General features: G+C 42.4%; 1 protein-coding gene across 15 annotated transcripts; it reads right to left on the bottom strand.

The window, feature by feature from the left end:
- Positions 1-16,960: 16,960 nt before the first annotated feature.
- Positions 16,961-40,461, bottom strand: LOC119120486 (transducin-like enhancer protein 3-B). 15 transcript variants are annotated; one of them, XM_037247406.1, is made up of 22 exons: positions 40,026-40,461; positions 39,489-39,676; positions 39,138-39,238; positions 38,865-38,928; positions 37,886-37,930; positions 32,620-32,682; positions 31,904-31,978; positions 30,406-30,444; positions 27,810-28,011; positions 27,224-27,282; positions 25,079-25,201; positions 24,503-24,553; positions 23,989-24,150; positions 23,069-23,204; positions 22,508-22,686; positions 21,874-21,950; positions 21,264-21,513; positions 20,328-20,575; positions 20,099-20,246; positions 19,860-20,010; positions 18,509-18,585; positions 16,961-18,289 (listed from the first exon to the last, which is right to left on the bottom strand). In XM_037247406.1, the coding sequence occupies exons 2-22, from the start codon at positions 39,510-39,512 to the stop codon at positions 18,182-18,184; spliced, it is 2,382 nt and encodes a 793-aa protein (XP_037103301.1). In that variant the 5' UTR covers positions 39,513-39,676; positions 40,026-40,461; the 3' UTR covers positions 16,961-18,181. The 15 variants fall into 15 exon arrangements, with proteins under 15 accessions (XP_037103301.1, XP_037103300.1, XP_037103298.1 ...); XM_037247405.1 differs by having other exon boundaries at positions 27,810-28,014; XM_037247403.1 differs by having other exon boundaries at positions 31,874-31,978.
- Between the last annotated feature and the right edge of the window lie 31,628 nt (positions 40,462-72,089).

Consider the following 72,089-nt stretch of genomic DNA (forward strand, 5'->3'; position numbering starts at 1 on the left):
GATGAAATGCGCACGATTGACAAATCACTTACATTGACCTGGAGCTTATTAGCTTGCTGCATATTCATGGCTTGGGTATTCAAGGGCGGGGTGTTTTCTAATCAAAGTCACAGAAAGTGATGAGGGGAGTGTGGGAGCTCTGTTTCAGCACGGTGGCCCTGCTACCCCAGCCGCCATGTCCCCCATCACTGTAAATAACATAAATCTTTCATTGGATTGAGCTCACATTTGGGTGGATGCAGCTGGTAGGAATGTGTGTGGCTGCTTCAAGGGGCCTTGGACAAATGGAGGTACCACATGGTCAGACCAGATGTTCTGTTTTCATATGTGCATAGCTCATCAAAAACCAACAAGCGCCGATGCCACTGTTGGACCCCTGCAATGCTCTGGGGTCAGAAAGCCCATCTGCTTCCTTCCTGACAGGCCCAGTGCATTGTGGGTCCTAGCTATTTCCAATCCCTATGCTGGTGAGAGGAGCATTTGGTTGGTGAATAAACAACCTGTACATCAAAGTTTCAGATAAGCATGTATTATTATTATTAGTAGTAGTAGTAGTAGTAGTAGTAGTAGTAGTAATTATTATTATTATTATTGTTATTATTATTATTATTATTATTATTATTATTATTATTATTATCACCACATTGGCGGTGTAAAACAAAACATCACCCTCCATCCTGTAGATGTCAGTAATGAGTTAATGACTCCCATTTTAAGCAAGCTTTTTTTCAACACAGGTCCATCTGGTGCATCTCTGCCCCACTGAATAATTGAGATAACATCGTCCCCAAGAATTTTAAAATGTATAAACTCCAACAAGCTCACTGATTTTTTTTTATTTTCATGTCACACCTGCGTATGATATCCATATTTTGTCTTTTGAAAGTGTCAACAAACTCCCTCCTGCAATCAGCTTTCTCTTTCAAGCAGTGACAAACAACAGCAACATCTTTAAAGTGTGAGCCGCTAACAGCAAGCTTCTCTGAAGCGCAACTATGAATTATTGACACTCCTCTAACCTCCTTGTAAACACAACTAATGCCGCAGCAAAAAAAAGGAGATATGAATTGGTCCAAAAAAGGAGGGCGGAATTACTAATTTATCTAGCTACATATGAGGAGTTCAAGCCCTTTGCAGTTTTTTTTCCCACAGAAAATGATTATATGAATGATTTATATAATTGCAATAATATCTCATTCTCTTTAAACTGTGGATCTTTGATAGACACACAGTCTGTCAAAGTCAAAACTGTAAGTAAAACCAGCAAGATTTATCAGTCTAGTTTGGTGACAAAAGCACAACACATATTAATAAAAGGGTTGTGTGCGCAGTATTGCATGTTAACAGCCAGCCTGTATTCCTTGTGTACAAAGATGGCATTTAGCGTGAACATTCACTCGTCAATCCTTGCCAGAGCAATGTGGTCTGGGCTGACTCGGCTGCCAGCGCTGGTTGGCAGACAAATTCATTGGTGTGTGTCTTCCACCTACAGCTCGAACTCCCTCTGCTCACTATTCGTCTGCCTGATAGATGGACACCATGCTGGTTCAAAATCGCTTAGAGGTCAATGTCCTTTGAGTCCTTTAATGGTGAGGCTTGTACCTTTCCACATTGGAACTTCAGAGATTAGTTAGTTGACCTTTAGAATTAGGAGAAATTCCATTATTTATGAACTATACAATCATGTTTTATTTCACATTTTATTTTTTATTTCTAGCTCCCTTCAACCAAATTGTAACAAGCAGCTGTATGCAGATGACAGCAGTGTTTAGTCCCTACAAAGTTGTCTCTCTTTAGAAATGCATGTTTGACTGCACTTGCCTCAGTCATTTTACAGTCTGGTTGTGCATTGAGCGATCTGCCTCAGGCCATGACTAGAAAAAAAATGAATTGTACATTTTTGGAATAACGTTAGTGATCATCTAGTAGCGACTGGTCCAATAGTCAGGACTGTACTATTTTTTTTCCCAAATTCAAATCAAGATGCAGTTCCTGTCACCTATGACAGATTACTAATTATGAAGCAGAGCCTCAATGGGAAACAAAAACCTGCGCTATTAATCCTGGCCCAGCTTTTCCCATTATAACAGCTCCAGTGTTTAAACAATGCTGTTGTCTTCTTTGTGTTTGCTTATTTAGGAACAAATATTTGCCTTAGCGCACGGCTGCAGCTGCTGCTGTTGATGCAAACAGTCTCTCCCAGGAAGTGTTATTAATAGGATAATTAGGTAAATGGTAATGAGTTGGATTATGCCTAATTATGACAAGATTTGTTTTGGCATTTTGTCTTTGTGAGAAGCAAGTGAAATGGTAAAGTCTACCTTGGAGTTCATTAAGATGATGTGCATGCACCTGAATGCAAGGGCTAGGCGACTGCAGGGGCAAGTGGGGGCAGTCGCAAAGCAGCCCATGTGCAGAGCATGTGCAGAACATGTATCTACAGTCCAGGGTTTGTCAGCTCACTTGCTTTAGGGTTCAGCTTCCCCATGACTGAATAGAAAAAGTGGTAGGGAAGGTGCTTCACGATTAAATCCATCCATTTTCTGTACCGCTTAGTCCCCACGGGGGTCGCGGGCGTGCTGGAGCCTATCCCAGCCGTCATCGGGCAGTAGGCAGGGGACACCCTGAACCGGTTGCCAGCCAATCGCAGGGTACACAGAGACAAACAACCATACGCACTCACACCTAGGGACAATTTGGAGTGCTCAATCGGCCTACCAAGCATGTTTTTGGGATGTGGGAGGAAACCGGAGTGCCCGGAGAAAACCCACGCGGGCCCGGGGAGAACATGCAAACTCCACACAGGGAGGGCCGGAGGTGGAATCGAACCCGCACCCTCCTAACTGTGAGGCGGACGTGCTACCCAGTGCGTCACCGAGCCGCTGCTTCACGATTAAATGTCTGTGGAAAATGTCAATGGTATTCAAAAATGTCTAACGCAGATCAGTTGGTAACTGGGTCAACATTAGCAAGTGCAATGTTGCAAAGTAAGAAACAGGACAAAAACAAAACTACACTTATGAAACTCAACAATAAAACTATTGATGAAAATATCATCTGAATAAAGAGATGTTATCAACAGTAAAAAAAGTATAAATAAATCTTATCCAGAGTTGAATCTAGAGAGCTCCTTGGAAGCTGACTTCCAAATACAAATATGAAGTTGATGACATTGACATTGTGCGGAATGAAACCTTGCATCTCCAAAACCAGCACTTTGTGCACACACACACGCATGGCCGCATCTTGACAAATGACTATTTCACTCATTCAAACTTCACATTGTAGGGTCGCCAAATCCTGAAACTCAGAACTATAATGCAGACATGTTAAGCACTGATCCAAACGAGCTGCTACCATCCCATAAAGTAAACTGCAAATCAATTTTAAGTCCTTCGAAAATGACTCATCGAGACATTTAACAGAAATTATCTTAGTGCCACAACACATGTGAACACATGTGAACACTTAGACTTAAATGTGTTTGATGGCTTTTCATATTTGCTGACACCGTGATTAATGATCGTAAACAACATTTATTGGTTTAACTATGTAAACTGTTTGTAGAATCCTTTGAGTTTATGGAGACCTTGCAAGTGCTCATGGAAGCTGTGAAAGAAAAATAAGCCATAATGCTTTTGCAATACCCGTTTCTCACAGACACACACACACACGATTGCACCGCAATATACAGATCTTTTATTAAAGCGTTCCTTTCGCTCCTGCTGCTGGCGATAAGAGAGCTAAGTCTGGGATTTAGAGCTTTAGCTTATCGTCATCTTTACAAGGCTTTCACTGCAAAGTGCAGTAAGCATAGCCCAGCAATCTGCATAGGATGCCCGGTGGATGACGGCGGGAGTGAGAGAAGCTCAGAACACTGAGAGGAAAGGGGCTCTAAATAACATGCGTCTGGAAGCACGTCGGCTCAGAAACAGGTGGATTTGCATTCCGAGGAATTCAAAGCTGGCTTGCTGGGTAAAAGCTGGTCAACTGCTGAGGTTATTTGTGGACCCATTTTGTGTGGGTTAGGGCGACATAGGGAGACCGAATTCACACACTGAATGTGCACACAATACAAAGCTAATTAGTCAATACTCAGAGAGCGCTCGGCTCTGTAACAGGCGACTTTTCATTTATTCAGGCAAAAAAATGAGATTATGGAGAAAGCTCATTTCCTGCTAAACTTGGACACTGGTTTCCCAAATAAAATTGCTTTTATTCTCCACAACATGTGTTCCCGGAGATTAAAGGCCTGTAATCTTGCGAGGGCTTAATAAGACTCAGTATGCGAAGTGCAGGCTAAAACAGAAAATGTGGAACGAGCTTCTCGGAGCTCTGTTCTACCCAATGACTTTAATCCTGTTTATTGAATTATAAAGAACCTTAAAGGATAAAGATAAAGAATACGGAGTGGAGGATTTGAAAGATTCAGGGTTATTTTTTCCCCTCATGTTTTAGGGTGAGCCATTTGATAGCAATGGATCCTGTCCGTGCGAATGGCAGACTAACTAGTTTTTAACACTAAACACAAAATATGTTGAGTTTGTTGGATATCAATTCATTGGAAAAAATCTCGAGGCACACCACCAACAAAAATCTGTTAGAGGTTACACCAGCTTCTATATTAAAATTAGTTACATTACGAAAGACGTTGTGAATGTGCTGTATAAATAAAGTCCTATTCCTAGGGATGTATATATAGAGAGAGTGGAATAATTGAATACAAAGAAATAAATACACTATATTTTTCAAATTGTATTTTTTTAAATAAAAGTGACAGTTTTTTAAAAAGGAAGAATAAACTATTGAAAGTGATTGTGATTAAAATCCAAAATAATCGTGGGCACCATGGCAATAACTGAGACGCCATTCTTTCTTACAATCAAGTTTGATTTTGAAACTGTTTTTCATCCCTCCATAAAAAAAAAAAACTGTCACAAATAAAGCTATCACAGGCTGTTTACGATGCCATTTGATGTACGTACAATCTGACATGACAGATTATGACGTTTCTGAGTAAGATTTGAGTTAATGGTCAAGGGAGAGAGTGTACAAAAGCAATGTGGACTTGTGAACTCGTCACTGAGAACCTCGACTGAGCTATCGAACTAAGAGGATTGTATGCAACTAATCCAAATCAAAAGACATACTGTACCGTGTGAATTATTACATTCTGAAGCAGATTATTTTAGCCCGCGGATTAAGGATTCACGCCAGACAAATCTTCTGACGTCTTGCATAAAGAGCAATGAAATATGTACTTCTAGTAAGTAGTTACTCTTCCTAAATATTGTCTCTGCTTGTGAGGTCATTCTTTTTTTTTTTTTTTAAAGACGAGCTGACTTTTTTTTTTTTTTTAATTCCTGTAAAAAAAACATTTTGACAGCTCGAGGTTTCCGCCTGACAAAGTGATGATGATTGAAATAGACGCTGACATAAAAGTTACATTGTGGCGCCCATTATAGGACCAGGACCCTCACAAGCAGGCAGGCAGTTGGGAGCGGTTTTAAACCTATGTTCTTTGTTGCATGATATTGTTTTTATTCCTTTGAATGTGAGCTAAAAGAAGAATGGATGGGTGAAGAATGACAATTACAAAAGAGCAGACGCAAAAACGGTTTGGAGCACCCAATCCCACTGGATGAGTCATCCTGCCTCTTTTCAAAAGAAACAAAATAAATATAAGTAATCGTTTGGAAGGCTTTTTTATTTCACCAAATGTTGTGAAATAGAAATTCTCCAATTCTGCCTGCCTGAGAGCATGCCAATTTGTAACTTATCGAAGATCCTGAAGTCTTTCTTCCAAAACACCGCTTGTCAGTAGCTTCAGTGTCTGATTATCTACTGGGAAGAATAATTGCAGCATCTCTCCTGTATGCACAGCTTCAAATCTTATCTTTATTTGGAGGAGGGAAGGTCAACTAGTCATTACTTGGTGTGCTCCAGCTATGTATTTCATGTTGGTTTGGTCTGCAATCACTGCAGAAAAGCTTGCACACCTTTGAGTGCACCGAAATAATCCACATGTGAACCAAACACAAAAGCTCTCTGCTGCAAAAAGGTGAACGTGAGTGACAGTTCAATTGTTGTGCTTTTTACAAAGAGCTTGGTGCTCACACAGAGCCATCATATTCAATTTTACCAGATCAGTGTGGAAACAAGTAGAGGGTATTGCGGAGCATGACAAAAAAGGAAATGAAAGGAAAAGTGTGATTTTTGACCCAAGACAGGCGTATTACAGCTTGATAAATGGAAGTTAAATTGGACGTGAAATTCTTCTGTGCAAGGGTTGATGGGAGAAGGTGCTTTTAGGGATGAGACTGAAATGCTTTTAGACTGCTCTATGCCAATTTCAAAAAGGTGAATGTGAAAAAACAAATTAACAGGAACACTGCGTGGTTTTCCTCAGGGTACTCCGGTTTCCTCCCACATTAGCAAAATATACTTGGTAGGCCAATGAGCACTCCAAATTCCTCCAATGAGCACTCCAAATTACGTGTGAGTATGAATGGTTGTCTATGTGTGCCCTGCGATTGGCTGGTGACCAGTTCAGGGTATCCCTTGTTACCGCCCCAAGACTGGTGGGATAGGCTCCAGCACGCCTAACCCTCATGAAGATGAAGCGCTTTGAAAAATAAAGAATGAAAATATAGCCCATATCAAGCCTCCTTATATCAACTAAAGAAGCTCCTGCTGGTAGGAACATGCTGTAAATAAGGGTAATAAAGATCTTTGGCCCAAGCTTGTCTTCTGTTTTGGAACACAATGTGAGAGAACACTAACTAATGTGCATAGCTCCAGGGCATATTGACTTGTACACATATAATTTGCATTGTTTACTTTTATACTTGCCGGCAGTTATAACAGTCAGTACACCTGTACTGTAATAAAAGGCAAGTGTCGTTTGTCTTTATCAAGGACGAGTAAAAATGAGCACACGTTTAAGAGTTATGGCTGTTCACTTATCACTTCTTGTACGGCTGCATGCTGCCAAATTCAACAATGTGCAAATTTTTTAAAAAGTTGCAGCTGGCTGTCTATTTGCATAGACCGCAGATGCCCTTGGATTGTCAGATAAGCAGCAAGCAAATTTTATAGTTGGTTTTAGACCAGATGGATATCATTGTAGCAATTTACACATGCACATTCTGGCTCATTTTTGGCAAACTCTAATTGTGAAGTGCTTCATTTCTCACCGTGCATGCACACTTTCTGGGTAACCCTAGTAACATTCACTCAACCGTTCCAGTCAATTTGCATGACTCCCAAAGCAGCCACTCAATCAGCGCAAAATGTCCTCTGTTGGAGAGGCGTCCAGAAACATGGCTGTTAGGAGCAGAACAATTTGATTATAATCCACTGGTGCCATGGTGGGCTCACTCTGCCCTATTTTTTTAATTAAAAGGAAGTGTTTTTTTTGGTTTATGTACTGTATGAATGCATGGCTCTCGTGTGTGCGTGTGTGTGTGTGTGTGTGTGTGTGTGTGCGTGTAGTAAAAAAGTCAAACAGGCACACTTCTGTGATCAGCAGCCTTGCGGTGAAAACAACTTCCTGGAAGTTCAAAAAGTCCCTTCTGAACCAACTACAACAACAGAGCAGTCAAAAAAAGAGAGTTGTGCCCGGAGCACTTTATTCGCTCAATTGCAGAAAATATGAAGGAGGCAACTACTTGAAAGGAGACCTTTATTTCACATTTGATGAGATATGTAAAGTATTTTATTTACATATTGATATCATGGAACTGACTGGTAGTAGGAAAAATAGGTCATGTGAGTCACTGTTTAAGCCAATCAGCTAAACATCTTTCGCGACTGTCAATCTGAGAATTACATACCAGGGTCAATCATCAGATTTAACATAGCATATTGTGCAACACCAGTTCCAAGCCGCTTTAATCAAGCTGCCCGCTTAATTACCATGACCAGTGTGATGTCCACTGGCTGCCTGAGGTGTAATCTGCATAGAGCAGTGGCCCTCAGCCAGACTCCAGGATTTGGCACTCTTTCACTCCCTGCGGTTTGTCCAAAAGTCTTTGTTTATGTCAAAACAGTCGTGAGCCCTATAACCCCCAGATTACTCCCTGCTGAGTGGATAAAGACACACAAAAACACACACGCACAATTAAAACCTGGAAACATTCATTCATTCATTCATCTTCCCAACCACGAGAGTCACTGGTGTGCTGATGCCTTTAACTGAATGTTTTGAACGTCTAGTAACATACAGTATATCCAGAAATTTTAAAAGGCATATTCAATTTGTTTGTGTTTAGAGGCACGAATACACAAAGTAACATGCCATAAATAACTCCAAGGTCTGTGTTTTTGTAAAGTGCATAACCTCCCCCACTCAGTAATGCAAGTGTGGCGATTCATGCATGGATGGATACGAATGATCGGGTGCAAAATAGCATTACACAGACCCACAATTTTGACCTGCTTTGGGTTGGTAAAACGTCTTGTTTACTTTCTGTCACTAAATTGTCAGTGCGTTGGGTCTCTAAAAGAAAATGCCCATGGTCTGCTGGAATACGCAGCATGGCCCAGTGCCGTCTGCCAAAATCCCCAAAAAGGTCAACTCTCCTCCTGAGACCCAGCGATCAGTTTTTGTCCTCTGTAGAAGATGCATCTATATATTTCAATCATAAATATGTTAAGAGTGGGGAATCAAAGATCTCCAAGGTCCCACTTAATTGCGCAGATATGCATTGAGACAATTGCAGGATTAGGATGCTGCATTAACAGGATATGAAATGAGCCGCTTTGATTGGCCATGACTGAAGTTAGCACCGCAGCCCTCACTATTACACAACTGCCAGCTTGCCCTCATCCACAATGTTCCGATCTAAAATACTTACTGTGATACAATACCTCTTTCCCAGGCATTTTTCTTCAAAGTGCACAATGTTGGTGGATGATGGCAGGAATGAGATAGAAACCGCTCAGCGACAGCACATCTAGAGATTCGCAGAGAGTAAAGACACAAAAACAGTGCAGGGACACATCAATGTGAAGAAAATCAACGTTTTTTATACACACATAATGCACACATTCCTAAAAATGGTGCTAAATATAAAAAGATGAACTGTTAAGATGCATGTACACGAAAGCATTCTCCTGAATTGCTTTTTATCACTCCCACCGGGATGAAATGATGGAAGGCGGACTCCCAATCAGTCAGCCATCCAAGCTTGAAGTCCCTGGAGGTTGGAGAGAGAAAAGCGAGCAAAGCGCTTAAGTAAACAGAAAGGAACAATTGAGCTTTGTGGCAGCTCAGCAAGCGCAACCTCCCTGCTTGCGTGTGAATGGCCGTCTATTGTTAATGGCTGAATAGATGGCTAAATGTCCCTTGAAGTCAGTGCTCGAGCTGTCTCTCTGATGGCACATTGTGAGCCTGAAAACAATCCTAGGCAGATGGATTCTGATTGGCAGATTTTGTATGATTTCGAGGGTGAGTCTTGCAATCGTATTCAGTGAGCCTTGATTGTCCATTTTGGATTCTTAGCTGGTCGGGTTATACTTTTCAGAGGTTCACACCGGCTGCTTTCCCGTTAACAACAGTTTGGGAATTCAAATAGATGGCTTTGGCCTGAGAATAATGAGTAATAATAAGAATAATGCTTATTACAGCTCAACAAAAGATATATATGTTTAAGGCTGTGTGGCTTAGCAACACGTTCAATATTGAATCATAGACACTAAAACCTTTCTCGAAATGAGTCGGTTTATTCCAGCGCACATGCAACAAGTGATTGTACCCTCCTATTTGTACTACGACACTGATTTTAGACAAGGATTAGCTGGATTTAATGAAAAAAAAGTGTCTGGTTTGATCTTAATTCTTGTATTCTACCCACCTTGTATTTTACACCTTGTATTCCCTGTATCATATTTAAAGCGTTGTGAATTTGCATTTGTCCTATAACAATTCATCTGTTTCTTCCGATGTGTTGACAATATTCAAATAAACCAATGAATGAATTAATTAATTAATGAATGTCATAGACACACTATGCTCTATACATAGTGTGGTTAGCCAAAATGCTTATAGATTAATGAACTTCTATATTCCACTCATGCTGCAACTAAATCTGATAGGACATCACCACACAGTCTTTGAAGAGAGTTATGGCTGCATCATCAGAAACGTTAAATATGATATGTCATTGTCATGCACTGTGGCACACAAATCCCAACACCCTTCCATCCCACCGGAGTGCAGTCGCTAATGCCGAGTTAGAAGCAGCTAAAAGTGAAATGTAGCAAGAACGCCTCACTGAGTCTCATAATAGCCTCCGTTCGGTTGTAAAAGTGGAAAAAAAAAGAGACATCCAATTTCCAGCAGCCTTGAAGAACGCTTGAGTGACACACTCCAGATTACTTAAGTGCAGCAGGAACATTGGCTTTTGTCAATGCCACAAATGAGGGCAATTACCTATGCCTCTTACAATGCTCGCTGCTGCCGTCTTTATCTGACTCAGGAAATACTGCAACAGACAAAGGGTTTCTGAAGTGCATGAGTTACTTTGTCTAAATATGAAGCTCTTTCCTTGGTAAGATCAGGGTCACCGATTGAAGGTGAGCCGAAAGGTGACCTGAGGATTTGAACATGTAATGCGCTTTTCCAGGCTCCTTTGTCTTTGGCCTGCGTGTTGTCATCATTTTGTCGTTGGAGTCGGGGGTTGAAAATGTAGGAATTCATACATCCATTGATTTTCTTCATCTTATCCTGGGTTGAGTTAAGTTTAATACCTCAGGTCAGAAGTTTCCAACATAACCATAAATCTCTGCTGCTCACATTCTACATGCATGGTAGTGCTGTTAGAGGTCCTTGGACCCGATAAAGCGCTGCACTCAAAATGTCACCGCTTTGGAATATCTTAAATTTCTCCAATTAGACATAAAAATGAGTCTGCTCTCATAATAATAATAATAATAATAATAATAATGTCCCGTGGAGACAAGTGGTATGGATAATGGATGCATGGATAATAATAATAATAATAAAACACCTGAATCAGACCAGAATAGAATGCTACTTCATTGGGCACTCATGTAAATTCAACAAAAAAGACCATGAATATGTTCACATAGTGCATTTAATTGTGTTATATTTTTCATCACAAAAGAGCTTCATGGAGCGTAATACCATTTTAAGATAACACATGATCTCATTACAGTCAATATAGTTTGTTAAATCTGCCAAAACCCATGAATGGAAGTAAGTCTGAGTCCAAATTACACTTGAATCTTTCTCCAGCTGTCCACTTATTCCTGGTCAAAAGCTTTGACCCGAAGCTCCTCCCCCCAGATAATGCCAGAGGCCTTGGATCGTGAAAAGAGCCAGGAATTAGTCCCAAACTCAAACATAAGGAGCTGATTTTCCCACTTGGCTATTGGAGCAAGCCGATCCTCGACCTCAACGAGAACACGAATAGCAAGCCTGAACTCATCACCTCATGTCTGCGCAATCTCACTTAAGATCATGTGGTTGGACAACAAAGACTCAAATTATGATTGTTATGTGAGATGTGTTAGAGAGAATGTTATTTATTAAATGGTTATCTTTTAGCTCAAAATGATACGACAATGTGGCAAAAGACTGAGACGTTGATAGAGTTCCTTTTTTTTTCTTATATTGAATTTTTGAATATATATTCATACATATATATATATATATATATATATTGTTGATTTTTGGACACACAAAACTGGGTGATCCAAAAGTAGTCAAACCCCTTTTAAATTCCGCTTTTGAGCCAAGTGATGTTGCTTGGGCGTCCGTCCCTTTCCCATTTTATACGCGTATATAAAAAATAAACAGGAGCTTATATTAATTTAAAACATGTTAAAATTGTAACAGGCACACAAGGCACTCTAAACAACTACTTGAATGTATGAATATAAATTTCTTATTAAATTTCAACAACTGTGAACAATGAACACTTCAACAAAAGCGCTGTTGGTTACATAAAATGTGAAGGAGGGAAAAACAATAAAATAGTTTTCATTAATTTTGTTTTATTTTTCTGTCTAAAAATATTCCAGTTCAAATGTTGCCACTGCATGAATCACAATGATGTTATCTGCATATCAGATTACATTACAGTGATTTTCCTGTGATTATTTTTAGTTGTGACATTTTCAAGTGGTTTTGCCGTGTAATGGTAAATCCTTTATTTCTGCAAAATCCACAACACACTTTTAACACACACATACGCGTACACACAAACACCTCACGCTGTTGCTTTGGACACAGACACACACAGGCCATGTGCACTTTTTCAGATGACAATAGCTGTGCATTGAGGTGAAACTATGAAAGGAAAAGCATTTATCCCAGTGGAGTGTGGCTGATGACGCTCCCTGCTGGTTTCAGCTCCCTGGGGAAGAACACACTAAGCTTTTGTGTCTGTACTGGACACAGTTGGGGGAGGTACTGCTTGAAGGGAGCTAGGCGGACTGCTGTCACAGCGTGCGTGCACAGCTTTTTCAGGACACAAGCTGTACTTTTGACGTGTGTCTACTGACATTACCCACGGTGCTGCCCTGCCTTGCCACCGGCCCAGGGTTGTCTCTTCCCCTCACAGAGGTAATGGTGTGTGAGACAGTTCGAGGGACAGGGGAAGAGAATAGGCTGCATCTGTGTGTACAACAACTGACGGAAATGTACTGGATTTATTTATTTATTTTTTTACACCAAGGCAGGTCCCTAAATGGACACAAATGGGTCTGTTTTTAAATCTTGGTCTTAATTATTATTATTATTATTATTTTTCTTTTTTTTTATCATTATCATTATTATTATTACTATTATTATTATTATTATTATCATCATCATTTTTATTATTATTATTATTACTATTATTAAATAATAATACATTATTAAATCCTTTGTGAGTTTTGTTTATGGGGGGTCTCCCCCCATGTTTGGAAGGGCTACATTGAATTGTATTAGGCAACAAAAACAATATCTATAAATAGTCTCTATATGAGGTTAAATCCATATATATACCACTTACTGTTTTCATTCTAAATCTTGTACATATATTAATAGTAGGTAATGATGATCAGCCAATGAACCAACAAGCTACATATTATCAGTAGCAATGTTAATAAAGCCCATACTTTAGGTGTGCGAGGTGTGTTGCACTTTATTCAGCAGCATATTGAAAGAGAACACAAAGACGGTGATGAATACCAAAAGAAGAGGAAGGAGGGTTAGATGAGGTTACTGTGGGCAAGGAAAAGTGAGTTGAAGGTTGACAGGCAGTCATTGCACTGGATGAAAGGGTCATTTGTTTCGGGGAGGGGTCACGGCTGCGAGAGGTGAAATGCCAAGGTAACGTGACAAGCAGATGACAGCAATTTCAATGGGCTTTTATGCAAAGTGTGAAATTGTCCCATTATGTCCACATTAATGCGGCTTGAATACTCCTGTCAGAAGCTTGTGACATAAAAGTGAATATTTGAATTAAGATCAAATATGTAGGCAACTCAATGCACTGCTTTGTTTGTTTAAGTACTTTTTGTAGCTTAAATTCTGTATAAATTCTTTGTCCTTAGCAAACGATAATTATAATCAGTTGAATATATCAAAATACATTCAGTCAAATGTATTTGAAATTAATATTTAAGGCCGTGTTTTTATTGTTGCTTTGTTGAAAAAAAAAAATCAATTGGGTATCCTTCCCTCTGATGATTGCTAATACGTACGATGCGATCAAGGATGAAGAGGTACATTTTAAGTCCCACAACAAATCACTTGACCTCAAAAAACTCCACTCTTGTTTTCATCTGTGCAAATTTTCCAGATGGACTGTGGTTTGTCCAGGTACTGTTTGACAAAGACCATGTTGACCATAATGGCGACCAGAACAATAATTAGTTGTGGACTTTGCAGTTCAAAATTAAATACTGGGGTTAACTGTTTCCAAAAGGCATCCATCATACTTTTCCAACTCAACTGGAATGTTGTCAGCTTGGATGCCTCCAAGCAATGACTTCAGCGGAACCTGAATCAATTAGCTACCTCCAGTATTAGTGCTGTGCGCTGCAACAACCCATTCATATTAATTTCAAGCTTTGAAAAAAAAAATCTTTCTGAAAAGAATTTGAACCATTGATCCCAGTAATTGAGATGTTCAAAGAAGGAAAGGTTCTTGTATACTGACCATAACAATGCGACCATTCACCACAATATCAGTGATGATTTGAGTGCGTTTGCATGTCCTGATGAAAGCTTCACATCTAAAGGATGGTCAGCATACGAGAGGAAGAAGGAGTGGTATCAAAGGTATATATTACTCCTAGGAGATGGAACACCAGCATTCCTTGGCTGTACACGCGTAGGCCTCCTTTAATCTTCCTCTGCGAGCTCTGAGCTACAAGCGTTGAAAGAAATACATTTTTAATCTATTCTGCTTTTTAAGGAATTACTGCAGCGTCAATCACGTTTTTATTAGTTGGTGCCAGCAGGAGTGGATCTACGTCAAAAACAAAGACATGGCACAAAGGCATTGGGCTATCACGGCGGAATGGATGTGGGGGGAAAAAGTGAGAGGTGTATGATGAAAATGAAAAAGGCTGTCGAGATGAGAAAAGAAAGACGGAAAAGGCTCATCAGTTTTGCTCTCCGTCTTGTCTCGCCGTGCTATAAAAGATTAAATGAAAGCGCTGTCATGTGAAAAAATAGAAGCTTTACCTGCTTTTTGTAATGGAACGACGAGGCAGGTAAAATGACGTACATCATTTTTCCTTTGCTGAAAAAGCTGTTGACTGTCAAGAGAACAAAAGCATTCTGAGTCAGTATTATATCGGCTGGGCCTGTCAAAGGCTAAGAGGCCTTCACTTGAGCTTTTGGCACAGTAGGCTGCTTTTCTTAAAGGGTAGCTTTCATTGGGAGTGTGACACGTGGCAATTTATACCACAGGAAAGCAATTCAAGTAAACCGTCCTAATGGTCTATCACTGCATATGGAGTAGTATAGATGCCAACCAATGAAAAAATTCACTTCCTGAACAATCTATTTGAATATTCATATTCCTAGTAGGGCGGCCCGGTGGGGCACTGGTTAGCACGACCGCCTCACAGTTAGGAGGGTGCTGGTTCGATTCCACCATGTTGTTCTCCCCATGCCCGAGTGGGTCTTCTCCGGGAACTCCGGTTTCCTCCCACATTCCAAAAACATGCTTGGTAGGCTGATTGAGCACTCCAAATTCCTCCGAGATGTGAGTGCGAGTGCGAGTGCGGATGGTTGTTCGTTTCTGTGTGCCCTGCGATTGGCTGGTAACCGGTTCAGGATGTTCCCCGCCGACTCCCCGATGACAGCTGGGATAGGCTCCAGCATGCCCACGACCCCCGTGGGGATAAGCGCTATAGAAAATGGATGGATGGATGGATGGATATTTCGAGTAATAGTTGTACTTACCAGCAAAAGTTACTTTTTGATGTGAATTTTTTTTTTTTTAAATACTATCCATTGTTTGCCTATTCCCACAAAACTGAAAATGAAATCGGGAAAAAAAATAACGATTTGTATTTATTACATTTTGAATTGTAATTTGACCTCCTTATTTTCAGGGGATATAGAAAATGGTAATTGTAGAAAGATTAAGGAAAGATACTTAGAGCAGGCAACACGGGCCATATGAGCCCACTCCGTGAGGTGATGCATGGCAAGCAAATGGTCCCATATTGCATGCCGAACCACACTGTCTCCCACTCTCTCACACACAGTCAGAAATCACAGCCTCACACCTAGCTCTCCCACAAAAGTGAAAATGAACGCTTACACCTCCTGCGGTGGGAGCAGATAAAGCGAGTGGGAAAGGACGTGAGAGAGGAAGGAAAGGTGGCAAACAAAAAGAAAATGAATCGCTTGGCTAGTAAGTAGGACAGGATGCAAAGATCCTTAGGAGCATATGATATGCAAGGACTGCTTATTGAAACACAATGTAGCAGTGTAGTCGTAATCACACACACATAAACTCAAGCGTCACACATAATAGGTGAGCACCACGCGGCAAGTTTCCAAAGTGGTTTGTCATTGTTCGAAGAGTAAGAGTGGGTGTGTGTGAAATGTTAGTGTGCGTCCGCGTGAAGAAAAGAGAAGCAGCGTGATCCATCATAGCTCTTCATCTTGCTCCAATAAATGTTTAGCTTGAGAAAAAAAAAGACCATAAAATGGATATTTTGGTGACTCTAATGCAAAATGTTTTTCCAAATGTTAAACGAGAAAACAAATGCGGAAATGAACGTTTGCTGAGCTGACCTGCCAAAGTGATTACCATAACGCAGGGGTCACCAAGGACCGGCCGGCCACATGAGTCGCCTGCAGACCTGTTCTAAAAATAACTCAGCAGTAATGGGCCATTGTGACTTCCTGGGAATGTCATCAAAGTTATCATATGTAAATGACTGTATGGAAATATAGAGTTGGTTTGCTGTAATTGTAAGAAATCCTAAATATGATTAGTGTCTTCAAATACATAACAGTAGCTCAATCAAATGATTATGAAGGCAATTTGACAAGTGCCTATTAAACATTTTGCATTAATCAGTACGCAAGAAGTGACTCAACACTTGATGCTGTTGTCAAATCTTAAAATTGCAATCTCCAGATACCCAGCAGACAAGTTATGCATGTCTCAGATTAAAGATAACTTCAATCTGTCACTTTGATTTAGGTGCTCAAATGCGATGACAAAGCATATTTGCTACTTTCTCAGCATTCATAACATGCAATTCAGAAGACAGTGATTACAAATTGCTGCTTTTAGGTTGATCTTAGAAATTGGAGGTTCAATTTGTTAGGATAATGTTTTTTGTTTAAATTGTGGTCCTAACACTCCTTTGAGCGCTTAATCGTGACATGAGTACAGTGGCATGTAAAGCGCCATTGCTACCTGGGACGAATGGACCCAATTGATGCCCCTTCAATATCTATCAGAGAACAAGACAATTTCTACAAAAAGGTTTATTGATTTATTAACAACTATACATTTCTTCCCAGTGCTGACAGCATTTGCTACATACTTTGGTGTGATACAGTGGGAAGTGCAATCCTCCCCACAACACCTCCCCTATTGTTTTCTGTAGGAAAGACTGACATTGGGAGCACAGTGTAAAAAAACCAGACCGATTCAGTGCTCATGTCAACATGAGCAACACTTGATTCAGTCGTGCGTATTTCTTTTGTCTCCCACGGCTTCATCAAGAACAGGCACTGATCATTTCCTAAAGGACTGAAAGGTGGAGTCAACGACATCGATGACGCCTACCTGCCTCCCAGTCTTGAGCGACCAAACACATTCAATGAATAAAATGCTCAAATGAAAAAACAGAGGAGGCAGATTGACTCCAATGGCTTGGGATGGACTTTTTAACAGTAGCATCAAGTTAAGAAATCGATGGTGCAATTCTACAACCCTTGTTATGTAAAGTTAGCTAAAAGCACATTGTCGTTAAGTTCATGGCTCCTGCAGTGCTTCCGCTGCCAACTGAGGTCCAAGGGTTTCGCTAAACATTAAACTCGCTCAATCTCTTCTTTTCGATCAGTCTCACTGGGTCCCACCGTGGCACAAAAGAGTCACGCAATGCAGATCAGACCACATTATCTCGCAAGAGCACTGAGCTGAAAGGCCATTTAGATGTTCCACAACGTTCTAGTTTACAATGTCCCGTTTCACTGCATCTCGCTGTAAAGGTCAGCCTGAAGAATGTGCTTCAAGGAAACAACAAAAGTGAGTTACAGTTCAAAAGTTCTAATCTATGATTTGCGCTCACATTTTCAGTAAGACGGTGAGGGCCAAAACTTATCACAAGTACACCCAGGACATGAAAATATATATATTTTATAATATATATAAAAGGTAATTTTATTTAATCCAATATGTACACTTTTCACAAGACATCTGTGGACCATGGTTCTCAGGGCTGAAGCACTGCTTCATTGGGTTAGGCTCAAATACTCAAAAAAAAAAAAATACAAAAGACAATAAGACACAAAAATGTGAACTGCCCCTCTCCCCCGACAAAAGGCTGCACATAAAAATCAGCTTCCCTGTGGCAGATGTATTCAGGGGTGGATAAAAGTCTTGTGTTCCACTTTGCAGATAGATGGCAGAGTCAGGGCGAAGAGTAGTCTCAGTAGAAGTGCTAAAGCAGAGTGAGAGTGTCTCTAGTAGATGACCTCATAGACTGTGGCTTTCTTGTCACCAGAACCCGTCACAATGTATTTGTCATCTGCCGAGATGTCACAGCTTAGGACCGAAGACGACTCCTTGGACTGCGCAAATAAAACAAGGTCATGTTTAGCACTTCTATTGCATACAGGCCTACACTCGTAACATAGATTTGATGGTTACGTTTACGAATCCTAAATTTAGACCAAGGGAAAAAAAAAAAAAGCAGGATCTCAACTCTAGTCCAGACAACATCTATGGAGGAGAATTGCTGTTGTGTAGCATGTTCTGCTTGTTCAAAGTGCATTGTCTGATGTTAATACCTGGAATATGCTGGCACCATAGGGAGTCCTCCATGCATTCAGCAGATTGTCCTTCCCCGTGCTTACAAACCATTTACCTGCAAACACAGAATAATTGCCTTCAGAAAATGATCTGGAATCTGGTCTGAGCATTTGGTGACATTTATGTCCTGACGCCGTAACTGTAGCCAGGAGGCAAATGCATAATGACTGAATTTGTCCATCAATGGCCATAAAAGCTAATTGGGGAAAATAGCACAACAGAAAAAATCTCATAATGGCGTCCCGCACTATTTCCGCTCAGATAATTATTTAAATCAGCTTCTGACTAATTACCCAAATGACTAGTCGGCTAATGGTGTAATTAATGGCGGCAAGAGCCCGGAAGAAGCACCATTTGAGTGAACCAGCTCTGGAGTGGCTGAAATACGACAGAGTGCCGTAGGAGGGATTAAGCCGCTATCTCACTCAGCTGCAAGTGTTTGTACACATGCCGAATGGTGTGTTTTTTTCATCAGGGTTCTTTAAAGGTTGCAAACAGCTTCAAAAGGTTGCAAGCACTTTTTCTTACAAAGCTGTTTGTGACTATTAAAACTGTCTTTAGGACCGTTCGTGACTTTGAACAAACCCTGACCAAAAAAATAATAATTATAAACTCGACAATCGGGCCATGGGCAAACGCGTGCCAACATTCAACAACCCATTTGGAGTAGTTTCCTGTGCAGAATTGTTTCCCGACTTTGTTTGTTCCAAAGTAATGTTATTTTACCTTATATAACGTGTACAACAGAGAGTCACTCTGACATAGAAGTACATTCCTTTCCTCAGGTTAAAGTTAATATTTATAACCATTGTCTAAATTACACTTGGCCATGAAAAACAAAATATCTAAGCAACCCAAACTCAAATAACGGCAAAGTTGTAATACTGAGGTGAGTAGACACACAGTATGCGCATTACCTGTACTACTTAAGACAGGATTCTCAAACTGCCTGGGCTGCATCAAGAATTCCACAAGGGAAAAAAAACCAACTAGCACAGTCAATAACTCATTAACAGTTCAGAACATTAAGGGTTCTTCAGAATGTGAACAGGATTTGTGACCCGGTTGTCTCCCTCATCTAGCAGATACTTTGCTTACTACTCAACATGTCGAGCTGAATAATGATGTGTGATTTCTTGAGAACTCCAACTTTCTCTGTGTATTCAAGACTTCTCAGAGTGCTCCCGTGCTCAGCAACAGCAACAAAACAGTTTGTTTTCTTGTAATTGGCTGTTCTCATTGCAATCTTTCCCTTCAAGACAGTCTTCAAAACGGCATGACTAAGTCCGGTGAAATCTCTCATGTGTACATATGCTTTAAATTTCTCACCACAGTAGGCAAACTTGAGTGAGAGGACGCAACTTTCGTGCAGATGTAGCTGGTACTTGTCAGGCTTAGTGTGGTGCAACACCTCCACATTGCTGCTCTCCATGCCCACAGCCAGCCATTCTCCAGTGGGACAGTAGCCTAAGGAGAAGATCTGCAACGAGGACCAACCAGAGCTGACTATGACACTTGCAGGAATCAAAATATTCACTGTTGGCAGCCTGAATGTGCCTGTTCTTCACCTGTGAGGTAAAGTCATGCTGCTGGAGCTGCCGTCCTTCTCTCAAATCCCAAGAGCGGACTGTGTTGTCCAGGCCTCCGGTCCAGAGCTTGGTCCCATCATGCGAAATGTCGATACAGCTGGCTCCGTCCGTGTGGCCCTGGAACTGCCTGGAACAAGACAGGAGGAGGGTCCGTGAAGGGCCAACTGAATCCGCTTGTACATTTCTATTACCATGTCGGTGTACTTACCTGACAAGAGTCTGATTATGGAGATCCCACACGGCGATGTTGCCATCCGAGCAGCAGGAGAAGCAGACCTTTGCATCGGGGCTTATGGCCAGCGCGTAGCAGGCTGGGGCGGAGGAAGTAAGCTCCGCCTTAATTCGTGGTGTCTGCGATGCCAAGTCCCAGATGGTCAGTGTGCTGGCCTCGCCGCCCACAATTAGGGTGCGGCCATCAGGCAACAGCTTGCACGAGCGGATGTAATTGTCCCTGTTCTGAAGCACAAACAAGAGGTGAGCATTGTCCGGCTAAATGGGGAACATCTTGATACTTTTTTCCCAGCTACACTAAGAAAAAGACCTCCAATTGCAAGTATGTAGGGTAACAACGATTAGGACGGAGTTCAACACTTCAATGGACGAGAGCAGTTTTGGAAAAACCTTTACGTCTCTCGTGATAAAGTGAAGACTAAGGTGTCAGCTTTAACAAGAGTTGTAGGGAAGCAGTCAGGGCAAGAGTCAGGAGCGTGGATGCTCTCAGCCGAATTAAAACAGCACCCTGACGGCTTTATAAGAGCCAATTGCACTTCCAATGCACCTTGAGGATGTTTGCAGCCATGTAAAGGGGATGAAGCCGCAGTATCAAAATGAGAAATAGAAGGCAATTGGAAGAGAGCAACGAGCTCGGTAATGGCAGACAAGGTCAGCCAATCAGAACATCTTTACTCAGCAGGATTTTTTTCCCCCCTCCGCAGCAAAGGATTATTTCAGCATAGCGCGGCACCGCCAAATTACTCACATTTCACTCCCGCAGGGATGTGGGGTTAAGCTACAGTGGGGATGGGGAACCGGACTCAAGCAATGAGCCGTTATAGCGAGAGTATATAATATGTCCCGGCTGCTTGGAGGCCTGTAAAAAAGGCATTGTGCCATGACTGTGTAAGAAACAATGACAACTAATTACCAGACAGTCAAGTTGGGACACAGGGCTCTTGCTGCCTGGCTGGCTGATGTCCCAGATCTTGACGCAGCCCTTGCCGCCTGTGTAGACGTGACGAGTGGGGTTGCTGATGGTGACAGCGCACACGACTTCCCCGTGGCTCAGTGTGTTGATCTGACGAGCGTGCCGCGGGATGCCTGGGCCTATCAGTGCGTCGGGGGGGAAGGGCACAGGCTGCATCTGACCGTCCGCACTCACGTGAAAAGAATACGCCCTGCAAAAAAAAGCCAGAAGGGGCGAGGAGAGATCAACTTGAGAAATGTATGTCTCTTGTCAGAGTAGCTTTGTCATTTTGACACAGGGGGTGAAACATAGAGCACTATCAGAAAGAATTTATAACAAGCTGATATGCTATGCTATTATCAAACCAATGATCTGTACGAAATTTACCCAAGTTCAACTGGGAGAGTGAACTCCACCGAGAATGCGTCAGAAATACAAAAAGTGAGCGTTATAGCCTAACTTTGCCACAAATTGAATCCGTGGTAACCGATATTTATTTTACATCTCAAACTCTTTAGCTCAGTCAGATGATGTATGGACTGCAAGCAACACGAGAGCTTCAAATACTCACGGTTTTCCTCCTGAAATGGAAGGGAGGCTGGTTGGCAGGCCTGGAGCTCTCATGTGGGGATGCGGGTCAAATCCTGCCTGCATAAACAAGTTGTGTAAAGCATGAAAACCAAATGATAACCTGCTGATATAAGTTGGACTATTAAAAGACTCAAAAGGGAAATTACGCCTTCTTTCATCTATTGAAAGCACACGAAGGCCCCATACAATCGTTTGAAGGCAAATTCCCTGAAAACCAGAGTTTCGACTCGACTGCGAACAGAGAAGCTTTACACAAGATAACACAACATCCCACTTGGTAATACTAATGAAAACCTGGGAGATTTTCAAACATGAGATTCATTTTAGGGAAGCGCCTTTTTCAAGCCTTTAGAATGCTAACTAGTGAACATCAAAGTAATGGGATCTTGGCAGTCTTTGTTCTTTTTCATTACGTACACAAAGCTATAGCCAGGGGAGCAGTGATATTCGCAGAATTATGGAAATACAGACTGAATACTTAACTTTCCACGAGTCATTTTGCATACACATTGCACAAGCCGAGATGATTAATTCACATCAACGCTAGTGCCACAATGATGAGGCTGAAGTATGCAAAATGTGGGGAAACTCAAGATTGACGAAAAGATATTTACAATGGGTGAGCGTCCATAAGCAGCTGCGGCGGCTGCCGCAGCACTCATCTGAGGTGAAATCAGACCAGGATAGACACCCGGGCTGGTGAGGGATCCGTTCATCTCGTGATGACCCATCATGGCAAAGGGGGTGGCGTAGGAACCCGCAATGGAAAGGGGTGTGCGAAGGGCAGGGGCAGCTACAGAGGACAAACATCATGTTAGGGGACTACAAAAACAAAGTGCGGATTTAATAAATAGTTCCACTTAGATCTGAGCTGGATTTAAGTTGTTTGTTGCTATCTGTTTGAAAAAGCTTGCATTGTTTTAAATTCGAATACAACAGTACAGTGTTGTATAGTACTGAAACATTTACATTTGTGCTGACAAGATTTATCCCAAAATATTTGAAACAAATTTCTTATTTCAGAAGGGCGTATGAAAGTGGTTGCCCAAGAAGTAGCTCTCAGTTTCAAAAAAGTTGGTGACCCCGACGATAGAACATAAAGTCAGGTTCATTATTTCCATTCGGGTACCCAAAATAAGTTTGCAACAGGTCTGGGGCAGGAGTATGCTTAATACCTAACGCCTCCATGCCAGGCGGTTTACCCATAGTCAGAGGCCTCAGCCCTGGAGTGGTGCTTGTTCCTGGTGTGGGTGCCTCATTTCTGGGTGTGGGCGTGTTGGACTTCAGGCTCGGTGTAGATGACTTGTCATTCTAAAACAACAAACATCTTTTACTTGTTTGGTGCGTTTATTTTGTCCGGAAAATGTTCAGTGTCCCCGCCGAATAAAACTAGCCAGTTATATAAAAAAAAAAAAAAGGAGCTAAAAATAGTCCCAGGAAATCCAGAGTGACAATCTGAGCAGATAGCTCAGGGTAATCCAATCCCACACTGGCACTTCATTACAGTCATGGTTTGAGTAGGAGTCAAGGCATAAACCTTTGCTAAGAGGTCAAGCTCATTAAACATAGCCAGACAAGCTAGATGATGGCCCCAACACTTTGTCATAATGAAGCTCTTTCTTCCATCCGCAGTCAAGAGAAAAGCTGGGCTTCTCAGCCTGGTCAAACACATTAAGGAGGGATGGAGAGAAGGAAGCTGAGTGTCTAGCAAAGGGCTGCGGAGTGTCATTCTTTACTGGAACGGTTAATGTCAAACCAGGCGAGGTTACGACATTAGCGAAAAGGGAAACGACGGAAGGAGAAAATAACAAGGAAAATGGAGCATGTCTCAGACTTATTTATAGTCTCAGTGAAGAAGGAATGGCCACTTATTGGCTAAGCCAGAAATGCGATTGAAAGGTTTGATTTCCACTGAGCATCGACCCACTGCCCCCTCAAGCCCCTCATTGTAGCCTCCTGCTAAGCCTTCTCAATACTAGTCCTTCAAAACTACCCATTCCATTGTACAAATACGTTTTAGTCCGTCACTTCAAGCCTGTTAGGAGAGCATCTTTTTATTTCATCCAGTCTTTATTTATTTCGAAATGTCACTCACCGTCATATGGGTGTGGTCCTTTGCTTTGGTGGACGGCGTGCTTCCTGAGGACGCCACCGAAGCAGGGCTGTTAGGGGCGGCGTCTTTCTTCAGAACCCGTGATTTATCCAGCCCGTTCTCCGGAGGAGAGTGAGCGGGGCTGCCACGCGGGGTGGCCGGATCCTAAGGAGGGAATGAGCAAACAGACCGGAGGAAAGTGACTGGCATGTACACGTAGGTCAAACAAACTGGGGCCTCATGTGCAAACACAGATAATATACGTATAGTATACTCATGTGTGCTCTAACGCTCTCATACACAAACACTTCTCATTCACCTGCCGCTCCCTTTTATCCTTGTCTTATTTTACGCATGGGCGCCAAAAGAATGATAACAACGAAATACAATCAACACGAGGACAGACATTTTGGCAACAGTGTGGGTGGGAGGCGTTGATTCCTTCACAGACAGTTGTCGTTAGCAATGCTAACACTGTGGAATGCGGCCGGGCAGCATTGTCCCGACGCCGTCTTACCTCGTTAGAAACGTCCACCACCAAGTCATCGCTCTTGTCTCCGTCGCTATCCTGAAATGAAGGCATGCCGGAGACAGAATACACTAAGTGAATAATCTCTAAAAATCATAGGACAATATTAACCTAAATAGACAAGTTTGCGTTTCAGTCTAATCAGCAGACTGGTTCATTTAATCCACCTGAGAATTCACATCAAAAAGTGTTGCTTTATTTATAATTACATTTTCAAAAATGACGTTTCTCATGCATTATCTGAAAGAAAAAAACAGACAAACAATGAGCGAGATGGAAATCGCTGCTCACTGTCTGGATTAGTCTAGCAATGAATTAGTAGATGACAAAAAAGTAGCACACACTTGTGGGTTGAGTTTTTTTTTTCCCCCAATCTGCTACGGCCTAATTCGTACTTTTACCGAGACATTGAGGACAACAGAATGCTTTCAATTTTGAATTCATCCAATTTTTATGAAAGTTCCATGGCCGTGTGTCCTCTTACTTTTCTCCATTATTGGTGCACTTTACTTCTGCCATTGGGCCCTGTTGAGTACATTTTTCATTTGAAGCAAAAAGACTCACATATCTGTTCATGTTGTCCTTGTCGTCCACTTTACGTTTCTTAGGGTCAAGTCCATAATCTGAGGAGCCGCGGTGCTTTTCACTTGCTGCCCGCAGGCTGTCTGATGGCGACACAGAATTATTCTGCCAACAAATACAAAGATGGGTCAGTGTAAATTAAATGCTCCAAAAGATGGAAGATCTTTCATTATTTACATCAAAGAAATATTGGAGGAAGCTAGCTCAGCTTGGAGTCTGTCATCTTCCTCTATCATGGCACTGATGGTAAGCAAGTAAACACATAAATTGACCGTTTAGTCAAGGAAAGCGCCAGATGCAAGGGACCAAGAAACCACTGCTTCGGCAACTTCTGGCCAACACTCGACTCAACTGGACACATGACTGGCTTCTATTCTTCAAAGCTGTGGCAATGTTGAATAAAAGCAAGTGCACAGTGGCTCTGGATCGATTTGTCATTGAATGGGTAAAGAAAGACTGGCGGGATGGCCCCTGGAAATACCCATCATTATTCCTGAACCATAACAAACACACATCCATACTTAATCCTCTTAAACACATTCAGAAACATGCCTGGAGCAATTTAGTCATTTAAATCAAACAAGGATATGAGCAAAGGTGCTTTATTATATACTGAAATACTTGTAGATTAGCAACATGCACACGCGTGCAAATAAGAAGGAAATAAATTTACTGCAGGAACATCTGCATGTGTGCAGTATGACACTATCATTTACTATCAGCAACTGACAGCAAAGTTGATCAAAAATCAACTCCAGGCTAAAAAGGTGCCACTAAATTAAGGTGACAACACAAAGAGGGTATGGGGAAAATAGGTCGAGGAAAGGAAAGAGAGTCAAATGAAAATAACTTGAAAGCAGAGCTGCGTGGCAGGCAATGAGCTTCTGCCCACATAGTGGGAATGCCCTCATGAACTGGCACTTTCCAAGTAACTGCAAAAGGGATCTTTGTAGTCGGGCCTCCGGTGCTGCGGTCAAACACGCTGACAGGCAACAACATTGGGTGAGGAGAGAGAACTCTGAGGGCAGCCCACACCGAAACACGCGCCTTCATCGGAAAAGAGGAATGAGCAGGAAAAGCGTTCGGGGAAAGAAGTCAGACGAAGGCTAAGTGATGACTTCGAAAAGGAAGGGAAGCTGCCTCTCCTGGCTCTTAAAGACACACGCAGCCAATAACACCACAAGCCCTTTGGAAAATGCTTTGGCACAGGCCAGCACATAAAGAGTCAGACTTCCTTCATCCAGCTATGCACGATTCAATCATTTCCAATTTCCTACATCTTGCTCAATATATGAAAATGTGTGCAGTAAGTGCTCATTTGAGGCACGGGGAAAGAGACGCATTGATTGATGCAATACAGCTCGTCTATGTATGCAAGCCGGTGGGTGACCTTTAAAGGGCCGCGCTTGCACTCAACAACCGTCGACTTTCCACCTTGTCTGGTGTTGGATTACCTTGAAGCCCGAGCGGAAAGAGGTGTGGCGAGATCAGGTGTGCCGGCACTGGTGGGCGCTTGTCACGACACAAGGCGGAGGCATAGTTTGGCTTCCCTTCAGACATGAGTGGGCCCATTCACAAAGGCCAGTCAATGGGAACGTAATCTGTCCCATCCCATCCAACGGCGCATTACGCTCCAGTTATCGGAGCGCTACGAGGCACTCCAATAAACGGGGACTTTAACATGAGAGGGCAGAGTGATAAAATGGCGTGAGTGGGGTGACTGGTGAACATTGTTCAAGAGGAGTACACCCCAAAAAAAAATGATAGCACACAAAGAGTATTGGAATAAAAGCTGTTGAAAGGGAGTCAGTTATTGGCCAGCCAACTGTTTGAGAATAGAAGGACAGTCCAAGTTGAGATGAAATTAAAGGAGCTAGAGCTGCCTACTAATCCGCTCTGTCCGATCAGAGTCATTTTCCTCCAGGATTAGATGGCTTTAGACTTTATTTGGTTAGACTTTCAATATTTGACTTCAGTCAGCGAATAACTTCGTGCTAGTGCACTCGTACACACAAAATGTGTGCGCTTACATGGAGAACATGGATTTCGGAGGATCTTGAGTCTCCGTTAGGTACACCTAATCACCAGCAAAGACAGGTACAAAAAAAGAGTGGGGAGTAAACGTACCGTGCTCGACTCCCGTTCTTTCAGAGGAATAGCCAGAGGCGAATGAAAAGATGAGGGGCCAGGAGAGAGAAAAGCAAAAAGCAAATTAGTATGGGTGTCACAGGTCTCTGTGCTTTCATCAGACAAAAGTAATACATTATTCAGATCAAAGATTAATCTCATTTCTGATGTGATCAACTGCATAATTCATTTTAATACCTGTGTCTGATAAGGTATCATTAGAACCATTTTATAGGCTATATTTAATACCTTCATTACTGATTAATAAATGTTTGTTAATGCTCAATAGGCCAGTGACAAATTGGTATTTTAAAATGTCTCCAGTTCAGGGTTGTGAATGCAAATTGCACTACGGTCAATTAACTGCACCGTAACCTGTAAACCCATCAAACACGCTCCCCACCCACCCCGTTTAATCTACTCAACCAATTTACATTTGAAACCTCCTCGTTCTGGCGACTGAGTGAGTGAGTGAGTGAGTGAGTGAGTGAGTGAGTGAGTGAGTGAGTGAGTGAGTGAGTGAGTGAGTGAGTGAGTGAGTGAGTGAGTGAGTGAGTGAGTGAGTGAGAGCGAGTGTGCGCCTCACCTCTGTGCTCCAGGTCGTGATGGTTCTTCTCATCCTTGACAGGCAGGTGCGCCTGGCTGCCGAGAGCACCGAGTGCAAGCAGGCCAGAGCCAGCACCCGTCACAGGGGGGATGCCGGGTGGCTGTAAACCCGAAGGGTGTGGGGGCAGTTGCACAGGTGGTCCGTGGGCTGCGTGGGAGAGGTGCTGGGCCTGTAGCTGCTGCTGCTGCAACAAATAGAGGGAGGCAGGAGGGAAGACAAGAGGACACAGGGGTTGGCTGGGAAGTGAATCCTTGAATGGCTGCACTCTATCTATGCATGCTTACACCAACATTTATTTCCAGGCCAAACCATTTATGGATAATAATAGCAAGATGACGGTGATCACCAACAAGCTGATCCAGCTCATTCACTGAAAGGAAAGCAATTCACTTCACTATTGTGGGCAAATATCATGTGCCTTGCATATCATTTTTTCCACAATTCAACCCGTGAAGGAGAATGACAGCTGGTTCATGACATGCCCAGCTTGGCAGTTTTGTTCGCAACAAAATAACAACATCAACAGCTAAAGCTATTAAGTAGCTATTACAGGAAGAGTAGCTTTGACCCCATCTTCCACATTCCTGGGGTGAGTGGTCTAAGATGTTTGAGCGAAGTCAAGACTATGATGGAAAAGTACAGTTCCTCCCCACCAATCTTATTAAACCTTTCCATTATGGACCTTGCCTTGTTCTCAAGGACACAGTGATGATGTATCAGAAGCATTTAAAGCAAAGACTTTTCCAAAATCTTCAGATGTCCAGATTGGAGTGCTCTAAATCAAGTCACAATGAATCAATGCTTTTAATGGAGAGGTATGTTTAAACACTTTGGTCAGCACAGTCATTAAAAAACAATGAGAGCAGAATCAGCTCAGCTAAAACCCTTTGGAGCACAGTCATACGCATGCGGACCCACAACCCCCAAGAGGCCTCAGATGTCTGTCTCTACGTAAAAGGCAGTCGGGGTAAAGTGAGTCGACAGTCACTTTAGTCACAGAGTCAGAGTCGAGTTAATCAGCCACTCAGGCAAAAAAAAGGGAAGCAAGTGCAAGCTTACAAGGTTAAATAACACTAAGCGCATCCATCAACAGCTCACAAAAATCATGACTGCTATTCTGGTCGTAGGTGGGATCACCATGACCTCATCCATACATGCAATGCAGGAAATAGACTGGCATTGGAGTTATTACACAGAGGCTTATTAGAAAGATGGAACTTGTTGAATATTAGTTGGTTCTCTGGAGTGTTAATTTCACTATAAAAACTAGACACAAATATTTTTGTCAACACATTTTTCATCGCACGAAAACTAGACGGGACTGAGACCTTCATTAATAAACAACGATTGGGACGAAATTAGTATGCATTTCTTGTGGATTAATGAAGACGAGACAAAAATGTTCCAACAATAACATTAAACTAACTGTAAACTAATGCTGGCTAACCAGACTAACTGTATGAACATGAAATTGTTTATTCTCGCAACTAACACTAGACGAAAATGCTGACACTTTTTCTTGGTTAAACCTAAATGAACAAAATGACGTTTTCTTGAAGTAAAAACAAAAACAAAGCGACTAAAATGGAGTAAAACCTGACTCGATAAAGTCAGGATGAGGTTGCAAAAAACTAATAAGCACACTTGACATTGGACTAAAAGAGTATTTTTAAAAATTAAAAATAAAAAATTCTGATAAAATGACCACTAGTTCTGTTTTTCAAAGTAAACATGGAAGCATTTTGTAAATGAAGGCATCTGAGAGACAGCACTGCTTATTGCTAAATGTGCACATTGTTCCCTACAGAGGTGACAAAATGTAAACAAAAGAGATAAAAAGTGTGGTGAGACAGAATCAGCCGCTAACAAGAGGGTGGAAGAGTGAGCATGGGATTGGGGAATGGGCATCCCTATTCAGTGCGCCTAATGAGGAAAAGTGCGCAGGGATCGTTATCAAGAAGCCTCATTAGTAAAATGTGGTTGGGCAGACGAGTGAGGAAAAGGGCGAGAAAGGGAATGCGGGGAAGGGGGGAGGGAGGAAGTGAAATAAATTGCTTCCAATTCAATATTCATGGGTAAAGAGCTGGTTCCCTTTCACTCTTATCTTTTTTCATTATGCGTAAATGCCATTGCAGCCCAGGCAACTTCCACAGGAAACAGGCAATTAAAGTTAACTAGGCGAAACCGACTCCCCGCAGAACACAACAGGCGTCAGGCGGAGCGAGCAGCGTCAACACCAGCACCAGCACCAGCACAAAGCAGCTGGCACACAAGCTTAACAAGTGGGACAATGATCATTGATCAGCACGTTAGCTACCTAAAAACACACCTGGCTGATTACAGAAATTAATCAGCAGCAAAATGTGTACGCGGCTCTCGCTGCTTTTTACTCCCAAGTAATCATCTCGTCTCCTGCAAACCTGCGATACCCGCCCAACACGGACGACTGACGAGACGCCAACACACACACACAAATCAAGCATCATCCTCAACATCTTCCTGTGAAAAGCGATGCATGTTATTTTGCGGGCAAGCTGGATTAAACAGAAACGTAGTGCTTTGAAACATTTCTGACCATGAAGGTTGGATAGATACAGTGAGGCGGCTGCTGCTTCTGAAGGACAAAAGAGGACAGGAGGAACAGATTCAGACAAATGAGGAGAAACATCATGTATAGAATGTAGCATTGCCAACTGAAGTACACCTCTGTGAACCGAGACGCAACGTCGCCTAGCATGATTTGAATGCTAACGTCTAGTTTCAGGATGGAAAATCAAGACAACGGTAAGTGACGTCCTCGTACGCACAGTTGGTGCTGGTCACTGCGATGAAAAATATCCAGCTATGCTTTGAACATGGTGAGAACACAAAAATGTCTCTCGTTTGATTGGATTTTGTTGAGCCGGTTTTGGAATGTCAAGTCGGTCGGGAGATTGATTACCTGCCACGTCTGCTAGCAAATAATAAAGCTTTTCTTTCCTCTGCCTGCGTTCTGTCTGTTCCTGCCCATCTGTAATTAAAGAAAGGTCATTCCCGTTGCTGACAGACTGACCTCTTTCAAGGGGAAATAGGAAGTAATTATCTCTAAAACTGGGGGCTGTGCTCGGGGCTCATTTTGTTTAATCGAATTTCACTATCCACCTCTCATTAGACTTGACCCCCTGCCACTGGGACAAGCTAACCACTGACTAACCTCTGCTACAGAAAGGGACTAATCAAAAGGGTCACTCTAACATCTGGGTCCAAGATGGCTATTAGGAAGCGTCTCGAGCTTAAATAAAAGCAGATGGAGGACCAAATAAGTAAAAGGTTTCGTTGGCTGGAGAGCAATGTTGCCTTGTAACTATTAAAAGGCCAATTACTGGTTTTTAAAGTGCAATTAGATTGCTGCCCTTGAATCAAAAAGAGGAAAATACAAAGTTTAAGTGAGGCCCCAAACACGGTCAAAGCAAGCAAAACTTTTGGCTCATAAATAGCATTAGCTCTGATCTCACTCGTCGTAAAGAAGACCATTAGCTTACTGGGGAGGCGAGGCAAGTCTGTTAGCTGGAACCTTAAAGCTAATCGAGGAGCAGCCATGACAAACAATATCAAATCAGTGGTGGATGATAGTAAATCTGATGTAATGTATGTTGATTCTGCCGTGGAGGTAATATGTGAGATCTGCTTTGTAAACATTGTAAATCATAGTAAACATCATAACAATCAACATGCTACCACACTGAAATCAGAGACAAGTCTGCACTTGTAAAGAGGTAGTGCTTTATATTCAGTCTGAATGTTCAAACGCTACTGCCTGGTTAGATGATAAAACCAAATTCAAACTAACAAAGCCATTTTTGTCTTCCCCAATCTGTTGCCCTTTCCCCATTTGTCTTAAGCGTACGCTGACAGCAAAACCCGGGCCAATTGAAAGCTTCATGCGGCACGCTTGAATATCAACAGTACTATTTGTTTTGGTTAAGGGTGCCAACACTCCTCTCTACGTGCGGGCTTGTCTTTGTTCTCAGGTGGAATAAAGAAAGAAGAGTGGGTATACACACGGTGAGAGGCAGATTGGGAAGTCCACGTACCCCGATGATAGCATTCAGCTCAGTCATTGTCACCTGTTTAGCTCGCTCAACAGCTTGAGCAACCTGCTGTTGGTGCTGCAAGAAACACACCAGGAAGAAAAAACATTATTTACATCGGAAACAAAATGAGGCCGACAATTATCCAGTATATGTTAAGGTTTTGAGTTTCAAGCTTGGTTGTTGCCAATTACTGTATTTTCCCGACTATAAGGCGCACCTAAAAACATAAAGTTTTCTCAAAAGCCGACAGTGCGCCTTATAGTCCGCTGCGCCTTATATACGGACCAAATTCCTAAATTTAAACTGGCCCGAAGCATTGTGTCATGAAATCAATCATAAGTGGCCCGCTGAAGACTAAGAATCATGAATCAAAAAGACTATGGATCATTATTTTGTGATTATAAAGTCATTTGTTGCGGCTGAAGTTGAAATAAAAAAGATAAAATGGAGAATGATTTGATTTGGATTAAAAATCTGACATGATGCATTAATGGTGCGCCTTATAGTCCGGTGCGCCTTTTATAAGGACAAAGTTTTAAAATGGGCCATTCATTGAAGGTGCGCCTTATAGTTCGGAAAATACGGTATCAAGGTGTGGTAACAATAACAGTCAAAGTTGTGGGGACCCTCTGAGGTAGGTCATTCCAATTGCATCGTGTTTGACTTTGGAGGTTCCACTGTTCTTGTGAAAATGAGTTGCTTGGCGCTGCACCTACCTCTTGTGACAAGAACGGCATTATCTGAGCCAGGATTGCATTGAGGCGTTTGGCAATTTCAGTCTACAGGAGAAAGGAGACAAAAATCTTACTTGGGCAGTCTATGTGTTTACAATGAACCCAGAATGGATTTGAATGAAGCACTCAAACAGACAATACAACAAAACGTGGCATTCATTTTGTACAAATTTCTTCAAGGTTCAGTTGGATCAAGGATGGCCTTAACTAAATTGGAGAGAAAGAAATGTACGTCACACTCTTGACTGCCACCATTAGACTCAGGCCTTATATAATTAGGAGGCTGAAATATGCTAATGCCATCTGGCTGGAACGAAACTAATGAGGCCCATACTTCATAATTACTGCCCATAGAGAGCTTGGGGCAGGCTGAAGCAGTCATCTTAAGTCTCGGACGCTATCTATCACAGGCACATTTGGTATCGACCAGATTATTAGCTGAAAGAGGAAGGCCAGTACTTTTCAGTGTTGTATTTGGATGAATGGAGGTTGCGCTGCCTGCCCACGGCACTTAGATGCCCCAACATATTCCTTTAAAGCTAATGTACCTTTTAAACCTTTTTTAAATCTGTACTATGCAGAGAATGAGGAGGGGATGAAGACAAGCAGAAAAGCTTAAAGAGGGGTAGCCAAGATTGGTGACGTGAAATGCTTTGATTTGACGGCGAGCTAATGTGGTTTGACTAAAGCAGGGGAGGTGAACTAATTGATTCTGAGAGATTCGCGGTGGAGGCCCAGCAGGTGTGTGTGTGTGCCGCATTCCACTCCTTTTCAACCTTAGACTTGTTTGACGGTCAAAGTGGATCGGAAGAGACAGCAGCTGCCATTGGCCTTTTCCCACAACCCTTTGTATCACTCTGTTCCTTTTGCAGCAGAGGCGGTGGGTGGGGGTGGGGCGAGCAGGACCAAAAATAAGAGCATGGAATTACCTCGGTGTTCTATCTGACCTGTCTCACAGTGTTGTCTCTCTTCATCCGGCCTCTCTCATCCTACCAACGCCTCCTCACGGCCCTCCTTGTCAGGGAGTCGCCACTCCACCCTTCCTCCACTTGCTCACGTGACATTCCCCCCACCCCCATCCAACATCTGTTGCTGGGGCAACACTATCTGGCAGAAATGATCATTATGTAAATGAGACCGGGGTCCTGACCAGAACAGCCCGTAAAATCATATTAGGTGCCGCGCAGAGGAAGGTCATTAAATTGAATTTTCAGCCTGTCGATGTGATCGGCACAGGAAATTAATGAGGGATAACTGGGGAGCGAGCGGCTAAGTGAGGAGGGGCCTGACAAAAAAGGACGACAAGAGAGGCAACTCATTAACAGTCATCATTAGCGGGGGGATGGATGCAATGACACACAGTAGGATTAGAGTGTTTCACCATCACGTCACTTGTCTGGAAACGGCTACAAGGGGAGCAAAAAGGAGTGACGAGAAAACAGCGGCGTGCCGATACGCTCGGCTATTAAAGCCACAACAAACCGAAGCGACAATGAAGCCACTCATAAAGAACATCCATTTGTTCACAGTAAACACCCCCGACAAAGACACTACACGGAGCCATCCCGGAATCTATTGGCCATGTCGGCAAATGCACCGGCAGATCTGGAGCGCCAGGTGTTTGTCAAAGCGGCTTTTTCAAAACCACTGCTCTCACAGGAAAAGGAATCCCAGATCCAAACGTCTATTTGAGCGTGTAGCCAACTTCCCTCGCGACCACATTTGCCTCCCAATCTTGGCAACACTGCGACAAATATGAAGAGTTCGCAGCGCTAAATGCAACTCAAGTCAACAATTAGACAACAAGAAACCTTTCCAAATGGACTCGCTAAGTGGCCACTTGCTTACTTTTCACAATAGCTACTTTGACGAAGAAAACAAAACAGCTTGTAGGCCTACATGACTGACTGACAGGTGCCTATATTCTTCTCACTGCCACTTAAAAGCGACGACTTGTCGCCGGGCTTTTAGCGGCAGGGATAGGCACTGGAAAGCGTTTATTGTCACTTGAAATCGTTGAAAACAGAAGCCTTGGAGGGCGACGGGGGCTTTTCGCTGCAGCTCCACAATTACAGGTACTCAGGGTTGTTTAGCAGCAACACAGCATGGAGAGTTCCCTCGCTCGCTCGCTCGCTCTCCACCGTGTCCCTCTGTCAATGGTGCGTTGAAAGCCATTTGGCTGTTTGTCGCGGCAGGCATTAGTCCCCAAGTGGAGAGCAGAGATGAGAATTCAATTGCAGAGGAAAATAAGTGGCATGTGATGTGGGAAGTTGTTTGGGAATAGTCTTCTCAGCTAGAGCACAGGAAGAAAGAACCACTAAGTGTAGAGAGGTGTCTTGTTCATTAAAAACTGAATTTAATTGTGAGCGCATACGTGCAAAACTCAAATGAAGAGCTCATGTATTTTTGTCCAACATTTCTTTTGTGGTGCAACTGGCTGGAATCATCAAATACAGTCAGCCAATGTTGTTCTAATGCTCTCTCCGTTCTAAGCCTTTCGTAGACTCGGACAAAGCGTCGCTTCCTCTCTACTCCAACAATCATGATGATCCAGTGGTTGGGAGTACAAAAGCCCAAAGGCACACCCTCCAACCCGACCACTCCCCTTTGCAAGGCTACCAAAGTAAAGCACAGACCCCCAGTAACCTCATCAACCTCCCTTGAGAGGTAGTGTGTGTGTTCACCGACTTAGTTTGTTTTGGCTTAGAGACAGGTCGCCCATCATCACCTTGGCAAACAATTCCAGGAATCCGCTATAAATTATTCATTTGCACAAGCTTGCTTTCTGCTGCTCTTCACTCTTCCTCACACTCTCTTTTTTCTCCATTTAGGAAGCCAATACGCCTCTTGATGGAACGCTTCCAAAACTGAGTCGGGACATGATATGTACACAGAACAAAAGCATAAACTCTTCCGGCAAATGTGTTTTCTCTCCATCTTCTTATGGAATTGACAAGTGACGTCTAAATAGGTACTACAAGCGAAAACAACGGTAGTGGAAAGGGACCGCGAGCGCCGCCGTAAAGTCGGCAGGGCACGGCGCTGAGGCAGTCTAATGAGCTGCACTAATTAAAATCACTTATTGACAGCAAGCGAGGGTGATTACCTCCAGCGTGAAGTCTTTGCCATCATAGCAGACACTGTCAAAACAAATTAGCCCCTGGCAGCCACTGAGCTCTCCTCAGCTCTGCGGACGGACGTGTGCTTTGGTCAACATATCGCCGGCATTACCGTGTCAGCGATAAGAGTATTTATTTATATGCACAAGGGTGTGAGCTCCTTACTGCGCTTCTCAAATCTGCTTTGTTACTGATAACAACAAAGCCAGTTGATGTCTTTTTGTTCCACACTGCAATAAATCTTCCAAGCCGGCAAAGTAATATGGCTGCCTGCATCCAATAATCCAAGGCCAAGGGGCTGTCCATTTACCTCTCGCTGATGTCATCACAAACACTCGCTCATCAAGCTTGGGATAGATAAGGGGGGTGGCGGCGGGAATCATGCATTATTCAGGGAGCTCCGTTGACACCGGCAGGCTTTATTGATAAAATAAAAGGACACACGCACACACGCACGCACACACACACGCACACGCACACACACACACACACACACACACACACACACACACACGAGAGGAGCAGTCGATTAACTCATTTACCCTGAAGCGTCTCACTCCTTTCCTGTCTCTTTGGCCACTTTAACCCTGTTGTTTTGTACACCGCCACCACCATGCAAAGGCAGCCACCCGCAGTGGCCGACCCGCAACAACACTCAAGACGGGAGGGAGCGGAACCTGCTCCCCCAAAACATACAGCGCATGACCACAAAAATGGCAATGGCTGATAAATGGTGTGGTAGGCTGCAGTGCCAGCTGGCTTTTCCACTGATGCCATTAACCTTCTAGATTCGTCTCCATAGCTCCCCTCTCGCTTCCTCAGACTATCATACATCATATTGAAGCGCTAACGACAGAACGGCCATTGTTCACGTCACATCAATGGGGTGCCGGGGTTAGCCGGGAAAGCAATGAAAGGGTACAGGGAGGAAGTGGAAACGATGGCAGGAAACACAATGCAACAATGAGAGGGACTGGAAATGAATGAATATGAAATGACGCCTGATGAGACAACACAGTGATGAGGGCTTGAGAGTTAAAAGCCGATACGAACGGAGGAAATGCTGTTTAAATATCATCTGGCTAGATTTTTAATTTAGCATGAATTGCTATCAACAAAGTCTCCTCACTCATCATACCAAACCTTAACCCAGAGGTGAAACGATGAATCGACAATAAATCGATAACCAAATTAATACATTTTGATCATTTTTTTTTTTTTTTTTTTTTATTATTTAAATTGTCCAAACCCCTTGAATTTCAGCTCAGCAGTTAATATTCTCCAATATCTGTCACCCTCCATGAAAGTAGACTAATGATATTGAAGTTGAATAAAAACAAAACATTTGCATTTACATCATCGCATTCATCGATTAAACAACAAAATAATCGACAAATTAAAATTATTCAAATAAGCGCAAGTTGCAGCCTTCCATGTAACCAAGGCGACATTCCTTACTCAAAGGAGACGCTTTTGGTTCAGATCCCAAGTCAAGCTCCAATCATAAAAACGTGCAATGCCCAGTCAAGATGTATAACAGATAGATTTTATAAGCTGGTATGAATTGGAAAAAAATGACACAAACCAACCCTGAAGTCTGAAATGCGGGCACTATCTAAGGACTTTGACATATCGGATTCTCATCTCCTCTTTTGCGAAGCACGGCCATTGTACGGAAGTACTAATCACGTTCTCCTTTTCATCTTCAGCCGTAGCCTACAGCACCATGCCTGCCTGCCCGCCCGGTGCAGGATGGCAGCTAAACTAATGAGCTTTTTGTGCATCTGGAACAAGGCGAGGGAGCAAGATTACAACGCAGAGACGTGCGCGGCGCCGTGCACATACACACAAGAGAGCATCCAGACGGGACGCTAAAACACATCCTCTCAGACAGTCTGCCAAATACTTCACTTTAATCTTATCAAACCATCCCCATCAGGCAGCGTGGCCTTCATGTTGTTGTTTAGCCTGTCAGCATTTTCACTACAGAAAGCCAGTGTGTGCCTCCTGAAGGCATTGCAAGATGAGGGTAGGAACTAAGGTCAGATGCGTGCGTGCACTCCACAAAGACCGGAGGGACAACAAGATTGTTTTGGCTAAACACAGACTGGGGCGATATGGCTACATACCTGTTTGTGCATCTCAATATTGAGCCCGTAGGACATCTCGTAGTACTGCAGGCCAAAGAGAAGACAAAGCATTAGGACGTGCTAATGCTAACCGCTGCGCGTGCGCCAACATCAAGACATACTACTAGAGGCTAAATTCTAAAAGTGCACCATATTATCTTGCCTCATTAGAACAATGTGCATTCGGACTGACACAAGGGTTATTCACACCTGATAAACTTTATTTTTTTGCGTATTGCGGTCAAAACACATCAGTGGGATGTTTTTACTGCTTACTATACTTAAGATAGTGTGAATTCAAAATGTACCGACTTGTACATATAAAGAACAAAGCGCAAAGCCTGTAAATTACAATCAACGTGATTGACATTTCTTTCAAATGGCCAATTGTCTAATGATAAACAGTGCTTGACGTCAATCTTAACAACTGGATCTTGGTTGGATTGGACTCCAAGTCGATTATTTGAAATATCTCTTAAAATAGACACATGACCTCTATTATCTCAGGGGCTGTTGAAAAACACACCAAGTGCCCCTCATATCTCGGGACCCCCTGGGTGTCAGGAGTGTCACGTTGGGATAGTTAAGGGGAGGGGGGGGAATACAGAAAACCCTTTGATTCGTGCTCAAAGCCTGCAGAGCGACCATTAACCCACCGCAGGTCACGCTTGGTGTGTTGGGAAGGGTCACGTCGGGTCATAAACAGGACCCTGGGGGGAGGGGGTCGTCACACCCCACAATCAATAGACGGGTATTTGACCCCTGCTCGAGTTTCAACTGCTCCTCGCCCTGCCCCAGCTAATCCAATGAATACACAAACGTGGTGAGTCAACAACTCCGCAGCAGGCACAAGCGCTAACACGGCGTCTGCAAAACATCACGACTCGACACCACCTGTGACCGCTTACCTGGGGCTAAAGGGAGGATCGGGCGGGCGGGCGCTCACTCAAACCGACATCTTGTGAACAATTCTGCTTACCATGACGTAGTGGCGCTGCATCTCCGTCTTTTCGTTGGCCAGTTTGTCGTATTCCACTTTGAGACTTGAGAGGGAAGGATAAATATTTGATTACATACTCCATTTGTGGCAATGGCAATCACCGTTTAGCCGGTGTTGTCTCATTCATAAATTAGCCGTCTTTAATTAGCGGAGCTGTACTTAAAGCTATACGAAAAAAAAGATAACATTGCAAGCTTTCTCTACTTTCCAGCTGGAAGTCAGTGATGTTTACACAAGTAGGTTCACCGTTACCTGTGATACTGAGCTTGCAAGAACTGAAATTCGTCTTTGATTCTGTCACACGACTCTGCCACGGTGAATTTGAAGCCAGGCTGCCCTGGCTGGTGAGGTGCCTGTAAAACCAAAACAACACTTTGGTCAACGACCTCCAAGTTCCTCTGTACAGACTTTCTCAAACAGATGCGATGCGCACAAATGCTCAATGCGCCGATGCAGGAATGCATTTAAATTAGAAAGGCATGTTGAAAGGCATGTCGAGTCTCGCCAATCCTCCTTGAGTAGTAGCAAGGTGTGTTGTAGCTCCACACTGAGGAGGCTACCTGAAAGGGCTTGTCAATTTCCAAATCAAACACAGCTACTTACCGGATGCCGGCCTTGTGGATACATATCTGTCCTTCACGCGAGGGAACCGGTTGTTTTCCTGTGTTTTTCTTCAAGTAACCCGAGTGCAGTAGCTCACCACCACCCCCTCCCAGGGTGGTGCGGGATGGCGGCGGACAAAGTACCGTTCGCGGCTGCGAGGCGCTCAGTCATCGAAGCTCTCACTTCTCCTACACACACACATACACAGCAGTGTGGAAGTGGATCTCACCTTCTTTTTTCACATATCGTGGATCTAATTCCAGCTCTTAGAATAAGTCAGAAGTGAGAACAACGCTCCAGTGTATACACTGATGGTTTGGATCACACCCTTGGTGAAACACTTTGGGCTTGTTTCCTCGTATCTAACGAGTTGAGAGGCGTTCAGCGAACATGTACGCGCTCATGCACACGCGAGCTCTCGCTCTCAGTGGGCTTATTCTAGTGGGCTATGCCTATACACAGGGAACAAAGTCAGTGCACGCGCACCGCCGCGCGCACGTTTTCTCTAGCGGATATGTAATGTCGCACGCTTTTTACCTTTGTCTCCAGTGACTCCCTCGCTTCCCCTCTTGCACAGGTTAAATGTTAATATCCACAAACAGGTCGTTGCATATCCTTCATTCGCACAAGTCACCACAGAGAAGCAAGAAATATCCGCTCCCTTTTGCTTTACGTCGTTTTTCGCTCCTCCACAGTGCTGTTTCAGACCTCCCTGGTCCCGTCCTCCGTCTGTCCAGCTGGACTATGGAACCCCCTTCGATATTGTGGGAGAAAACACCTTCAAATAGAGGTTATATTAAATCCAGTAGTAGTCAAAGTAGCTTCCAAGGTGTCCCGTGGATGGTTGTCGGGTAATTGCACAGCTAGAATAAAAAAAATAATGTCCGTAGTTATGAAATAAAGCACAGGGTAGCATACACCCGCTTCCTCCGTCGCGCGTTGTACCACACACAGACTGAGTACTGACACGAGGACGCGACTGACGTGAGAGGACCACTCGCTAACCAATTGGGTACTTTAACCAATCAAAACCAGCAAATCCCACGTGGGGTGGAGAAATCACCCGTTGTTCCGATTGGTCGGGTGACATGTGAGCTCACCAACTCGCCATTTTGGATCTGAAGTCAGACAGCTATCGGTGTGTCCGACAACTTGTTCAAAACAAAAATCATTTAAATATCACTGCACTCTGGTCATTGATACAAAAAAAAACAACGAGAGACTGTGTGCAACGGTGCAAACATACTCAATGATTGAGCATTTCCCCCCATGGCTATTCTGCTGTTAAACATTACACGTAAATAACTTTAAATGCCCATGATGTGAAAAGCGCCTATTTCGCAGCAGCGTTTCCATTAACAGGCTCAAATTGATCGAGCAATTTCAAATGAGACCTCAAGCATCTCCAAGCTTTCTCTTTATCGGCAAGTCAGCGCGCGACAACGCGTCTGTTCTTGAGGGCATGAGCCTATGACGTGTTGCCTTCAATGCATAAGCCCACGTGGGTCGACCCGCCCCCAAGCAACGCATTTTATCCAATAAGCTTCCAGCTGTCTTCTTGTACTGCTTGTAATTGGTCCAGTGTAGTAGAAGCTGTCAGTCAAACACGCAGCGCTGTCAATTAAACCCACGTTGGATTCGGCGCTGACAAATGCCGGCGTTCCTCTCCCTCCTGCCTGCGAATAGAGGCTGGAATGGCTGCTTAATTAGCTTCGAATGGCTTTTCCTTTCAGCTCAAACAATCTGTCAGTACCATGTGGTAAAAAGAGCTTTGCATAAAACAAAAGCAGGGGGGGAAAAGCCAGTCGGGGCTAAATATCAGTATGATTCCACTTCTCTTCTTCCCCCATGAAAACGTTTTCTGTAAAACAAAGCTTTTACCTCGCTCAAACATTGGCTTCTTGCGCAGTTGCGTCCTCACTCTCTTCCAAAAATGTTCAATTTCTTTATCTGGGTGGTATATTTATGTGCAAAACCGCAATGTGTCATCATGGGAATGAAGACGTTTGACAGGAGGACGAGTTAAATAAATTAAATATGTGAATCATTCAAACAGTTGTGAGGGGGGAGTTTAGCCCTGAATATGTCAGACTGATTGTACCACATGTATAAACTGTTGTCCAAGTTGGAGTCAATCATAACTAGAGTACAAAAAAAACAGCAAAACAGACAGCTGTCATGTTCAAATGTCTAAGTAACACAAAAAAGTATTTTGCTCCTTGGATTTGAATGGTTGTTTGTTCTGATGCTGTTGAAACAAATATACATTCGATCATTTGTACCCGTGGCATCTATATTGCCCCAAGGTGGGCCTTCACAATTGCATTTGAAATGTGTTGCTTTTCTACACCTTATAGTGAAGATTAGAGACCAACTCATAATAGTAATGCTATTTTCGACTACAACTGGTTGAGTGGGGGTTGGGGAGGCTTTGACTTCACTAAAAGTCATGAGGTGTATCACAATTTGAACACAATGTAGCATGGTGCAAACTGGAGCTGTTGCTAAGCAACAAATGTATCCCTCCTGGAGATGCATTGATATGCACTGGGGGGAGGCGGGAAAATCAGTGCAAAATTTGACAACTGCATTTAGGTGTACAAATGATTTGCACAGCGAGGATTACAGAAATATTTTCAAAGGACACAAACAAGTTACGTAAGTTAACAATTTCGAAATGGTGCATTTTTTGTTTTAAAGAAAATGTAAGCGGCCTACACAATTCACAGTATAAATGAATTCATGACATCATACATAGTGTATATACGGAGATTACCGGTCAAGCTTCTTCCCGACAAATGACACGAAATTAAATTAACATTAATTACGCTATAATACTATGTAGCCTACGGTTAAAGTAAGTGTTGTACAGTAGGAATAATCACGTATGTTGGGTAAAATATCACTGTTAGAAAGGTTCCGATGTTGATGTTGAAAATCAATGTATATTTTTGGGTTAAATTTCGTGTGTGCGCCGTTTAGTTGGCAGCTCCTTTAAGTTTTCCTCGCATCATACGAGTAGCCGTTACGTAGCTCCACGGCGGCTAACGGTCGCCAGCAAGTGTGTTTTCTTGTCTCGATGACTTATGTTTGATGTGTTGGCTAGAGTATTTCGTTTATGGTTGTTTAGTATAGCGGAATCGTTACTCGCAGTTAGTTATGTAATGTGTGCCGTCTACTAGTGTTGTGTGATTTCAGAAGTTGAGCGTTGACTTACACGCTGTATTTCTGTCTGTTGCAGAACCACACACACTTTTCACAAGAATCACACACACACCTTTCACAAGAATCACACACACATTTTCACAATCACCACACACATGCATACACAATCACATTCACACACCCAAACACTCACCCATGTACATTACACACACCTGCTTTAACATCCTTACGACCAAACGTGTGCCTATACCTTTTGCCCGTTCGCCTGTATGCCCATATGAGCCATAGTGCCTGTTACTTGCCAATAATTCAATAAAGCAACCAAAACTGAACCACGTCTCCCTCCTGTGTTCTCACCGACACCCGGGGGCGAAAAGAGCATAACATTCCGAGCCAACCCCCTATACAGTCCTCAGGCTCCGCAACAATCACACATGTGTAATCCTGTAGGTTTGCCCATGGTGTATATTATATAGTATTCTTAATTCATATTAAATTTCCTTGACTGAAGTATATTTGCCTCCTTTTTTGGTGAGGCACAAAAATGCAACTCTACTTCTTCAGTTGTGTCTAATTGAATAGGGCGTGATAAAACATTGGAGAACAAGCTTTGGGTGTCTTTTAAGCAGACTCTCCTTTGCATGTGAAGAAAACCAATTATTCATTATGAAATATTTGCATGAGACAACAATGAGACAACAATGTTATCTTTGGAAGAGTCTTGTGACTTGAGTGATTCATTCATGCAGTATGTTGTAGTTTGTTTTGGTGCTTCAACACTTGTGTGGCCAAGTTAGAATATTATATGAACTAACATGACGGTGTAGTTGTACAAGAGTTACATTGTCTTCTGCATGTTTAGATAACGCTAAATAGGGTAAGTTTATTACAGTTGCTTGAGTAATAACCAATCACGGCCCATGACAATGTTTCATAGTGTTTTGCTTTTGCAAATAAGTTCCTAAAAGACGGGTTCAGGGTCTACCCCGCCTCTCGCCCAAGGACTGCTTGGGTAGGCTCCATCACGCCCGCAACCCTCGAGAGGGAGGATAAGATGATGAATGAATGAATAAAGGAGCCATATCATGCATAATTGAGTTTTTTTTTTTTTAGCTTTTAGCCACATTCAAATACTATTTCCACACCTCTAAAGTGGTGTTTTCCTCCACTCCCTCATCTTGCAGCATTCCTGCTCATTCCTCCTCTCTCAGCAGCAGTCCGGCCCAATCCAAGAAAATGACCGGGTTCTCACTTTGTGACATCACAGCACTGGCCCAGCAGACTCAACACACGCTCATTTCGTCAGAGCAGCTGTCACTGGAACTTTAGTTGACATACTACGGCTGTTCTGATTTCGGTACATCAAATAAATAAATGAAATAAATGTTTTAGTGAACCAGCCATCTTACTTCCAGATTAGAAAAATAGCCGTATTACATAAGATATTTGATTGCCATTGTGTCACAGATGTGTATAATCATATGAAAAAAATAGCAGCCCATTTAATTCCCTTGCAAAATCAACTTTCAAGAGGTTGGAATTACGCTTTGTTCTCCGCATTGTACTCCACGGAATCGACACTCTGATAAACCGTCACGACTCGTCCCCGGTCGTTTTATTATGTGTATATGTTGCCATAGTTTCAGTTTGCGTCTCTGTGTACTCGCCCCTCCCCTCCTGTATCTGCCCATGATCAGTGTGATCACCCTTACCTGCCTCTCGTTAGCTGTCTTGTATTTAAGTCCTGTCTGCCTCTCACTCCCCTGTCGGATTGTTCTCGTCTGTCGTCTTGTTTCGCGTCGTTTTGTCTCGTCTTTCTGTTCTGTTAGTTTCTCTCCAAGTTGGTCTGTCCGTCTGTCGGTTACCCCTGTCACTCTGCCTCCGTTAAGTTGTTAGTTTGCCGGTTCTGTTGGTTTTCCCCTCATCCTCCCTTCCAACTACCTCTTCCCTCAATAAACCCTGGTCCAAGCTGCATTTGGTCACCCAGCTCCACTCATTCCGTGACATAAACGTCTGCTTTGAAACCTGCTTTGGCACCGAATCAATGGTGTGCAGTGAACTGACAAAACAAGCAAGCTTCATATCCTTTCAAGGGAAAAGGGTGTCTTAACAGCCCACACGACAGTCTGATTTGGATTGGGTAAAGTCTAAAAATTGTTTCACATCTTCAGATCTTTCATATCACACCACTAAAACTCTGACATCAGTACCCAATCAACTTTTTCCTGTCCTCAGAACAGAAATATTGGGCACTCATGTCAATATCTGTCAGGTCTCTCGGTGCCAAAACATTCGGATTTCTTAGTGTGCATTTGTGTGTGGGGGCATATGTGTGTGTGTGTGTGGGGGGGGGGGGGGGTCAAGGAAGTGGATTAACTTAAAGCTGGCAAATACTGTGGCAGTCTGAGATGCTGATTCAAGAGTCCCATATAGAAAGACATTATCACAAAGCTTTATCTGATCGGCTCTCAGTCGAGAGTGAACCTGATTAAGCAACAACAACAAAGTGGGCTTCACCTCAGGGACAAGTAGGGGGCGAGGGGCATTTAACACTTGTGGACCGCTCCACTGTTTATTTGCACAGGAAACCCAGACGCTGTGAAACTTCTACTCAGAGTTACTACACAAATATTGGAGCTATTTGCAGAGGTGGTTTTAATCTTTTGCAGAGCAACGATTGGCTCATTTTATTCCCATCTCTGCAAGAACTGGATTCCTTCATCCCGCGAGCTTCCCTCACACCAACTCACCCTAAAATAAATACATTGGAGGTATATTTTCAATGCCCACTAAAGACTCCAATCTCATTTCTTTTGCTTACGATATCGGCTTCTCAGCACAAACATGTTCTCATTGCTCAGACGGCAGCTTCTATACTGACCAGGGAGTGGTTGCAAGTCCGGCTGTCTGCCTGATACTTTCCGAAAAAAGGGGACCGTGTTCACTCACCTACAGTGTGAAAATAGGGAGAGGTCGTGCAATGTAACGCAATTGTTTCACAGTATTCTAAAAGATGAGGCTAAAATTGCAGTGACCGGTCCATTCTCTTTTTTACTCTTGATTTCTGTTTCTTGGGATGGGAACGTAACAGAGCTGTAGGAAGTATACCCCCCTCTATCCCAGCGGGATGTCCATCCAACATGCTCACCAATCTGTTATTGATCAGCCGAACATCGAGCGCATACATTTATCTGTATCGAGCGGGGGAATTGGGGGTGGGGCTCTGCGGATACCCCCTCCCTGGTAGATGCTTAAGGCCAACGGGGCTACACGCCTCTGCTAGAAGCCCACCTGCTGTGAGAAGTTTGCACCGTTTACTTGATCCCGCCCCTATCCCGTCTGTCGTCTGGAAAAGCGATATAAACACAATTATTGTCAATCACAATAGTACAATTGATATACAACGTTGTCGACACTTGAATATATTGTGTGTCGAGACCCCGCTGCCGCAGGTCGCCAGTCAATCTCAGGGAACATACGGGATAGACAATTCCCATACACAGCAATGTAGGGTCTCCGATTATTCTAACTCGTAGACATGAGCATGACCACCCTTGAAAATCCAGGAGAAGATTTCTATCCCACACAGTAGGCCTTGAGATAAGTTTCACATCCCAAATCTCCTGAATGCGTTGCAGATGTTTTTCTCCCTTCTTATATTTTATCTACCTTCACATAAATCATTGAGGATTAGCACTCGTGTTATCTCACTTAAAGCATTGGATCCGGTTTGTCCCATGTTTTTCTACAGTCCATGTCGAATAGAGACATGAATGAATAAAATGTGCGTAACACCACCGCTTAATTATAAACATGGCCTTATAAAATGTGTCGTAATGGGTTGCTTGGCTACAGTTTTAAATTGTACAGGACGTGTGGGAGAACACAGACAATCCAATTATGTTCAAAGGTCACACTCATGATGAAGTAGAGATTGCAGATTTTCTCTAGGAATAAATATACTGAGGAAAAAACTTTGTGTACAATGAAGCAATCATACAATTTAAGTACTTTGAGTATGTAATGTTTCAATTTGAAATGAGTTCACTCCTCATCCAACTGCTTTAGTCAGGTATTGAATTGAGAGCGCCTCTGGCGCAGCGCATGATTAATAAGCTCATCCGACACTCACTGTGAGCGGGTCTACCGGCTCGCACAGTGAAAGGCTCTTTCGAGAGCCTGGTGTCATTTTCTGTGATTTCAGTCCAAGTGGCTGCTATAAAAACTAGGTCAACAAAATGACCTTATCCTGCCTGTCCTTCAGCTTGAACAACACATAGTTGATAGTGATGCCCACTTTGTTGCTACACACTGAATGCTGTCGTGCACAGGAGGAAAAATAAATAATCAACAGGGACTGCCGCAAAGTTTGTTATTCAGCCATTCTCTCGTGGGATGGCATGTGAGACACAGTATTAAAACAATTGTTGACTCTGGAACTTATTAAGAGCATTGTCAAGCATTTCTGAAAAGATGTTGTTCAATCTTAGAGCCTTTTCAAGCATCCCTGAAAAGATTTTGTTCAATTTTCATGGTTGCGCTGGACTGTATTTGACATTGAATTATAAAAATAACATAAAGGAATTAAAAACCCCACCACCCATTAATGTCATTACATTACTAAAATTCTCTATTAGCAAATTGGGAATTTAGCTCACGCTAGCTACAACAAAGAAAAATGTACTTTAAGCTTCAATGAACAGCCTCGCAACTTTGCAATACTTGCAATGTCTTCTCTGTGTAATGATCTTTTTTCATCAGCCACTCAGCGGGAGACCTGAAAATGGAGTTCATTTTGGTAGAAGAGAAAAAATATGGTTTCCAAGGGAACAAGGCCCTCCATGTAGTCGCTTCAGAAGGCAGTCTAGATGAGGTGTTTGAACTTGTATACTTGCACTGAGGATTGTACAACATTTATGGATGCGTGCATGTGCGTGCGCCCGGTGGCCTTGTGTGCGCGCTGTTTTCAGTCACAAGGCTGACCCACACACCTTGCCAAGAAAATGGAATGAGATAAGTCACCTGGGAGATTGCAGCCGGGTCATCGATTTTATGGGTCATCTGATAGAGCCTGTCCCGGCTGGGAAAACGACCCTTCAGGATTGGAAAAGGCTATCGTTTAACCTGATCAATAACTCCAATTACCCTGCTCCTCCCATAGCTGTAAATACAGAGGCTATCATATTATGTTTTCAAGGAATTCCTTTTGTGGAACACCACACAAAGTTGCAGTTGTCTTGTGTGTGTGGTATTTTCCTGACGATAATTGTTTATACATGATGACTGCACTTCAAATTCTTCTACAGCATATCGTGTATGAGCAAAGCATTGCTAAGCTAATGTTAGCATGTGTGTTTAATTCCGGCATTCCTTGCAGTGTGTCTCCGATGTTAAGGTTATGAGGTGATGACAGATTTGTACACAACCAGCAGTGGTTTCCAGTAACCATAGTCTATAAACTATGGTAGCTACTGTTGAGTGAAAAGGGGGCACTAGGTTAAGAGCTAGGGTACATCCTGAACAAATCGCCATTTAAACAAGTGACAGAGTGAATAATGGCACTTGTCAATTTTAGCCTCGAGTGTACCGGGACTCTCTATATCTAGCACATTTGATATCTTTGGACAGCCTGGTTTGTATGTCTCACTTGAATGGACTATGCCAAATGTCACCATATTGTTTGCTTGTTAGCACGTGTATTAACACGAGTTTAAATATGTTGGGCATGTCTGTTGCAGCATCCTCTCAAGCTCTGGCCACACAGCTCATAATATGTTACAATTTTCAAAATGTTACAGTTCCATAAACATTAAAACTTGCAGGACACATATGTTCATGTTTGTATTGCATTTGCAACATACCGTGTCAGGTGAAAGACTGTACATTCCATTTTCCATCTTTGTTGTCTGAAGTTGTGAACTATTATATCCAACAGAATAGAAATACTATAAAAACGACCGTAAAACTTGAAACACACTTAAGTATTAATGAGGTTTTGGTCTTTGGGGAAATCTAATGTTATTCATTTTGTCATCAACAGAGAGCTGTTAGCTCTTTAAACATTACCCCAGGGAGCCATCCTTCAGGACTGATTGTGTTTCACCGCTCAACAAAGTGCCACCAAAGTGTAATGAGTTGCTTTAATCTGACAACCTCCATGCATCATTGAAACACTCACCTCGAGTTGGGCTTTGTTGTCCATCACAGACAGGGAAGGCTTTTAGGAACTTCTGCATTAGACAGTGTGTGCTACTCAATTGTTACAGGAGGAATATTAAAACAAAAAAATCCTCTTTCTTTACATTATTCATGTTGAAAAATGCATTTAGGGCCAGTCTTTTCAAAGTTAATGTCATGCTAATAGGAAGAAGGTGTCGTGCCAGATGTTGCAGAAGAATACATGGTTACACACATTCAAAAGATTGTATAGCAGCGCCGTCTCCTCTATACGTTTTGTGGCAATAGTATCGCCAGACATTAAGGACATTATTAAAAACTAGTTGTATAAGAATTCCCTCAGTAATTTCTTATGAATGCTAAGACATGCTATGGCCATGGCAATGGAAGAAATGTAATGAGGACAATAAGTTAATAAACGTTAGCGGAGTGTTAGCTGTAGCACTACAAACAATAAAGAAGTCACTGTGAATTATCCCATCTTTCAATACATTCCTATGTACTTTTTTTTGTGGATAATTTGACAATTGTATGCAATTCAGAAAAAAAAACTGAAACAGAAATAGTTATAGGACAACCTTAATGATAGTCAAAGTTACGGACATCATTTTCATCTGAAAAGTCAAGATCTGAAAGAAAAAAAAACACGCCTTCGTTTTTATTCTTCTGATTGAATCCTCACATTGGAGTGACATTTCTGTTGATTGATAATGGAAACTGCCGTCCATACCTTTAACACCATCTTTTAGCTACTGCATCGCTATGTTTGTACCTCAATAGAGGTAAAAGCTGGTACATAGTAACAGAAACTGCTCTCTTTGGACATCTTCAAAACATTTTACTTGTAGCCACAGATTCAGCTTATTTAATTGTTATTCCACCACAATTTTGAAATGCCATGAGGGGTGATGATCGTTTGGAGAAGGAAACAAAAAACTTTGAAATGAACTGCTCCGGGAAATGAGAGCCGCAGTAATAAATTGGTCACTGCAACTTCCTTTGTCTCACGGGAAATTTGCACCCATAATTGTTCAGTTCTTCATAGTCCCCAGGAAAAAGGTGGATTGCCGTGGCTTAAAGCAGACCACTTTATGCACCGATGCAGGTATTTCTGAAGGGTTCACTTCATTATTCTTGCAAGTGGATGTAAAGGTCACGTACTATAAAGTCTGAATATAAACTATGATTGGCATATGCTCTTATTTTGCTCTTTAAAAATGATTTGCAATAGTGGATTTATCAATCTATTATTCATTAGAAGGTGAGGTTATGTAAATAAATTAACTAATTAACAAAAGTGCTCTCGACGTACGTATTTGCACAATCATGTTCTGTTGAATCTTCTGCTCAGCAAATTAGTGCTAAAAAAAACAAAACAGTTATAGTTCTCCTACGACACATGAGGACGAAACATTGTTCCTTACCACCAAATACACGACAGCAGGTGCAGCATGTCACCTATCAGCGGACGCCATTGCTGAAAATACATGTGTATGCAAAAGAGGCCTTTCAGGGTCGCAGGACCTTCAAGTAGAGGAGATTGGCGCTAGAGGGGCCTTGCCAAAATTACAATTAAACCGTCACGACCAGAGTCAAGAGCAGCCACTTGAAACCTTTTCCTTATTAATTGGGATTCGGGGAGTACCTGGGTTTCCTCGGTTGGAGGTTCAAGTGGTGCTTAGTGAATGATAGAGCGACTCCTTGAGACGTTCCATCTTCTTGGCCCGTGAAGATGAGATTGCTGCGAAACGTGTTCAACATCCTCTCAGGGGTCACGACGTGAAGCTTTCGAACACCTGAAGCGCCGTGTGCTTCTGTCTCCTGCTCTTTGTAGCAGCACTCACAAATGTATTTTAGGAGCCGACTCAAGTGGCTCTTCAACGACAGCCCACTCCTTCAATGATCCATCCACAAAGAACACCACCTCGTTGCCGTGCGTCACTGTTTTTAAGTGGCCCTGGCATTTGATGTCTTTATAATAGACAGAGGCGATTCTAGGGTTCACAAGATGAGCACTAAGTGTGTGCAGCGCTCTTACAAATTCTGAACCAAAGCTTACATTCACATTCAATTCAAATGGGTAAAATAATGGGTGGATGGAGAATGGTCAGGATTGGTTGTTTAGGGCTGCAGCACAGATGGCTTCGGCGGCGATGGAAGGGAAGATAGTGCCAGTGCTGGTTTGAAAATTAAGGGCAACAAATATTCCCAAGGGTACAGTTGTATTCTACTCTTCCATTTGGAGCTGTCACTGAATAAAAAGCATCTTCTATTGGTCAAAGCCGGTTATAGCGTGTTTTGCATTATCTGTTTGATGCTGATCACCGTTTTCAAATCTCATTTTCTTTCGGAGCACATCTAATGGCTTTGAAGCAGATGATGCGCTTTAGCACATTTTTAATTGTTAGTGACGCTCTGGCCCAGGCGCTTGTAACTAGGATTCAAACGGTTAGATTGTAAGAAGTACAAGTGTACGTTCTTACGTAATACTAAAGTAGTGATCGCTGAAGTCGTTGACACTATTAGTGAGATATTACATTTAGAGGAATTTGGGTTGCTCCTTGAAGCATACTGAGAGATCTTTGTAATAGTTTATTTGTAATTATAGGAAGTGTGTGGGGGAGAGCAAGATAACAGCATAAGTAAGATACAGGGCAGTTTTTACACCACTGTAGAGTAAGACAAGATATATTAGTGCACAGTCAACATGTTTCTAAATACATTTAAAACTATACAGTCAAAGTTGAGTTTAGCATGTTAAAAAGACTTATACTTTTTCATGTGTCGCCGTTGGAAAATAAATGACAAGCAGCCATGCAGGACAATTCCTGAGAAGAACCTCTTATGCCAAGCTCAGAGCACACGGCTGTTACCAGCCATATGTTTAAATCGTTTGTTTCCGTGCAGTGCGTCTTGACTCTTGACCTACAATGTTTTATAGTTACAACGCAACATCCGTTTGACCGTGTTTTACAGTATACCATACAATACATTCTGTAATTCAGTTTTGGCGAGTGTGTTATAGTCGGTTTATGACACAAGCTTGATTTACACAAAATGTGTCGTAGGAATGGAACTCCCTTGTAGATCCAAGCTCTCCTGTCTGTTTTTATTTACTGTTGCTTTCAACCGAGTTTACGTTGTCGATTTAGAGTTTGTTTAATTAGCAAGTTTAAAACCTAAATTAGTTTTGCTGTTATTTATCGTCATCTCTTACCTTGACATCATCATTGTTCTGAAAAAGGGACTTTCCCATCGGGTGCAGAGACAACTTTGACATCTTTACGCCACATTTTGAGCACAGTTTGAAGTATTTGAGTGTGAAAGAGGTTTTTCAAAACAACTATGATGACATTTCCTGGATTTTTAGTCAAATTGACAGCCAAGCACAATCAATGAAGAGAAAAAACGTCAGAAGAATTTTTGAGAAAAGAAAGAACTGCTGATTCCAGAAAACATCGACGATTTACTTTGGCTTCCTCCGAAAGGAACCGAAGCTGAGTGAACATTGTCCCAACTGGACACGTTTGAAGGGATTTGTTTGAGAGGCACAAACATAAAAGACAATGCAGGGAACCGTAATTCCAGCACCAATATTTGATTTTATGAAGGAGTACTGCTTTTTGTGTGAACTGCAGCTGCAAATAGAACATCTTATGTAAATTTGACTTGACTTAATGAGATCTTAGAGTTACAGGGAAACACACACGCATGCACGCACGCCCACGCACAAAATGCGGTAGAAAGCTGGTGTACCTGGAGGAAGCCACCATGCTGTTATTTTCGCAAATTATGAACAAAAAATTATTAGTATTTTTCTTTTAAATTCATGAAGGCAAGTCATCATCACATTTTTTTCTACATTTCTATTCAACATAAATAATAGACGATGCACAACAGAGAGGTGGTTTCTCTTTTTTTAAATCACATAATTATTTTTATATGTATTTTTATGCTTCTGTTTATGTCATTCCAACGATAAAGATGTCACCAAATAAGATCACTGCTTGGGGGTTGTTTTGAACGAAAATGCAGTTTAAGATACCGTAATTTTCGGACTATAAGTCGCACCGGAGTATAAGTCGCACCAGCCATAAAATGCCCAAAAAAGTGAAAAAAAACATATATATGTATATAAGTCGCTCCTGAGTATAAGTCGCCCCCCCCACCCAAACTATGAAAAAAACGCGACTTATAGTCCGAAAATTACGGTAAATGCTTTGGCTGTTTAGATACACGGCAACAACATTTTGAAGCCGAAACTGCAAACATTTGAATCAGGTGTTGAAATTCTCCTTGGAAACAAATTTTAAATGACTTAATCCATCATCTTCAAATCAGAAAGGAGGAGAAGTTTTTTTTGTCCAGTCTGAGTTGTCACGATAAATGTTTATGTGGGTAACTTACTGAAATACAAATTCACATGCAATATTATGAATCCTCTCTTGTTTTTTATTTCTCTTGCCATTATAACCAAAAAAATAAATAAACTAAACAAAAACAAATCGAGGAAAATCTTGTCGTAGACAGGAGCCACGGCATTCTGAATCTGATACCCAATAACAACACAGTCTGTGGTTTCTAAAACGATTTTTCTTTTTAAGGAAAATGAAAGCTCAATGGAGGAAGCTGTGGTTCTGTGTTTTTTTTTTAACAATGTGTGTTCCATTCCCCAAACGGCATAGCGATGTACGCAATGTGGGCCAATTCCCCAGGAGCTGGAGTTTGGCCAACAGCACCAGTATGTCGTTCATACTTTGTGCTCACTCATTACCAGACCATTTTAAACTTATCCACTAAATAAGTCATATGTAGTGTAGCTTTTTAAAATAGTAGTCTTCATCACTTCTAACTCTTTTTGGATAATACCCTTTTGACATTGCCAATCAAAGCACGGAGTGGAAGTTTTCCATCAGAGATGCGTGGCGAGTTGATTCCTGTTTATTTTGTTCCTCCTTGAATGGCACGCTCAGCTATTATTGAGTGTGCGTCACAGCACTTTTTCCTGTTGAGTCCGATGTGATCCGTCAGTCTCTTTGTCATCCGCCCCCCGGACTCCTTCCATCGCTCGTCCGAGTGAGACGGTGGAGTGGCAGTGACGTGATGGGGCTACACAGACTGTCAGGATGGATCGCAACCCTGGGAGATTTGCAAACAAACACACACAGACACACAAAGGACATGCGTACGGAGTCACACATGCAGGCATTCACCCATATTGACACACGCTATTGCACAAAAGCAAGACCATGCAGTCAAAGACTCTGCTCCACATGCACACACGGTCCGGTGAACTGTTAAGTCTGTCAGCCAAAGGTTGCTCAGTCTGACACAGTGTTTCAGCTGGAAACAAGCTCAGGCAAGCATTATGACTTCACAACATTAAACAGGTGCACAGTTTTTGTTTTGGTTTTTTTAACACAACCATGCTTCTTATTTCAATCATTTGAAATCGGAAACAAGACACTGAAGCGATGATCTCTTCGCAAACAAGAAAGATGAGTTAATGACACGCCGGTTTTTCCACCCGGACACACACAAAAGCAGAATCGACAACATGTCACCTACAAAACAATGAAGGCAAACCGCAAGTGCGGACACATTGTCCCATGATACAACATTTGAAGTGATTATTAATGAATAATTGTAATGAACCCACACAAGATATTTATCTTGTGATTTATTTATCTTGTGACCTGATGATTGGGAAAATATTCATAAATGAATGATTGCTATGGACACATTACTAGTCTCGTGGTGTATGTCAAATGATCAGGTCACACCGAATGGCCTCTTCACAATCATCCAGGCAGTTGGGAGTCACTGCACCCGCTGACAAAATCCGAAAAGCAGTAATAGACACGGATAGATAGGGAAATACAAAAGATCATTCTAAAAAATGTCTTTGTGTTTACTTTTCACATTGATATTTATTGAAGCCCACTAAAGCTACATTCATATTATTTTCCCCGTTAGCACACAACGAGTGTCCCTTTGACATGCAATCATAGAAATTGTCATTTTGAAAACCTGGTCACCCGCTATGTATAATGAGTCCATCATGATAAAAAGATTTAAATATAATCATTGATTGTAACTCATTACGAGGAGAGGTTGTAATGATTGCATCATTAAAAGCTCATCATTAACGCTGTTTTAATGCAACATTAGTTGGGACAAGTAAATGGATCACTACTCCCCCCTGTATTAAAACATAGTGACACCGTGGGTCAGATAAATTAGAGTAGGCACATTTATAAACGATTAGCAACACATTCGCTGAAAGGCTAATTAGGCCTCAAGGGTAAGGACTTTGTTTTTGGCAAAGACCTGGACAGTCACCAAGGAGCGTCGGTGTCCGTCATGCCGCTCGAAGCCAGGTGGCCTTTTGTTTTGCTTTATTGAGCTACTTTTCCTCTGTAGACCTGCCTGCTGCTCTTTGTTGGTATAGAGACAGTACACACGGGAAGTCTTGCTCGAGGTCATTTTTGTTTTTTTACAGAAAAGTCTGTCCCGATCAACAGAGTCAAAACATAAAGGTCATTCACGAACAGTGGGAGTGTACGAAAATTTCAAAACAAGAAGCTTTCTCGCATTGCTATTTTTACACTTAAAGGACGTGTCATGCATTTTTATATTTCATTCAACATTCTCTGGCTTCCTATCCGGACTTTTTTGCAACATGAAAAATATACCTTGGACGTAAAGATTGTCTCGACAAAAAAAACGAACCTTGCAGAGACGTTCTTGCTATGTCTTTTGAGTTGAATACTGCGCTATGTTTAACGGCGTTCTAGCTTGTCTGTGTACGAATGACGGGAGAGTTGGTCTAATGAGAAGTGTGTTGGAGTCGACAGTAGCTAACCCCACCATTGGCAAGCACACACATGCGCTCGTGTCCTGTGAGACAAGCGTGGAGAAAGTCGTCTGTGTGAGAGCGGTAATTAGACTCCCATCCATTAAGGCAAGGGGCTGTGGCGAAGGATGAGCAGCAGGTGTGTCGTATCCGTGTGTTTCTTCCAGTCTGTAATTGGATATTCTGTGTCGTGTGTATTTCTACAGAACAAAAGCAGTCTGACATGGGAAAAACTTGGGTTCAATGGCACCAAAATTCCACAATGCCTAATCACTCGGCACATAGAAGCAGACACACTGTAGCTCATTTCACTCTGTAGCCATTTAAAGTATCAACAAACACCGTGAGCTAAAACGACTTTATCATCCAGCAGGTAGTTGCAAACAAGGCGTCTCTGAATGGAAATTTGTCTAGGATAATCTGATTAGTCCCTCGGGCCTGAATGCTAGCAAACAAACTGATGCAACAAACGCTTGAGAGACAGCGGGTGGGAGAATCATGTACCGTGCTTAATTTCTACATTTGCTACACCCTCTTCTCAGTAACCTTACTGTTTTTTGCACTAGCTTTCTTAGGAGACATGACTAACTACAAAAACTGAAGACAAACTACGAATGAACTTGTCAATATGCTAACGCGCGCCGAGACAAACGCAGGAAGTCACACACAAGTCATAACGTCACCTGACACGCTCTGACAGAGTCGCTCATGTCAAATTTGGTTCATAAGTGAGGCTCCAGTTCTTATCTCGAAATATTCGCAAATATAGGCGTTTGGAAGTTGAGGTTTTACTGTAATGAGAGCCCAACAGTTTACAAGTTCCCATTTGGTTTAGAACTGGTCTTAAAATACAAATAGTCCTGAAGAAGACCGTCCCGGCAGGTTTGTGGTGTTGCCGTGGTCGGTCATTGTTGCCCTTGATGCGCACCCACAGCAAGGCATTTAGTTTGAGAACTGGATGGAGCCTGAATCATTTAATTATAAAGGCAGACTACCACGTACACAAATACAAAAGTGCAAACCGATGTTAAATCAGGAGAAATAATAGTTCTACATTTTTCACATATTTGACACTCAAGTGCACAGACTATAAAAAGATGCAAGGCAAATTGTTTTGTTTGAAACTTTGCTTATTTGATACCATTTCTATAGTCAGTTACTTCTTAAGCTGTAACCCAAAAACTGCAAGTATCAGGCCACATTTGGAGACAAGCTAACAGTTGTTGTCTCTTCCATGTCATTGACTTCTCATTTCATAAGATTACTGTAATATTCTTGACTGTTTTGTATGTCAAATGTTATCGGTAGAATGTTAACATGTTTTCCCAAATTCTCACAAAGCAGTTCTGTCTACAGGCGCTTGACTGTGTGTTTGAGAAGAGACACTAGAGTGAGTGTGTGAGTAGGTTGCACACTAACCACAACTTTGCTGTGTGCTGTAATTTAGCCTTCCACCAAAACCACAGCTACTTCTGCAGCAGAGCAAAGCTTCCCTGGCTGTCTTCACTGGCAGGGCCTAGACAGAGGTTACGCTAACCCGATGACTGTTTGTTTGTCTTGCAGCTGAACCGACCATTAAAAGCGGGCCCTCAGTCAAAAGCACAAAAACAGACGGTTGTCATGTTCGAGGGCTGTAATTGTAGGCCTTGCGTGATGTTTTTATTTTCTCTCTGACCTCACTGGATAAACTCACGGAGCCACTTAACATGGTGCTACTCTTGCCAGACTCCAGAGAGTGAATTAGACAGCAGTCGCTCCAACTAAACTTTTTTTCTTTCCCTAACCGTTCTTCCATAACAGGCATCATTTGTTGTCTCATTCTTGGATGTTTTAATTCACAAGTACCTGCTGCTTCCTAAAGCAGGGGCTTTCAACTGGTTGTGTCCAAGGGACCACCATTAGACGCAACTTTGGCGGAATATTATTTTATTTTGCACCAAAGGAGGATAGACCTATACAGGCTATTTATTTGCACCTGTATGTCTAAATTGGGAAGCTCAGCTACATTTCACATCATTTGGATGGGTAAATGATTCACAAAATTAGCTGGAAAATAAATCTAGTCTAAATTGACTTGAGGATTGAATCCACCACCTTCAAGGTTGAAGTCTATCACTCTATAACCGAGCCACGGCCCTTGTAACTTTGCTTGGGGAAGGGGAGCCTGTTCAAATATGCTACACTTGGTGAAAGCATCCCCAGGAAGACACAGAAAAAGTCAGTTGATTGTTCAAAAAATTAAATGAAAAATAAATCAAGTCTAATTTATGAATCAATTATATTTTTAAAATGTTACAATTATTTTCCATTCCCAATTTCGCGGACCACCTGCAATACCGTCACGGACCACTCGAGGGCCGTGGACCACTGGTTGACAATCTTTGTTCTAAAGAAATCTCCTTGCGCAAGCGGTGAAGAGTATTTATGTTGACTGGCACAGAGATCAGTAAGACAGCAAACGTGGGTTGCAAATGCGGTGTTGACGATGGGAAATGGTGTCTTTAAATTAGCCTCCTGCAGATGACTACATGGGCAAAACAGACGTGCCTCAAGACCGCAGAACACGAAAATATAATTCCAATAGAAGTGAGCTCATGCTGTCCAACTTGCATGAAATGTTGACAAGCGCTCCAAGGTTTCAGACTTCACTTGAGGTTGTCATCAATTCCACTGGAAACACACAGGCAACTCTGGGGACACGACCTCCTCCCTCATCTGCTCTCCCCCTTATCCTTGCTCTTCATCTTTGTCTGTGTCTGCTTCAAGTCATTTTGAACTCTACAATTACTGTCTCATAAAAACGACAGCCGTACCATTTTAGCCATCAGCAAGAACAGAAGAGGACAAAAGGAGGGCAGAAAAGCATCAGCATCAAAAAACAGACAAAGCCATTCCAGGAAAGTGAGAAATGGCAAGAGGAAATTGCCTTGGTAACCATTTACTGTGTGACGGGCGTAATTGCCAATGCGAGCCGGACCAAAATGTCATCTCGTCTGGTACGGTGGAGCAATTGAGTGGGAAGTCAGGCACAGACATGCCAGTTACACGGGCAACGTGAGACGATAAATTGCATAATGCACATAGGAGGTACATTTTGTAAATGCTGCTCAACCAGTCAATGTGTACCCCGCTTGTCACCAAATGTCATCTGGGCTCCTGTGACCCTAATGAGGACGAGAAAATATATGCTGCTGAAGAACATCCAATTGTCGATGCAGTACTTTGACATTCTTAGGGCTCATCTCAAGTATGTTAATTGCAACCTTCCTGACTCCTTGTTCCCCAAAATCAATAAGTGATGGACTAATCGTGATTGTCTGCATTTGTAAAACGTGTGTGGCTGTAAAGAAGAAGTACGATCAAACACCCAGTAGGAAATTGTAATTTAAGTCATTGCACAACATTCAGTGAACTTAATCTTGCACTTGACAGATATACGAAAAATAATAAAAATTAAAGCGAGGCAAAAGAAAATAACATTAACAAAATATTACATTAAAGAAATTAAAAAAACCGCTCAAACTGAATTAAAAAAAATTCCAATTGGAACGGAATAAGGAAAAATCGAAAGCTATAAGAACCCCAGTTCACAGAACCGATGTATTGTTGCCTTATTAACAGAGTTGGACATGTGGGTGGAAAAAAAAGCAATGGCAACGTGAAGCAGCGTGAGGCTCGGGTGTGAAAGGCCAGTTTACTCTCTGATCGCAGCTGGCCACGTTCCGTCTCTGATACGATGTCGGAAGTCGTCAACTCACTCAAGAGCCTGCACACGTCCTACATCATTATAGAGAGCAGCCGAAGCCGAAGCTGACTGACCTGGTCTTGGTGGCATTCATATTGTATTTATGAAGGAAGCTTCCATGTTGTAGTTCAGTGAATTTATGTCTTTGTGTACGTGTTAGTCTTTGTGGTGTGCCAGTGGAAAGTGCGATCTTTTCATAGCCTTGAGTTCCATTCTGAAATAGCGCCTGAGTGTTTGTTATTGTGGAAGAGGTGTGTAAACACACGACAGATGACTTTATGATGTGTTTCTCATTGATGTGGGCTTTGAGCGCTCATCAAGCCGGAAGGTGAAGATGAGGCTAGAGGACTCAAGAAGCCGCCTTTGCCCTTTAGTGGCGGCAAATAAATGACGGGCCTTCATGGTGTCCCACAATCACCACATCTGACCAGGACTTTTTCAAACCTCCACCCTCTGCTGTTCCAGATTAGCTCACCGGAGAATCCCACCCACTGAATGAGCACTGAGGCCGGCCAAGCCACTTAGGATAGGTGGTTGTCTGAATGAGACCGCAGGCCGTCTTGGCTGACTGCTCAGGCCTCCTCGGTAGACCTTCACGAAAGCTTCATGACAGACTTGAGAGCCAAACGTTGGACCACACTGTGTGCGTCAGCCATTTTTGTCTGTGAGTTAGTGTACTCGTAGTTGCTTGGGTGAGTCTTAATTTCTCTGCGTGCATCTGTTCCCTCAGATTATATGTTTAATGTGAACATATGTGTGTTTTGGTTTGGGAAAGCTCACCACATTAAAAGCCAAATTATGACGAAAGAAAAGGTCCCCACAACTAAAACACAGCCAGACTCTTTCAGATGGACCCCAGGTTTCGAAAATAGAAGTCAAACACGAGCAGGCGACTGACCCATGTCTTTCATGAACCAGAAAAAGACTCAACTGTCTTGAGGGCTGTGCGAGTGAGTGGCCCTTTTTTGTAGTTCAACGAGCGTCACTGGACTTCAACCGTTTGAGAGACAAAAAACAAAACAAAAAAGCTCACCCGTCAGTATAGGAAAATGGTAAGCAAAATCTATAGTGTCCTATTTCAGCCATTTTCTCACATTCTTCCTCATACCGGATACCCTCTCTGTTGTCCTTCGGTGAGAGTCCATTTCTTTAACGTAGGCTTTTAAGCTCAATTTCCTCCAACTGATCACATCAGTTGTTGCAATTTTTCCGCTTTTTCTGCCCATTTATTCTCCTAGGCATGTTGCAGCAATAATAAGTTGACAACTGCACATCTTCCTGAACTCTACTCCCACCATTTTCTGAAGCAATTCATCTCCATGAACACACTAAAAGCATACTCCTACACTGAACAGCTACACAAAACACACAAATAGCTACATAAAACTGTTTCTTCGCGAGACGCATGCTTCTGCAGTTTCAATTGCTTCAGCTGCTGGGATAGCCCCTCCATTGTTTTCTTTGGCCAAACCCAGATGTAATTTGTTCTTGGAAAGATAATCTAATCGCAGCCTAAAATCTAAAAGGGGAAGGCCTCTCTCCTACAGCCTCGCCAAGGCTTTAAATCACTAGATTATTGGTTTTATGAGGGCAACCCATGTGAAAATAATTGCTAATGTTGCAAGAGTAACCAGTGGAAAGCTGGGTAATGGGGCAATGCGTACTGTAAATTCTGATTGCAATACATGGAAATCATCCAGGCCACTGTTATTTTATGGCCACTCATAAAAATAGTCCAAGCAGGACAACAATTGCACTGACCACATCCATTAAAACCAATAATGGTGTCACGAGCCTCGCTCCTGCTGCTTGCCCACAATTCAGAGCCCTGTAGTTTTGGAGCCTTCTCTTTCAGTCTATTCATGGAAATGGGATTTAAGAATCACGTGAAACACACGCTACAAGAGAAGAATGAGCCTTCACATTTCGTTTTGTGTGTAGCCTATTACTTACAAATAAGTGAAGAACAATCGGTCCCATAATCATTTTCTCGTGTGTGTTAAACATTTGTCGTACAGTGCCTATAGAAATTCGTCATTTTAAATACAACTTTATTTGTCATACAACCTAAAATCAAAACCCATTAAAAAGCATCTTCAAAAGCATTATGGGAATTAGCAAGGCTTCGCTGTCCCCACAAGCACTTTTTAGGCTTTTTTGCCTCATACCAGTAAGTAATGTTGGAATCTTTTTGTTGTTGTTGCTTGGATTAGATTTCCTTATTTGTCAATTAAAAATGTGGTTGCAAATATTAATTGAATTGAGAAGCAATGCAATTACTTTGGCTTTTAAAATGGGGGGGGGGGGGGGGGTCTTGTTATTTGGCTGGGACCTCATGTAACTATTTAAAAATATTTTAGCTTGTAACCGGTTACTACTCTAATTTAATATTAACTGTAAAATCTTATTCAGAAAACGTTTAACATTTATGCTTATAATAAGATTTGTTTTCTGATGCAAAATGCTTATCGAGATAATTTTTCTTCTGAGGTTAAAAGAACAATTTTCTAGAAACAAGAGACAAGTCTTTATTTTTTCTCTTGTGAGTTTTTAATTTTTGGCAGCTCACTTTCCAGAAGAAACAGGCTCAGTTTGGCAGTGCAAGCCCACAACTGTGCCAATCACAATTTTCCACCTCAGAATCTATTCCCATGTGTCACACTTACAATCAAACCTACGATACAGTACAATTCAATTCATGCCCTTTCATTTCAGTAATATTTTTCCAGAAATCTGAAGTGGAACAGAACATCCTTCCGCAAGTGGTAAGACCTTCTTGATCAAATCAAAAGGCCACATGATGTTCATATCTGTCTCTTGTGTAGCTTCTCGGAAATCTGTGGTAAGGTTTTTGAGACAGCATCTAATTCAGTTCACTTACAGTCAGCCAAAATGTTCACGGGTGGTCTTGTCTGCACTGCAATTTGCAATTTTGTCTTCTGATGTTTACATTTAATGCTCAATTTGCTCACTCGCTTCAACACTGTCACAAGCACATGTGCACCAATAAAGCATACGTGAAAGAAATCCATGGACATCCAATGTCAAGATTATTTAAGATAGGCAGCCTTTTTGCCAAGCAGTGAAGTCAACATGGATAAAAAATATTCACAGAAACCTAAACCCAAGACTCACTATTTCAGGCAATGTGATTTCCAAACTTCTGCCATCAACTAATTAACTACATTTAACAAAAAAATTAAGAGTATTATTATTATTGAAACTGTTTTTCACTACACGTTACACCACAAAAGAGTACAATTATTATTATTGAAACGGTTTTTCACGACACTTTGGGGATACAGGGCCACAAAATAACCTGTTCATTTTTTATGCTGATTTGATTTGTGCTTCTTCATCTTTTGTGAATAAACAGGAAAAGAGAGTAGAGTTACCATGAGAACACCACTTAACCTAGTAACCTGTGTGTGTTCCTATTACGCTCACGACATCTTGGCCACAATTTGAGGCCAAAACCAAATCTTGTTTACACTTTCACAGAGACACATTCACACAAGCATACACTACCTAAATGCATGGAAACAATGGACGCATTTCACCACAGCAGCACTGTCGTGCAGCTCAGCCGCGACATCCTGTCTTGTTGTGAGCCAGCGGAGTGTTCAACAACCCACAAGCGCATAAGCATGTGGTGTTGAGAGTTGTCGCGTCAGACATCCGGAACTAAACTCTCCTTAACACAGAAAGAAAAACGTAGATAAAACACTTGATTTAACACCTTCATCAAAGCTGCAATAAAATGTTAAGAAGATGGTGCAAAGTGCAGACTTATTATTCTATTGGGTCCGTGTTCAAAGCCTTAACGGTTTTAGTGCACAAAGGGGGAGAGCGCTGGGTTCCGCTTGTGGTTTGTGGGCTTTCGCATGAGATGTAACGGTTCAGTTTCCTTGTCAGCAACATATTTAGGTTGTGTGAGCCACCACTCGAGTGTCAGACAGTGACACATAGAGAAAAAGCGAGAGAAAAAGTCGACTTTAAATAGTCTGCCTGTCTGGTTTTGCAGCCTGTGACAACTGCATTGATGTGATGAAAGAAGTTGAAAATGTAAGTAAGCAGTTAAATTATACAGATTGGAAAATGGGCAAACGACCTACATTAAGATGAGGCACAAGAATTGCAGAGGATGGAGAAGGGACATACAGGGCTAAGCCAAAACGAAATCTTACAGAATTGTCAACTAAAAAAATCATGCATTAACTTGATTTTCCCCCTACGTTTCAGCTAAAGTAATAAACAGTACAAAGGGGACATATTAACAAGTTGAACTAATTTTAGCACACATCTGCTAAGGTAACCAAAACGTCCGAGAAACATCCACACACTTTGGCCTTGTTGAGTGCAAGATGTCAGCACTACATTACATTCAAACTAAGTAACTCAATAACACATGAAACTCTACTTCTAAGAGGTCAGCAATTTGTCAGCTGACCAAGCCAAGAAAACAGGTGAGCTGTGACTTGCCTTTTAAAGAGAAAACTAAGAGCAGCAAAAACAGAAAGAGAAATGTGCTTGACCAATGCAGCGACCAAACCTAGTCACTTCTAATATCTGCTTCTGTGTCAACATCAGTAGAGTTGCGTTAAGTCATGTAGGTCGAAGGCAGTAGGATCCCAATGAACTACGCTCACGTGAGCTACATGAAAGTCAGACGTGAACTACGAAACTACAAAAACAATATCGCGACAGCATCAAAAGGAAGTTTTCATGACAAAACAAGTTGACTTGTACAACTGACACTAAACGATGTACTTTGTAACATGGCCCCGAATGAGATTGTCCTGATAGTCCGTCGAGTGTAGACTGCCTCTGGTATGGAGAGAGACGTGCAAATTAAAATGTAAAGCTCCTCGGAGCCCCATCTTAATGAAATCCCACATTAAGGTGAGCAAGGAGTCAATGTGCACTGGAGGGAAGGCGGGTGAAGGCAATCCAACAGGGAGTTGTGCCTCCTGTCTCATCCCTTCTCTACACTATTATTACCTTGCTTATCTCTTCCCACACAATTTCCTCTCAAATATTTCTCTTCTCTTATTGGCTGTCTGTAAAAAGCATCCCTGCCTCACTTCATCCGTTCTTTCTCACATTGCTTCTCCTTCTCCCCCACAATTTGCTCTCCATAAGGTTCCTCCTCCACCGTTGTTGTTTTGGTTGCCGCTTTGGCTCCGTGGGTGCCACATCTGGCAGATCCAGACGAGGCCTACGCGGCTGGAAGAGGGAGAAGCGGAGATAATCGGGCTAATCCCTCCGTCATCCCCGAGGCTATCACGCTACTCTATAACCCCCTAATCCCTCTAATTCCCTCACACTCGGCAGTCAACCTCGCTGTCAGACACATCGGGATCCTTATCGCCAGGCAAGAGCTGTTTGTGTGTGTCTCAGTGGCTTCCTTTTAATCACTCAGTGGCCTTGCGGACTGAATGACCTGAGAAATCTATGGAGGGACTTTAGCGAACAATCTGCAGACATAACAACAACTACGTTGACAGGGAAACCAGATCTGCCTCTTGCTTTTGATTTTAGGGCTATCTGACAGTGTTTGTTCCTTTCCCCCTCTTTCTCATGCTCGTCTGTGCGCGTGGGGGAGAATGGATAGGCAGGCGTGCAATTATCTGCAAGTACAACACAAACAGATTTTAGCTGCAGCTTTGCTCAAAATAGCAGGAGAGAGATTTGAAGAATATTTACACTAGCAAGCTACAGTTATAACATCTGAGGATATGCTTCATATTTTTATCTAGCCCAAAAGAGTTTGATGCGTTTAGGTCAGGGCTCACGTGTGTTGGGCCATATAAAACTGGCGCATTTTGGTGGAAGCCTCTTTTAGCATGTTTGGTAATTTGGCAGACCACTGGTGACAGAAAGCAAACTAATCTTGCGACCAGTTAAAAGATGGTTTAAGTGGTGGCAAGGGTGACGTATCGCGATTTTGGTGGATTTGATCGAGGTGCACGCAGATAGTTTCGACACACTAGATGTTTGTGGTGGATGTCATCATTCATAAATATGACAACAGAACCTGTTGAATCATTGCGGAAATCAATTTGTCGATTGTGTTACTATTATATCTATCTATCTATCTATCTATCTATCTATCTATCTATCTATCTATCTATCTATCTATCTATCTATCTATCTATCTATCTATCTATCTATCTATCTATCTATCTATCTTTTATATCAGTCTCCAAGTACTCACTTCACAATGGCAAACTTCAGATCATCTTGCAGTTCCTTAGAACCGTACATTGCGTATGTCGATCTCCTGCATGAACTGCAGTGAGTGTTTTCGCTTCCGCCATGTAGACCACACGTTTCTTGCTGAAAAGGAAAAGGGCCTTCCCCAAAATGACTCAGCGTCTCCATACAAGGGAGCTGAAAATAATGCTTGTCTTTTAAATCCAGTGTCACTAGTGAAATGTGACATCTGGTGACACTTCCTCCCACTGGCCTGATGTCTCAGTGGGGCTGTGGCAGTGATGTGAGCGCTGGCATTGTGGCCACTGCGAGAGATTTAGGCGAGGGAGACAGCTCATCAAACTGGGGAGCCAGCCAAGTGGAGTGTGACAAATCTCCATTTACCATCGGCGCACGAGGGCAAGAGTAAAATTAGAAACTCCGCTGCCTCTAACTCCCCGCTGCTAATTCCATTCCGTGCAAATTAATAAATGTTTGTCCTCCTCCCTCAAAGTCCACCCCCGCGCTCTCACCCCTCCCTCATCTGTTCTCCTTGACGAATTGCATTATCTCAAGGAAAAGATGCTCATACACTAGTAATGAGACATTGTTAGGCAAATCCCAAGTCGGTTCCATCATTGTTTATGGAATAATCGCCTGATTATCAGCCTGGGAAGTATGTCGGTGTATGAGCGAGGGAGGGAGGGAGAGAAAGAGAGACTGCTCTTGGCCTTGGGGAAACATACGACTTGTTTCATTTTGTTTTTCTTCAGTTTCCATTATTGCTGTTTTCTTCTTGACAAGAATACACTCCTGATAATTTGGCAATGTATTATACAAAGTGACCCAGTTACAGGGAAACAAACAGTATGTTAATGGCCAACTTGTTGTGGTCTCTTTTCTAACAAGATGTATTTCTCTGTGAAAACCCAACTCATTTTTCTCAGTTTGTTCACTGACAGGACACCTTTGATTGTGATCCTTTGCAAACACAAAGAGCGGTATACAAAGTAAGTCGAACACTGTTACCCTGGGAACTGGTGACAGATTGGGAAAGTGTTTTATATATAATATAGTATTATATATATACATATATATACATGTATATATATGTGCATGTGTGTGTGTGTGCGCAAATGCATTCGTACGTTTGTGTGTGTTTATTTTTATTTTTCATTTCGAGGTGGCAAAAATAAGAAGGATTCATGTCATTCCAGAAATCAATTATTGCCCCTGCAGAGTCAGGGAGCGACAATCACGTTCCATTCTATTGCCTGGAATCTGGGAAATATATTTGCCGCGGTTGAAACTTGTCATTGGTGTTCATTTCATTTGTGCTGATGATTTGAATTCAACCTCAGGCTCCCAAATGGGCGTCGGTGGGCAGAAGAGCCAATCACCTGACAGGAAATAGACCAGTCTGCTGGTGCCTTAATAATTTAATATAAGTTATATTCAAATATTAGTGTTCGCTGTGCTGTTTGTAGACCATCCCTCGAGCCTCAATAGTTATTAAGGACAGAAATTATATATTCATAACAGAGGATATTGCTGCTTGTTTATTTATAGCTTGGTTGCATATTTTTAGGGATATTTTGTCCGTGGCCTCCCAGGCTGTCTTTGTCGTGCTCCCTGGTGCTTTTATACACCTCCCATTCCAACCTTCCAGGAGACGAGGTGAGGGAAAAATTGCAGAAATGGCGTAATTTGTTTTTCCACCCCTATTTTTTTTTAGGTTCAACCATAGTCCTCGTATCTCGACTAAGCAAGAAGGATGCCATTCTCTTTTGTCAAGAAATGGCAGAACATCCTAGAGAGCTGGCGGCCAACATTATTTGCTGTTGTCAAGGCCTCTTGAGGACACAAATATATCACACTCAGTCGTGCAAAAAACATGCAAAAATGAATTTGTCATTGCATAGAGATGGCATTCAACGTGTGAAGTGGCATACAAAATGGAACACGTGATTTCTCTCTGATTTGCTTGGGGTCATCCAAATCCCGGCGCGTACTGAACAAATGGACTGAGACAGCTTGAAGAGGCATCTCGGTCTGTTTGTAAGTGAACTCAGGTGTTGTTTGCGAAAATTTAAGTGCAAAAACGACCAGTGCTAAAATGATAGAAAAAAGTAGAGTACACGTGAGTGAGTTTGAGAGTTGGGTCAAGGAGCGCTTTGGTGGACGGGTGCAGTCTTTTTTGTTTTTTTTGTTTCTCATTGGTTCCACATCACATAAACACATCCACAGTATTGAGGCGGTATCCTAATGTAAACTTACAGTGCGCCCACCTTCACACGCTTTGTAGGTCATTGAATCAAAATGTTGATTTTCCTCCAAGGTGTGATCGAACAGTCCGTGGTCAACGAATCCAAACCAACACTGGAGCAGTTCAGTTGCTGTCAGAGTGATCTGACACCGATTATTATGACATAAAGTTGCCACAACGCCAGGTGATTAAAAAAATGAACAAATCTAAGACATGCTTCTAAATAGCATCAATGCATTAAAGGAGGACAGCTTGGTAAGATTTCACTTTGTGCACGTCCACATTTTCTACTGTCAGTCAGGCGTGAGTACATTCGACATCCATCAATGGCCATAGTCCACCCGTTCATCATCGTCAGTTATTATTTCAAGCTGAACCAAATTGTAATCATCTGTCATTTCATTGTTATTTTACCTGCGCTTCCGTCTACAATAGATTACAGTTTGTTACCGCGATTTTAGGACATTAGTAAAGTTCACCGATCGATCCGCCAGCCCGTCATTTGTCAGTACGTCATAGTACAACAGATGACAAATCCAATTTGGCTAGATACAATTTGAGTGCACTCAATTGTGTACCTGCATCATACAGGTATTGTGGATGTGTCTTTTTATATCGTGCATTCAAACCACTGGATTCAACTATTATGTAAATCATGGGAAGGGCCATCATTTTTCGTGATGCAGAGCAAGAGAGATTTCTGGCACAGCTTGCTCACAGTATGTTTGCAACCACTTAAATCACAGCATATTCAGTACACATAGTTAAATCTGTGGTTTGAGAGTGATTAAACGGGTTTAAACGTTTCTAAAAATGGCACCTTGCCAGCATTTGTCTTTATTTTTCAAGTCTGAGCCTCTTGGTTATGCTGTGCAAGATAGTTGGACTTCAAAAGCTTTAAGTTGGCTCAATATTGATGACTCAATCAGCGAGGGTCAGTAGGTTTAGGAGGAGAGGGATGCCTGAGCAGAACTTAATCTCATTCGTCCTTTAAGTGAAGGATTTGGGATGAATAAGCAGGTGCAGGAAAGCTATTACCCGACCACCTTCCTGAGTTTGTCATCCACCAAGGGCGGAAGAGCCTGGAAGTGTGCCCAACCGCTCGGCCATCGGTGCTTCGAAATAACTTCGTTCTATGGCTCCACATGTCCTCAGCACTGCAAACTTTTGTGCCGGTACACCATATGAAGTAAATTACGGGATTGTTTTTACCTCATCTAATATGCATACGAGCTGGTGTTTTAGAACCGCCTGGACAAGTAAATAACAAATAAAGAAAAAAAACTTGCTATACTTCTAAAAAGTTACTGCTTGTTTTTTTTCCCTGTTGAGAGAAGCGCGCAATGCAATGCGGATAGTAGTTATACATGCGTTAGTACATTCATGCTTAGCACATTTCGCAGGGGTGGGGAGTCGAACCCTAAATCTGAGGTGTTCGAGCGCAGCGACGGAACCACTCGTAAAACGTGGCGAGCTCGGCGGTCAACCCGCTTTCACTTCGAGTCATTCTTATCCGTTCAGTATTGTGTTCCGCACGCGTTGGGTATGTACAAAATAGTGTTGGCTCGTGAGTGAACGATTCGTTCAATAGAAGGAATTTTTTTCAGTGAACGAGAGTGAACGAATCACTTCCTAAAGTTTTTTCATTTCATATTACTTCAACCAGTAGATGTCCGTAATGTGCATTGAACCTGGTGCCACCTCGCCGTAAAACAAAACGAAGAAGAAAATGACGTAACTTCCCGTTCACGAACGAGTCGTGAATTGCATTTCCCGTTCGCCAACTGAACGGGTCTGTGAGTGAACGAGTCAGTGATTTGCATTTGCAGTTCATCGCGAGAACGGATCAGTTATGGAAAGAATCCTGACTTTCCCGTTCGCGAACGAGTTAATGGGTGAACTGCCTTCCCGTGCATCAACGGATCAGTCAGTGAACGTGTTGCGTCTCCCTCCTGGCGTGAACTATGTCAGCCAGAATGTACATTTACGATTTGCCAAGGAAAGAAAGAACCACTCACTGAAGCACCACTTCTGTTATGCACGTTTTCTCCAAGCTAACAGCTAACTTTATTGTATGAAGGGATGCGCCGTTATGCAACAATGGGGAGATTATGCTTCTCTTTGGGTAATCTTGATTTTATAACACTTATAGTAGTTTTTAAATAACGTGTATGCATATATTAGCCTAAATATTGTTATCCAATATATCTACTGCAATTTCACATTGGACTGCTGGTTTGAAATTTACTTTTAAAATACATATATATATATATATATATATATATATATATATATTTTTTTTTTTTTTTAAATAAACATTTATGTTAAAACTTGTCTGGTGTTTTATTCCTTGTTTTTATACTCGCCAATTAAAACATGAAAATCAGACATTTGGTTAACTGCTTTATATGACAATATGTGTTTTATGTTATGTGAGTTGGTGTCCCCCAAAATAACAAATGTCGGCATAACGGATTTTTTTTTTCAACCTTTTATTCAAACACAAACACATTTGGTGCAATAACACCATCAACTACAGTCCAACAAATACAAAATTAAAACATCAATGTCGGCATAACGTGTGTCGGCTGGCATAGCAGCAACGCTGTCTGTCACTCACTCGTGAATCTTCGCGAACGAACCTGAAAATGGCGGCGTACCTAATAGCGTGTCCGAATGACGTCACAGATCAAACAGCCAATCAGAAAGTGGGGGTGAGGGCGGGTGTGGCACTTTTCACTTTCATTTAATCTTTGACCATGATTTTTCCCTAATGAAGTGGCCTGTTATTAGGTACACCAGAAAATGGCGGTGTACCTAATGGAGTGTCCGAGTGACGTCACAGATCCAACAGCCAATCAGAAAGTGGGGGTGAGGGCAGGTGTGGCACTTTTCACTTAAACCAGGGGTGTCGACCTCCAGTCCTCGAGGGGCCGCGTTCCAATATGTTTTCCAAGTTACCCTCGTTAAACACACCTGTGTGAAAAGATTTTGGTCATTTTTACGTTCTACAGGAGCTAAAACTTTTCACGCAGGTGCACTTAACGAGGGAATCTTGGAAAACATGTTGGAATGCGGCCCCGAGGACTAGAGCTTGACACCTGTGACCTTTGACCATGATATTTCCCTAATAAAGTGGCCTGTTATTAGGTACACTTGAAAATGGCGGCGTACCTAATGGTGTGTCCGAGTGACATCACAGATCAAACAGCCAATCAGAAAGTGGGGGTGAGGGCGGGTGTGGCACTTTTCACTTAAACCAGGGGTGTCGACCTCCAGTCCTCGAGGGGCCGCGTTCCAATATGTTTTCCAAGTTACCCTCGTTAAACACACCTGCGTGAAAAGTTCAGTTCATTTTCACGTTCGGCAGGAGCCTAACTTTTCACACAGGTGCACTTAACGAGGGAATCTTGGAAAACATGTTGGAATGCGGCCCCCGAGGACTGGAGTTTGACACCGCTGCCCTAGTTTATATAGATTTTTGTTTTGTCCAGAACTTGTCTATATTCAAAATCTGTGAATAATACATTTTCACATTTCACATGAAAAAATTTCACATCAGTTAGGTTGTCCTCAGACGAGCTTCCATGTAAAGCTATACATTGCTAGTCATGACAGTGGGGCGCAGCTCCTCATAGTATCCGCAATCCAACCCTTAATGCTGAGTGTCATGCAGGGAGGCATCGGGTTTCATTTTATAGTCTTTTGGTATGACTCGGCCGGGGATCGAACCCACAACCTCCCAGTCTCGGGGTGGACACTCGTACCACAAGGCCACTGGAGCTGGTTGAAAAAGAAAAAAAAAAATTGGGCAGTACGGTGTTGCACTGGATAGCACGCCTCAGATCAGAGGTGCAGGGTTCCATTCTGGCTTCAGTCAGTGTGGCGTTTGCATATTCTCCCCGTGCCTGTGTGGGTTTCCTCTCACTTACCAAAGACATGCGTGTGAGTGTGAATGGTTTGTCTCCGTGTGCGCTGTGATTGGCTGGCGAGCAACCCTACCGCCCAGAGATTGAAACCCCAAGAAGTAGGTCTCAGTTTCAAAGAGGTTGATGACCCTTCATTTAAAGTGAATTTCAACAGATTGTGATACTGTTGTTGAGACTGAGAACCGCAAAAATATGACACGTTCAAGTTCAGCTGTACTTGAAAAATTGGCTTCTTTTTTTCTACCATGTAAACATTCTGTTGTGGTCC

Source organism: Syngnathus acus, chromosome 3 (assembly GCF_901709675.1).
Source record: "Syngnathus acus chromosome 3, fSynAcu1.2, whole genome shotgun sequence".
Lineage (NCBI taxonomy): Eukaryota > Metazoa > Chordata > Actinopteri > Syngnathiformes > Syngnathidae > Syngnathus > Syngnathus acus.

What these genes read in the sequence shown, in the direction of transcription:
- LOC119120486 (XM_037247402.1), bottom strand. Translation starts at nt 39,512, where the DNA reads ATGTATCCACAAGGCCGGCATCCG. An exon ending in GCCTGGCATGGAGGCGTTAG is followed by an intron (nt 22,687 to 23,068) that starts GTATTAAGCATA and finishes TGTCCTCTGTAG; the next exon opens with CTGCCCCTGCCCTTCGCACA. An exon ending in CATAATCAGACTCTTGTCAG is followed by an intron (nt 20,247 to 20,327) that starts GTAAGTACACCG and finishes GTCTTGTTCCAG; the next exon opens with GCAGTTCCAGGGCCACACGG.